A 72,089-nucleotide genomic window follows, 5' to 3' on the forward strand; every position below is an offset into this window, starting at 1 on the left:
GTAGTATTATTCTTATTGCAGAGAAACTTTTGTTTATGATGTAAAAATGACAGCCACAGAACAATTTAGTTCCTAAAAAATCCTTATATTTACTAGACCACAATACTACTGTCTGATCTAAAGTTTTAACTCAGTTCTAAATATACTACAGGATACATTTAAAAATAATATCCACTTTTCTTAATACTAAATAGTCAAAGTACATATAAAATTTATAAACAAAGCCGGGTATCTCAAAAATAACTAGTAATCAAGTACTCAGTAGTTTTCATATCTATGGAACTATGTTAGATTGTAATAAACTACCTAAACATAATTGTTGACCGACGTTAGGCACCAACCCAAACCTCAGCTACCATTCTCAAACAAGACTAGCCACCTGCGTTGAAACATAACCCAAGTACACTCTTAACCAATCAACTTGACTCCCTGGGGGTAGAATATTCCCAAACTAGATATTTCAAGAATTAAACTCTTGTTAAACACCCTAGTACGAGGGTTTAGAATTTGTAACATGATTAGACAATTTCCTACACCTAGAAATTAGCTAAATCCACCAGAAAATATAGCTTAATTTTGGCCAAAATAGGCTGTATTACTCACCGTAGTACCAGGTCAGATGGTGAACCCTCTCGTCTCTTCTACTGGACAGATAGATGATTTTTCAAAAGAGGGTACTTTAAGGTGCCATTGGGTTCCACCGGTTGGATAAAAATACCTGTTCTACTTGCAAAGCAAAGGCGACAAAGATGGCCATCGATACACTTCCAAAAAGTATCTGGAATCATTTGAGTTGAGTGGTTTGTCAATTCAGATCACCTTCAGTGCAAGATGGGGAACGGTTTTTGAAGATGTGAAGTGATCCTAGTCTCGACGTAATAAATATTCAGCTAAACAAATGCCTAGAACAAATAGCTGAAAACAGGGAAAGGTTACTTAGTACCTATTGTAAAAACTGTCATACTGCTTGGACGTCAAAACGTTCCCTTCAGAGGTTCACAGGGATGACTGAAAACTCTCCAAATATGAAACTAAAGGTGTACTTTGCAATGAAGACAATTTCCACGAATTTTTGCGATTTCGTATTGATCTTCTAGCTTCTGTATCTGCCCCGATATGATCAGGTACAGTACCAATATTTTATTCTTGTTAAAGTAATTTTAACTCTAAACGTATGTTTTCATATTTTATAATTATTAGTAGCATGGAGGAAGTGTATTCGATATTTACTTTTTAACCCCTCAGGCCAGTTCGACGTACATGTGTACGGACCCTCATAGTGCTTCTAGAGGCGGTTCGACGTACACGTATACATCCAGTGTAGTAGTGACAAAATGATGCATATTCTGCCATCTGTTGTTTTCCCACATGAACAAAAATGCATGTAACTCAAGAGTAGACTGCAATGTGCTGCCATATGTTAGTTTTCCTTCCAATTACATGAAATTATGTGAGATTGCATCACTTTATTACGTAAAAAAAAAAGCTGAAAAATGGCGTCGCATGAGCGGGTAAAGGGCATTGAAGCGGATGAAATTTGTGCGCTTTTAGAGGAAAGTGACAGTGAAGGTTCAATTTATTCATTTCTGTCTACAAGTGAAAGTGAAGTAAACTATGCATAACAGGAAGTAGATAGTGTCAGTGATAGTAAAAGCGAATTAGATGGCATTACATCCTCACCTGTTGCATCATCGAATGTAACCTGAACTGGAAAGAAGTTGATGGACTCTTTCAAAGCAAATAAACTTGCGTTTTGTGGATTGTGTGGTCCCCAAAAGGCAGTCAATAATGTCCTTGATGCCTTTTTGTTATTATTTGACAAAGAAGTTGTAGAACTCATTGTCAGTGAAACTAACTTATATGACGACACTTATATTCAACCATGCACATTGAAACCACGTTCATGAATTTGCAAATGGCAATCAGTTACCATGCAAGAAATATTCTGGAAATATTTATGCTTATGGGTATAGTTCAAAAGTATTTATTGGTGTTCAGATTGTGAAGTAGGACTGTATTTCGAAGCATGTTTTAAACTGTACCACACAACGTTGGACTTCTAAACTAACAAGAACACAAGACAGGAGTACTTCGTAAGCGCAACATGTAAGTTTTTATTTTTATTATTATTTTTGTTATTATAGCATAAATGTCACTATTTATACATTTTTGTGTAGTGTGAAGTTTGAAAATTTCATTGTAATTGAGCAAATGTTTTTTTAAGATATGTTCAATTTTGTGACATTATGAGAAAATTGCTGTTTTGCTGATTTAAAAATACCGCCTCTCACAGCGGCTGATGGGTATTTAACTCCCGGTTTGAAGGGTTAAGTTATGAAGTAGTTCTGTCTCGCTGCGTTGTAGTCCGAAAGAATATCAGAGTCTGCCAAGGTAACAATATTTCCTGAAGAAGATGGTTAAAGCATCCTGTATGCTTCAGGTGCATGTAATGAGTGACAGTAATGTTTCTCATCATTTTATTTACAGATTTATGATGCATGTTTTTATGAGTGTGTCACCAAGTTGGAATTAATTATGATAATTATGAAAAAAAAATGGGTCTAGAATTGGAATTCTCAAACCCTTGTTTCGATAGCTACCAACGAGACCTCAGGCGACAACTCGGCTTCTCCTTGAAACAGCATTGTTTACATAACCATTGAAAATGTATGTCAGGATAGTTTCCTGGTTTGGTAAGGTACTGTAATCTACCTGGCAAAAATCGCCCCTCCCAACTGCCAATCCTGGATCCCCCACTGTGCTTCTCATCGATCCACTCTTGAGACCCCCATCCCCCACCCCGAAGATAAACTCCCGAGTTATACCTATGGATACCACTGAGAATACTATACTCTCTGGTGATACGTATAGTGCAGATTGATGTTATTGATGGTGGTAGTATTGGGGGTAGTGCCCTCCTGCACCCTGATTTCGAACACTGCTTATCGATGCAATAGAAGAGAATACTTAATTAACTATGTGTTTTCGTAGTTACAATTACAGAAAAGAACCTAAAAGTAGGATAAATACACAGTTTTGCAAAATATATATTTACTGAAGAAAACTGTCATTTACTGCAGGAAATTAAAAACTCCGCGTACTTTTTTATTGAAGAAATTGAGTTGTAAACCCAAGTGTTCTAAAAGTATTGTTATTTTAAAATTTGTGAACAAAATATTGTGACGAAAATAATTGTAATTCCAGAAAGGCATTCTTGTAAGAATAATTTATTCCCAGTCCGAACCAACCTATGTATTGACAATGAACAAGACTGTTCAAGTGTTCAGTCATTGACTATTGGTGACAATATTGCTTTATCATTTTAATGGAAAAACCATCCACTAAGTGGTTGAATTATAATAAATGCTGACACTGTTCGGACATAAGGCATCTGCAAGAAATGGAGCACTCATATTTGTACTGAAATTTTAAGATGCTTGTGTTCTTACACAGTAACTATTATCTAATGACTTTCTGTTGTCTATTCCATGGCCCACGCTAAGTCACGTGGCTAGTAGAAAGCCCTGCCTGCATGCCTTGCTGATAGATGAAGTTAGCGTACGTCAGAGGCCGTTTTCACTTCAGTGATGTCAGACGTGAATTTCAGCAATGTTTGAAGGTGTATTTCTCAGGAACAAAACAAATATCGCTGATATATTTTGCTCACCTCATTCTTGTGTCATAATCCATAAGATGAATGGATTTAAAACGTTCTTTATGTCGTAGTGAAAAGGTCCATTGTTTAGTACAAAGGAACTGCATAGAATTGATTGAATTGGTGTTTTAACTCCCGGGACCCTTGATTACAAGGCCACGATGCTATAGCCTGACAAGTTAAGTCCCGATATGTGCATATCGCTGCAGTTCAGTTCCTATTACGTTATCCTCCCCACCACTCTTCTACGTACTAGTCTGGCCTTGAGAGTACGAGTGGTGCCAACTCAGGAAAATTAAGCTAAAACAAATATGACAAACGATTTTTACTTTGTAGATTGACGATGCACGCTTATATCAGTTTATCAGTGGTTCATTTGATTTAATCTGGTCATTGAAAATGCGTGCGGTGCGCGGATCGTAAACTGTAGTATTACGTACGCACGTTAAGGTTTATAGCGAAGAGAAACTACAGGGCGAATGACTTTATTTTCTGAGTGTGGCTGTGGCTTGGATTTTTTTAAAGCCAAGTGGGGTGGGGGTTATTTTGTTTATCGTACAACAATCGCTACGAGAAGGCAATCTGATAACATGCTTGACTGTGTTCTTTCTTAAAGCATTGAAATGTTCTTGCTCTTTACTCTTGACTGCATATTTTTGAAATGCAAAAATCAAATCATGCTGGGTCCAACGAAATCCACAATCTGCTCTGGAAAGCCCCTTAGAGGATAAATTGTTTACAATGTTGCAACATATTTGCAATATCAGAAGGAGTTACATAAACTTAAGTATAATGTTGTCGAGTCCACAAGCGTCACCATGGTGTTGGATGGTTTCTCAAGTTTTAAAAGGATTGGATTGATTTGTTGTTTTAAGTCCACTTTATGCACAGTAAGGCTAATCGGGACTGGACCTACAGTTTATAAAGTGGGATCTGAACCACTATGTGCCTCCACCGGGAATCGAACCCAGGACCCCTTGATTACAAGGTGACGATGCTACCACTGCGCCATCGGAGAGGCAAAGTTTTAAAAGAAGGAAAAGAGTCTTTGGCGAAAGGTGAGTTGAATATCTGTACTCCGACAGGTAGAACACAGCCCAGGAAAAAGCGAATACAAATTTCGTTGAAAATCCTCAGAGTATTCCGCTCCCTCTAGGTTGTAACACTGTGAACCAACGTCGCTGCGAAGAATGGAGTGGGGAAATGTTGTATGAGATGCGCAACAGCTATTTGCAGCATCTTGTTTTTAAACTTGTCAAGTTATACCACTGCGCCATCGGGGAGACCCAAAATGCATAGGAAGGTATGGTAGGTACAAAGGAAAGAGGAAGGTATAGTAGGTACTTTTACTTGCAGACCATGATAATGCATTATTGATATAAGCCCTTAGCCATGAGAATAAAACAAAATAGTTGTAAACCAATGTTTAATCATTTACTCATTGGAAGTATTCAAGTATTATGTAAACATAAAAAAAAAAAACAGATTAATGGAAGCCTGCATGTTACTCAACTTATGTATCATTCACAAAATGTATTAATAATTTAAACTATATGAGTTGTAAACTTATGAGTAAATTTTTTTCTGTTTCCTGATCTGAAGATACAATTCTTAAGACATCATAATGTAGCTGTAATCAGATTCTATCCCTTATGCTAGATCATGGATGCTTCCAAAACTTCTTGAAAAGTCATTTTTCTAGTAAATTGGTATCTACATGCTGAAGTATCAATGAGGACAGCCAGAAAACTAGGGGTTCCATGCTTAAGGTGGTATATGTCTGTTGTTGCAGTCTGATAAAAGGACATCTTGATTAGGTTGAAGAACAAACTGATTGTGACACAAACTTCTTTACACCACATTAAAAATTACTTTTTTCAATGTATTGCACATTAAATACATGTCAGAACACAAAAGGCTAAACAAGTATGAAACCTTGAATATTTTAAAATAATTGGATTTTGTCAAAAGAATTTATTAAATGTTGAATAGAAAATAGGTTTTTAAGCTGTATGAATTTCTGAATGTTGTCTAAGATCCTGCTTCCATGCAAATGACAGTATGAATTATTAAATGTTTTCTAAGTCTTCCTTATGTGTAAATGATTTATTTTGAACACACATAAGGATTCTCTCCAGTATGACATACTAAATGATTTTCAAGATCTTCCTTCCATGTAAATGATTTATTAAATTTTTTAACACACATAGGGCTTCTCTCCAGTATGACTTATCAAATATTCTACAAGACGTTCCTTCCATGTAAATGATTTGTTGCATGTTGAACACACATAGGGCTTTTCTCCGGTGTGAATTCTTAAATGATTTCCAAGACCTTTCTTCTGTGTTTTGAATTTTGAATTTGAATTTAAAATTTTGGGAGCGTCAGCACTTAGGCTATTTTGCTCCCGTCAAATTATACGGGCGCCAGCCCCTTATCATTACAAATAACAACACTAAAGTTGCATAACTAAAAATCTTAAAATGTTCTGACTTCTGTTAAAAGCTGAGGCTGTAAACGGGCATTCAGCACACACAAGGACAAAAAACAGGACAACACACACAAAATTATACTGGCTATAGTGCCAGTCGGCAGAGCCTCGTTAGTCTTTAGTCCAGGGTGCACTATGTGGAAGTGAGGTTGACTTTTGGGCGCCTATGTGTGGCACCAACATTTCCCCATCCCTTTTCCTTCTGTGTAAATGATTTGTTAAATGTTGAACATACATAGGGCTTCTCTCCAGTATGAATTCTTAAATGTTTTTTTTTTTTTGTTTTTTTTTTTGTTTAAGATGTTTCTTCTGTGTAAATGAATTGTTACTAGTTGAACACACATGGGGCCCCTCTCCAGTATGAATTCTTAAATGTCTTTCAAGATGTCCCTTGCGTGTAAATGATTTGTTGCATATGAACACACCTAGGGCTTCTCTCCAGTATGAATTATTAAATGTTTTTCAAGATATTTCTTGTATGTAAATGATTTGTTGCATGTTGAACACACATAGGGCTTCTTGCCAGTATGAATTCTTAAATGATATTCAAGATATTCCTTCAGTCTAAATGATTTGTTGCATATTGAACACACATAGGGCTTCTCTCCAGTATGAATTCTTAAATGATTTTGAAGATGTTGCTTCTGTGTAAATGATTTGTTACATGTTGAACACACATATGGCTTCTCTCCAGTATGACTTCTTAAATGTTTTCTAAGATTTTCCTTCAGTCTAAATGATTTGTTGCATGTTGAACACACATAGGGCTTCTCTCCAGTATGAATTCTTAAATGATTTTGAAGATATTGCTTCCGTGTAAATAATTTGTTACATGTTGAACACACACAGGGCTTCTTTCCAGTATGAATTCTTAAATGTTTTCTAAGATTTTCCTTCCGTGGAAATGATTTGTTGCATGTTGAACACATATAAGGTTTCTCTCCAGTATGAATTCTTAAATGATATTCAAGACATTCCTTGCGTGTAAATGATTTGTTACATGTTGAACACACATAGGGCTTCTCTCCAGTATGAATTCTTAAATGATATTCAAGATATTCCTTCAGTCTAAATGATTTGTTGCATGTTGAACACACATAGGGCTTCTCTCCAGTATGAATTCTTAAATGATTTTGAAGATTTTGCTTCTGTGTAAATGATTTGTTACATGTTGAACACACAAAGGGCTTCTCTGCAGTATGAATTATTAAATGATTTTCAAGATATTCCTTCTGTGTAAATGATTTGTTACATGTTGAACACACATAGGGCTTCTCTCCAGCATGAATTCTTAAATGTTTTTTAAGATTTTCCTTCTGTGTAAATGATTTGTTGCATGTTGAACACACATAGGGCTTCTCTCCAGTATGAATTCTTAAATGTTTTTGAAGACTTTGCTTCTGTGTAAATGATTTGTTACATGTTGAACACAAAAAGGGCTTCTCTCCAGTATGAGTTCTGGAAGGTTTTTTAAGATCTTCCTTCCTTTCAACATTAGGAGTTTTCCAATGCTTTCTAAAACTTCGTTTCAATTCAAAAGGATTGATACTGGTTGAACATACAGAAAACTTTTCACCACTATGAACTCCTCTATATTCTATGAGACATTTTATCTCCTTAAATGATTCCTTGCGCATTGAGAAGTCAAAAGATTTTGAACTAGTATGATTTCGCATGTGAACTGCAAGTTGACATTTATCATGAAACAAATTACTTCCATCATTCCAAATGGAAAAACCTTCCGAGATTGAAGATTTTGTAGATTCTGCTTCCCTTGTAGATTCTAGAGTAGTTCCACTATTCTTTGTTGCAGAGCAGAATGCTGTCGCTAGTGTTGAGCTGCAAGAAAGAAATCCTATTGCTATTGGAAGTGATTTGGGTCTGAAATTTTAAGTTGAAATATGAGACTCCATAAGACATGAATTTATATCAGTGTACGAGGCGTATTCGTAAAGTAAGTACCATTTGCAAATATTGCCGCTGTAGCGATGCAGTCATGTGTGAGTTCTCGCTGACGTCTTTCATCCGTTAGTTAGCCACAGGCACGCATGGGAGCAGGTCATGCTTTTTCTTCATAGTTTTCTGAAGGTTTGAAATGTTCAAGAAAATCAATCAGCTGTGAAGTCCGGTCTGTGATTTGTTTTCTCAATGCAAGAATGGTTGAATTCTTGCCTAGAGGACAGACCACCAACAAGATGCCTGTTGTGACACATTAATCCGGCTGCCTCGTGCAATTCAAAACAAAAGACGTGGAATGCTTAGCGAAGGCATTATGTTGCTTCACAACAATGCTCGTCTGCATACGGTACAAGAAACTCAAAATGTCATTACGTCATTCAGCTGGGAACAGTTTGTTCATCCGCCAAAAGCCCTGACTTAGCACCAAGTGACTACCATCTCTTTCTTCATCTGAAGAAGAAGTTTCTTGCTGGTCAGTATTTCAACGAGGATCACGACATCGAAGCATCGGTGCTTGGATGGCTTTCGTCACAGGCGGGAACATTCTATGATGATGGGATACAAAAACTAGTCCCACGCTACGACAAATGCTTGAACAATGGTGCAAACTACGTAGAAAAGTAGTTTAAGGTCTGTAGAATGCAATGCAAATAAAAAAAGTTACGAAACTATTTTACTTTATTTTTTACACCCTTTCGGTACTTACTTTCCGAATACGACTCCTACAAGTATGTTTTATTGAAAAGCACATCAAATCAATGTATATATCAACAACAATCTGGAAAGAGATACATGGTTCTAAACTTTCTTACACCAATTTCACAATGGAAATTATCCATTAGTAGGTACAACCCAATTATTCGACATTTCAAAATGCTAAAATTACGAAGAATGAAACATTATTTCAAAGTAAAAATATTATTTGCGTAACACTAACAATAACTTCAAGTATTGTGGAATACCTTATAGTGTGATTCAATAGATGCACAAACAAAATTTAAACGACTACCATGAAACCTGTAAGGGAGATTTATGCAGGGTGTTTTGCATAATGAAGCCTCGCCTTTGAGATAATTTTCAATGTTTAACATTATCGGTTTCCACCATAAGTTCTATAAATTAATAGCATTGATTGATTTTGATTATTTTACTTTGCTCTTCTGCCACTTTTGGCTAATCGCGAAGATGAGGATGAGTGATGATGTGATGAAATTGATGAACGGACATGTATGTCACGTGTTTCAGTGTTGCCAGAGTATGTTTTATTGCATCAATTATCGCTGTGGTCTAATGTTTTCTAGTGGATCTCACAAATTCCTTAACTTATTGACATGAGAGTATCTATTGTTTGGTACGATCAATAAATAACCGGAATGAATGTTGTACGGACTTACCTTTTAATACTCGTCGGCATACTCCCCTGCGTTGTTGAGGCAAGCATTCCAACACTTCACCAGATTTTTGATGCCCCTGTCCCAGAAGTCCTGTGGCTGCTGTGAGCACCAATGGAAGACCACCTCCTGAAGTTGTGTATCCGAGGCAAAGTGGATTCCACGTGGGGTTGCCTTTAAGTGGGCTAAACACATGAAAGTCACATGGGGATAGGTCAGGGCTGTAAGGGGGATGATCTAAGCATTCCCAACCCATTTGTGCGATCATGTCCATAGTGTGTCCAGCAATATGGGACGTGCATTGTCTTGCAGTAGGATGACAAGAAGCCGCGCCACTTGTGTCTGATTGCAGGACTCACCTAGTTTCGCAAGATGTCAGAGTACAGAGCAGCGTTCATTTTCTCACCCTGCCGGAAAAAGGGACTGAGACGTGGACAACGATGATCAAAGAACATCACCTTGCGAACAAAGTCGACTTGTCTGCTTTCTTGGGTTGCGAGGACGAGGAGTGTTACCACTCCTTGCTGTCGAGTTTACTCTTTGGCGTATACAGGCTGAGCAAGATCTCGTCCATTGCCACAATGCGCTCCAGGAAACCCTCGCCGTCTGTCGAGTACTGCAGGAGATGAGTGAGACTCTTCCCCATCTGTGTAGCCTCTTGCTCCTCTGCGAGTGTCTTTGATATCCAGGCTGCACACACCTTCCGGAATTGAAGGTGTTCATGAACAATAGTGTATGCTGTACCATGACAAATGCCGAGTTCGGTTGCAATCTGGTTCAGACACTCCTGTATGAGGTCATCAATGGCAGAAATGGACTCATCCATAATGGCACATTTAGGGCACCCACTATGTGCCGCATCAGACACTGTTGTGTGTCCTGCTCGAAACCGACCCACCCACTCATGCACTTGTGTTCGGGTCATGCACTCACCACCATACACAGCAGGTCATATGCTCGTTAATGTTCCCTGCCGTCAAAAATGGCAAATCACGTATCGCAGATCCTCCCTTGTGGCACCTGACACTGTGAACGCCATGACTCACCTCACTGAATGACTGACTGGCACCTTGGAGGTAAACTGCACATACACAACCTGCTTCCCTGCCAGTGCTGCCACCTAGCGACATGGCCTGGAACTCACCTCGCAGATATGTGGCATACCCCAGCCTGGCCTACATATCCCGTAAGTATCACTTTATTCGGCTTTCTCATGGCATTAATCCGGTTATTTATTTACCGTACCAAATACAAGGTTGACTTCAATTGCACCATCAATGTTAGCGGATTTGATTACCACCATGTGCATACATGTATTTTGAGTAGCTTGTTCCATTTCATTCAACCATCACTCCTCACTGACATAATAAGCCACAAGTGGCAATAAAACAGCACTAAACAACAAAATTATTAATACAACATAAACAATCAGCTACCCATTTTGCACATTCTTCATGTACTGGAAATAAGACACAGTGGGATCATCATTCGATTCAAAATTATCACAAAAAAAAATGAACTTTTCAACCAGACCATCTCAGATTTTCATGTAATTTGGTAGGATGTCTACCAAGTAACACTCATGTGTAAAATTTTAGCCCTCAGTGATACACGCTGTTCTTACAGCAGGGTTGCCAACTTCATAAAAAATTCAAATTAAAGAGTTCCCACATGAACTCAAATTCCCTGATATTTCCCATAGTTTTCCAATCTTTATTTTTTCCAGAGGAGCCCATACAGAGTGCAATATATTTTATAATAGCCTACATTTCCCCTCATAACCATTCCACTCTCACCTTCTTTAATTAATATTATTAAATTTGATTCTTGTTATTTAGCATCACCTATCTACCACTTTTGGCTAATCGAGACTATTATGACGAGTGATGATATGATAAAATTGATTTAGGGAAAGTCACCAAGAATACCCATGTCCAAGTCACGATTGAAAGCCGGGGCCTATGTCTATTATTATTATTATTACAGATAACAAAGTTATTCTATTGGTATTGGCATATCACTGTATCAGTAATACTAGTGATAATTTTGCCAATCTGATATATTCAGAAGTCGTCTCTAATTTAGGATAATATTCTGCCATTTTGTTATTATTCTTATCATACAATTCGTACATCACAGTTTTGTAAAGTAAATGTCTAAATACCCTCAAGGTTGTTAAAGATCCATGAATTTAAAAAAATTAAATTCCGGTCAAGGAGAGAAAATCAGCAAGCATAAATGGGTTCTGGACCGTAAAGAACCTTGTTTAAAGTATTTTAATTTGGTCCAAGAACCTTTTTTTTTTTTTTCAGATCAATTTAAATTCAGTCCAGGAACTTTTTTCCAGCTTAATTTAAATTTGGTCCAGGAACTTTTTTCCAGCTTAATTTAAATTTGGTCCAGGAACTTTTTTCCAGCTTAATCTAAATTTGGTTCAGGAATCTTTCTTTCCATATCCATTTAAATTCGATCCAGGAACCTGTTTTCCATATCAGTTTAAATAGGGTCCAAGTTCTGTGTTGAAATTAAATTATCCAGACCTCCCTGAAAGACTTACTAAGAATTAAAATTAAATAACGAAAATAATGAAGTAATAAAAAACTAAAATTAAAAAAAGTGTACTTTTTTTAATCGAGGGTTAATTATTTAAGCTAAAGTAATTGGAATTCAAGGATCATAAGACTTCAAATGACAGACACCACTGCGCCATCGGGGAGGCCCAAGATACATAATGAATAGAACTACATGCTGTTACATCATTATAACCTGTCTTTTTACCTATTCACATAACAATAATACATTAATTAATTTGAATATTTTAATTAATACTATTTTATTATTATATTGAGATATTTGGTTCGGATCCCCCTCAAAATATATTTCTAGATACGTGCCTGATTAGAAGGTATGGGTTCCTGGATCTTTAACAATCCTAGCGATAGGGAGGGGGTTTAAAGGACAACGAATTGTGAATAAATTCAATTCCCATCCGGGAGAGAAAAGTATCAAGGGAAAATGGGTTCTAGACCGTAAAAAACCTTCTTATGTTTCAAGTATTTCAATTCAGTCCAGGAACCTTTTTCCCAGATGAATTTAAATATGGTCCAGGAACCTGTTTTTCAAGATGAATTTAAATTTGGTCCAGGAATGTTTCTTTTGGATCAATTTAAATATGGTCCAGGAACCTTTTTTTCACTTGAATTTAAATTCGGCCAAGGAACTTTTTTTCTGGATCAATTTAAATACAGTCCAGGAACCTTTTTTTCTAGATCAATTTAAATATGGTCAAGGAACTTTTCTTCTGAATTAATTTAAATATGGTCCAGAAACCTTTTTTCCATCTGAATTTAAATTCGGTCCAGGAACCTTTTTTTTCCAGGTCAATTTAAATACCATCCAGGAACCTCTTTTCAATTAAACAATACACAACTTAAACCAAAAATTTAAATTGTGTGAGAAAGAAGGTTCTGGTCCTGCAGTGGAAATTATTAGAATTTATGTGTTCCTGGACCTTTAACAATCCTGCCACTGAAATTTTTTGAAGCTAAATTGTCAAAACCTGTTGTTTTGAGAAAGCATGTTTTCCTGCACACAACCCTTCGTAGCTTTCTAGGAAAGTCTATGCTGACTTTGTCCCAACGAAATGCAATTGTCACGTGTTGTTGGGGTTTGTATCGAATTTCATGAGGGAATAGAGTCTATGTACGTATATATTACTCCTGCAATTTAAGAGGGGAGGGACAATTTCCCCTAGGTCGTCCCCTCTGAGGCTGATCACTGTTGCCTGCTTCCCTCTTTTGGAGCCATATCTGGCTTCCCTGCTCTCCTTTGGCTGTGAACTGTGGCACCAGCCCCTTGACCCACTATGATGACACCACTGGCTCCGGCCCACAAAGACCAACTTTGGCATGAGTGTACATTTTGCACATGACATGACTTTGTTATATTGGCTGCATCACCCACCCCCCTCTTACCTCCCCAGCTACTATTATATAGCACCATGACTAAGGTGAAGATGACAATATTGTTATCCGGGAATACTTTATTTTTGATTTCATATGAGCATCAGTGGATTACTGAGATGGGTGATGCTGCATGATCTAGGCAGTGAAAATTAAGAATAAATTGTCATCACTTTAAAGCCCCTCTGACACCCAAAATTACCCTAGGATGCACTTTATCCAGACATCCTAAACCTAGCTCCTTGAAAGTCATCTTTAGCTTTATTTAAGGTGAAATTTAGCTCTTTCATGCACACCAGGTTTGGCAACACTGCCAGGATGGCCGTAGGAGACAAGGAGAAATGCATTACACTTATGGGACCATTATTTTATTTGTTCTCTCGGAAATATCAAACATCCAATGACGTAGAAAACTACATGAAAGGAAAAAGGACACATTGAACTATGTCTTAGTAGTAGGAAAAGTCGAAACTCCCATTCGCCGTAACTTGAAGTTGAAGTTGATTTCCCATAAGGAATGCATGGGATTCTGTAAATACTTATTGATTATATTTTTCAAACATCTGTCTAGCTTACTAATCAACTTGAAAAACAGTTTCCACTTGGAGAGAAATTCATACCCTCTTGCATTGTATCCCTTTTTTTAATAGCAGTGCCCAATCTGACGATATTCAAGTGAATGCGCAACTGGTGCGTAATTGTCCCTCTTCGCCTTAAGTGTTTTTGTTAGTGCTGTTTTAGGTGCTGCAAGTACCAGGCTCACAAAGCTGTAGTGCCCCTTGTACATGAGTTCTGAACCATTTTTCACTAGATCAAGGAAAAGATGCACTTTACAGACCCATCCTATATTGTGCAATATATCTTTATTGAAATCTCACCTAAAATTGTAAGAAATTTGCCTCCTTGCATTCAAATGTGACAACAATTCTTTCCAGGTCAAGGAGAACCTGCTCAGTGTTCCAAATTGTACACAATTTTGTGCTCCTCATTTTATATTTGTAAAATATGTGACATACATCAGGGGACTGATGGACTGAGATTGACATATTTGGTAACATTCATAATGGGACTAAATACATAATTCTACACCAGACAGTCTGGACAAATAGATATGTAAAAATATATTGCACTGAGCATGGAAAAAACACACATCAATTCCAAATTATAAGGAAATTGGTGGCAGTCATATACTGTATTTACGCGTGTATAATGCACATACGTGTATAATGGGGAAAAGTGACTAACAATTATATCTTGTATATAATGCGCAGTACAATCCCAAATCTTTCACTCTTTAATCTACAAAGCGAGATCAAAATTTTGTTATGGATTTGCAGTACTCAGGAAGTTATTTTCTGTTATTTCTCGCCCAATAAATACCGCTGTGATGGGAGGTGATGGGAGGTGCATGCTCAAATTCTGCCAGAATGGCACTGCTTTTCTTGGTGTCGCAGAACATTACATTACAAAGTGAAAAATCATGAGAAATAGCCTTGAAACTTTTTATACGTGGTTTTTGCTCATGCCTTCTTTACCTTTTCTAAAAATAGTTCAAATTATATACCTTTTCCCGTGATTAATGTAACATTTATACAAGGCAGATGCAGGACCCTCAAACTATCAGTTAGCAACACAAGATTTCTTCCATTAAGGCATTTACACACTTCATATATTATTTGGTCAGTAATACATATTACTTTCTTTTTCCTTATCTTTTTATTCGTCCAAAGTACCATAAAAACAGAACGTTCCTTCATTTTGTGATGATGTTATTTCAACCGCATTTCACATTAGTGTCGCCATCTTCAATGGAATATTATTGCAATATTCAGAAACTGCAGGATTTAAGCTTTACAATGATATATAACATGATAGGGTACAGTAAATATGAAAAATCAATGCAAGTGTCACAAAATCATGGAATTACTCTGTATGGTTTCATGATGGCTGTCCGAATTATTCCGTGCATTATACGCATCACAGATTTTAGGGGCAAAAATTTTGGAAAAAAATTATACATGAGTTAATACGGTATATAGTTACCAAACAATCACAACCTGTCGTTCCCTATATTAACATACATAGTTGGTAATGTCAATATATTTTCTTGCATTTAGAATAAAATGTGATGCTCTCATCCATGGTGTAGCCATTGTATGAGACAAGTGCGCCATTGCCAACTGGGAAATGATGTAGACTATGCCAAATAGCCTATATGAAAGACTTTCAAATAACATAAATAAGCATTTCAATATATGGATGATAGAACTACAGGGTGGAATTGTGAAATTTGTATGCACACATGTAATCCTATTCCGTAGTGTATAGCTACAGAAAGTTTCATTCAGATTGCTTAAATGGGGTGTAAGGGGTGACCTACCACGTAGGCACCCAAGAGACAACCTCACTTCCACATAGTACACATTGGACTGCATTTTGCAGATGAACGAGGCTCTGGCGACTGGCACTATGGCCAGTATAATTTTGTGTGTGTTGTCCTGTTTTTTGTCCTTATGTGTGTATAACTCTGGCACTATGAGACCAATTTATTTCGGATAAATTTTGTTTGAAAGTAAAAGCATCAGGGCATGCAACCATGTACAATTCCTAACGGCCAACCGGAGGGGAGGGGAGTTCTGGGGAGGCCTCGACCCCCAAATTTCAATAGGGAAAAAATAGAAAAATCTGGAATTTGCCCCCTCTTCTCCTGCTATTTTGGGACGAGGACGCAAACTTTAGCCTCATTTTCATAGAATGCCCCTTTCGCAATGAAATGAAACATGTTTCATGTTCCTAGCTGTCATACAAGGTCACTTATGACGTTGTGAAACTCTGCATAACTAATTTGCATAGTGCTCAGAAAATTGATTGAATTAGTGTTTTAAGTCCATTTTATGCACAGCAAGGCTAATCGGGGCTGGACCTACCGTTTAAAGTGGGATCCAAACCACTATGTGCCTCCACCGGGTATCAAACTCGGGACCGCTTGAGTACAAGGCGATGACACTACCAGCTCAGAAAATTGTTATAACTCTGGCACTATGGGACCAATCTACTTTGGATAACTTTTGTTTGGAAGTAAAAGCATCAGGGCATGCAACCGTGTACAATTCAGAACACCCAACCGAAGGGAGGGGGGGGCTTGACCCCGAATTTCAATGAAAAAAAAAATTAAAAATCTGGAGTTTGTCCCCTCTTCTCCAGCTATTTTGGGAAGAGGACGCAAACTTTAGCCTTATTTTCATAGAATGCACCTTTAGCAATGAAATTAAACATGTTTCATGTTCCTAGCTGTCATACAAGGTCAATTATGATGTAATATGTGAAACTGTCTTTTTTATCAAAGATAGCTAATTTGCATAGTGCTCAGAAAATTGTTATAACTCTGGCACTATGGGACCAATCTACTTCGGATAACTTTTGTTTGGAAGCAAAAGCATCAGGGCATGGAACTGTGTACAACTCAGAATGCCCAACCGAAGGGGGGAGGTTGTGGGGGGGGAAGGCCTCGACCACCGAATTTCAATGGGGAAAAAGGAAAAATCTGGAGTCTGCCCCCTCTTCTCCTGCTATTTTGGGAAGAGGATGTAAACTTTAACCTTACTTTCATAGAATGCACCTATCTCAATGAAATTAAACATGTTTCATGTTCCTGACTTTCAGAGAAGGTGGACAATGAGGCTATATGTGGAACAATGCAATGTCAAAAACATCACATTGGGTTACATTGGTAGCAAACAGATCAAAAAAGAGACATGTTTGATGGATGGGTAGTTATTTAGAATATTGTGCAGTGAAATAATTAGTGTTATGTAATATAGGTACTCACCACCTAGTTGCCCATGTGGAATGCCTGGAAACAAGGATCTATATATAAATAAACCTTGCACTCCTTGCATTGTCAGGGTGGGTACAAATAAGCAGAAATGAAATTCCCTGACTTTTCCAGGTTTTCCAGGACAAAATTTACATTTTTCCTTGACAATTGCAAACTAAACTAAATCAATGTTTTTGCAAATGGAAATAATAAACTCATACAGATCCACGTATGGTTTTGTTAAGTACCAATATCATCTTCTATGAAATTGACTTAATTTCTCTATTCTCTATGATTTGAATTCAAACTGCAAAATAGTGAATTTGGAAAATTATTACAATTCACAAGCTAGGGAAAGATTACAGAATTTTGTCATATGCAGTAAGTTTAAAATAAAATACTTGATTATTTTTAAAGTTACGACTAAATGAGATAAGAGTAAAGAGTGAATGTATTAAGAAATACAATTTGTAATTTATCAGTCTCCTTATACATTCTCGGTATTATACGTTGATATTTCCACTGAGGTTTGGAACCCTCTGCTTGCAAGAACCATGAGTGCGGACTCATTTTGCAATGCAAAAAGCTACTTTTCTCTTCTCTGTAAAGCAAACAACTTAACTCTTGCATATAAGTGAAACAATTGAATCGAACAAAATAAAGTGTCATATTTCCTTACATTATCAATGGGATTTATGCTTCAGTACAGTATATCCAAGTGAAGTACTGTGAAACTGACAACATGCAGTTATACCATTAATGCTTACGAAAAGGGTATGTAGGTATTAGAAATTTAACGCAAGGAATTTATAGAATTACATTGGATAGGTACCTTAATCATCCATCCATCCATCCGAACCGAGGAAGGGGGCGCTACTACCGAATTTCAATTAAAAAAACAACAAAAAAAATCTGGAGTTTGCCCCTCTTCTCCTGCTATTTTGGTGAGAAGGTTCAAACCTTAGTATTCTATTCAAAGAGTGGACGTTTCCAAAGAGATTGAAACGTGTTTCATGTTCCTGGGTGCCATACAAGTTGAATAATGAGCCAAAATGTGAAACTGTTCGGAAATGTGGCATGGATATGTTGCGGAGAGGGGAGAGGTTGGTCATTAATATGAATTTCCCAGGCTTGCTCCAGACCTGTGTCAGAGTTTCCACCCAAACATAAGAGTATGAAGGTCCAAAAAGCACATTCATTTCATAATCAGCACCATGATAGCATATGGTATCATCTGACCAGTACGACCTTAAGGTTAAGCCTCTAAATATTACATGGAAAATGCATTGAATTATCATTTTTTCATGTCCGTATGGGAGTAGTAAGGGGACTTGTCAATAGATGGAGGGGATAGGAGCAGGTGGTGCCATCCGATAGTTGTCGGACGTCATAGTAAAGCATTTTGTGGGGCAATCTGAAGGAACATGGAAACAAATAGGTTCCATTCATACATACGATTTTTGTCGAATATCGCCATCCGACAAAGTATCTCACTACAACATGCGACAGAAATTGCATGGACTGCAACATCCAACAAAAATCGAATGCATAAACAAGAAGAGCTTTAGACTGCAAATATGCTGCTGGAATTTTATTACTCTTCTGGCTCACTTCACCTTATTTAATGTAGCAGTGCTTACAAAGGTTTCCTTTCATTATCCTGACGTATTACTGGTTTCGCACAAGTTAACATGCATTTACAATGACATTGCACTATTCTTAGATATCAAGAAAAATCCAACCAAACGAGATATATATTGAATACTATCACGAAAAAGTGAAACACAAATCTGCATTGGTGAACGTTATAAAAATTGGCAAGTGCATGCTCCCAACCTCAAATTTATTGCAATGAAATTAACGCCACCCTCTGTCCTGTCTGTTTAAACTCGTGAGAGTTGATCATTAGACTCTCACTGTGTAAGGTTAATGTCCAGTATTATGAAATAAAATACTAATAATAAATACGTAAATATTTTAATATCATATTTACTCAAATCATTCAATCATAAAAGTAAATCACTTTCTTCAAGAATTGACTTTTCTCTGCCAGCCCTGCTAAATTTTCACTTTTCCATCTATTGATTTATACAAGGGGTGGCCAGAAAGTAATTTCCAATTAGTAGGGACATTGATTTTTCGCATACACCAAAACCGTGAACAATGGTAATTGCTGCGAAGTTATGTTTAGGAATGTGCAGTGATGTCTGGACACATTTTTCGCCTGTTCAAAATATCGAAATAATGCGAATTTGGCATAAAATGCGAATTGTTGGACTTTTTTTAGTGATTTTTTTAAAGAAATGTCCTAAAACAATGAAACATTCGATGAAATCCAACATTTTTGTCTTTTCTAGGCCATGTTTGTGTACATAGAAGATGCAAGTTTTCCAACATTTTACTCGAGTAAACTATAGAGTTATATGTACATGGAATAATTCCGACAGCCACATTAAATCATGTATTTCCCACGATTTTTTCAACTTCTATCAAAACAATTTCCATCACAGAGCAAAGTGGCAGGGTTCTAACAGGAGATCGAGTGCGTATCTACTGTCACACAGGAGCCACACCTTTGTATTTGTCGCACGAGATATGTTTTGAATTACCAAGTTAAGTGCGCACCATCGGCATTTGTCGAGCGAGTAATAATGAAGCTCAGTCGTTAGGGCATCTGACTACTATGCGAGACACACGGGGTCGATCCCCTGCGGGGGAGAACTGGGATGTTTTCCACCTATTCAAATTGCTCCGGCGCCCACCCAGCATCATATGAAGCAAGTACCTTGAGGAAACTTTGAAGGATCAAGGTAGCCAGGAGCATGGTGCTGATCACATCACCCCCAAGACTACTAGAAGGAAAGGCTGGGGTCAGACACGCCTCTTTTCGCGACTGCCGCGGGTGTGACGTCATGGGCGGACAAAACCCAGCTGAGTCTTTACCCCATACGGAAAGAAACGTGGAAAGGCTGATCTGTTTTGTTCTTTTCGCTCCTTTTTTCTTGTATTTTTGGATTGTTGGGTTCAGGGTACGAAATCCTGGAGTGGACGAGGGGGGATTTCCCCACACCAGTAATAATCTTGGCCTCAAAAATCCCCCCACGAAAAATTTCCCGGGGGGGACAGTTTTTGTTATAACAAAGAAAAGATAAGCAATTACTTTTAATTTCAAATATACCTTACTAAGAATAATATCGAAAACACACACAAATTAGTGTGGCTGTGAGTGTTGAATGCTTTCTCTCTCAAGAGATCACTAACAAATCTACATCAATACGCACAATAAAAGTAAAACAAGAATGCAAAACAATAATAACTATGAAATCTAATTGATTTATATTAACATAGTGCACAAGCTAAACAAAAACTTACGCATAATAAAACCACTTCAACTGCCATTATTTATTAACATCTTTAACCGGTTAGTAATGGAATTAGTTAACTGCTTTACACTATCTGATATGTATGAAAGTAACAAATTAATTTCTAATTAATAATCATAATAATTATTTTAATTGAGTAATTTATTTTTACTTTTAATAACATTGAAAAATATGTACATCGTATAATTCACACATATGTTTGTGGGGAGAGGGTTTTAGGTTAAGAAGTTTCTCCCCATCACCAGTTTTCAATGATTTCGCACCCTGGTGGGTTGCGGGGTGCTGCAGTTTACAATGCCTTCAGTGAGGTGTTGCGACGTGTCGTAATCTCCGATGAAAAAATAAAAACAGCGGGTGACAATATATCACTGAACACATCGCATCTAACGAGACTTGTTAGTGGATTGCGATACCAGTAGTCTCATTACACAACATCAGACTACCATACACTTCAATTGGGTTACAATTATTAGAATAAAAAATAATAATATTTTAATTTATAATAATATTTTAATTTATAATAATATTGTAATTTATAATAAAGGCTCTCACGAGTATAGTAAGATAAAAACTGCAAGCATATACCCCCAATTTAATATCCTGCCCCACCAAAATTCCTATGTCAATTTTAAGTTCACTGTTGGTATTGAAGAGTTAAATCTCGACCTCCTCCAAATAATTTAATTCTCAATCGCCACACCAAAATTCCCACAACAGTAATTAATACTCAAGACTTGGCTATCTCCCATCCTAGTGCTCAATTTCCTTACTATAGAGTTGGAAACTTCCGCAACCAAGGATAATTCCACATCAGAATTCATGATAAAAATTTAAGGTTTAATATGTAATAGCTGGATATTGTGCACCTCAAATAGATATACCGTGTTGCCGAGAGGCGACACTAATATGTCTCGTCGCGTGAAAATTCCATCTCTTCTCGTGTCTAGTCTCGTTAACAACACTAATAATACATAGTAACTGTTATAATTCCCTTGGAAATACACAACTTGCTATTTATATACGAGTGATACTTAAATGACAACATAGTTCAACTTCCGTTCTCCATTGTTCTATTATTTATTCAGTCAAATTTTCATCACAATCGCCCCCCCCCTCCCCAAAGTTAAGTGGACGCAACCAGCTTTCACATACCCACCTGTGGGCACCCTTGTTCGACATCCCACTGATTATATATATATATATATATATATATATATATATATAATCGTTCAGTCGAAAGTTGTTTAAAGTGTTTGTGACATAATACACACGGAACTTCCTCACATTTCTCCCTGTGTAGTTCAAAGATTCATAAGACTCACAACTGTAATCTGAATAAGGCAAATTAATGATGAAATAAATATCAATAGTCGAAGCAAAGTTACCAAATTTGAAGAAGTTAAGTGAAAACAGCTCCTCTCTCACTCCTAAAAGAGAGCAATAGATGAGGTTGTTTTCTTTTACATATTCAACTTATCCATAATTTTGGCTTTCTGCCTTTATTTAACAAAACGCATGACCAGGCATATTAACTTCAATTTTACATGAAACTTTAGGTTTCAGAGAGAAATGTGACAACCTAAAAACTACCGATTCAATACATATGTTAATAGCTGTATAATCCAATTCTGAAGACATACATTATCTCGGATCCTAAGTGAACCTGTATATTCAGTCCCAGCTAGCTTCTGGGCATAATGACGGCTCTTTTTTGTTCATAATTTCTGCATTGATTCCGCTGCGAAACCGTGGCACGGAGCGATCTGTCCGCCCGTGACGTCAAGGACCACGTGATCAGGTATGGCCCCAGCCTTCCTTCTAATAGTCTTGCATCACCCCCACCTTCAGCAGTGATCAAGAAAGTGGGGCCCTAACTCCAAACCCCTATACAACTTCATGGAAAAGTGCAGGGGAGCACTTCACTTTTACTTCCTCAAAAATCTGTTCCAACATATCAAACTGTCACGAAAATACGTAGACCATGTGACCTCCAATTTAAAATAATAGTTTAAAAGCACAATGGAGTATTACGTTTCGGTATATTTGGCAGATAAATGTTCTAAAACAAAAATGCGAATTTTGGGAAACGTAACACTAACAAGTCACAAAAAGATAATGCCAATATATAGGTATTTGTCACGTGAGATAGATTGATTTTAATTTTTTGGGTGTGTCACCACTTATGGTCATTATGCACCCTTCAGTATATACGGGGAAAATTGCATTATCTAAAACGCTTACCTTAAAATAAAAAAAGGGGTATGGAAAATAACTTTCCCAAAATAACTTTCAAGATATCAAACTCTCACGAAGAGGTCTAAGCCATGTGACTTACAATTTGAAACAGTAGTTTAAAAACACCATGAAGGTATAATTTCAGATATTTGCCAGAAAATGCGCTATAATGAAAATGTGATTTTTGGGAGAAATAACACTGTATAGTAAAAAAAAAAAATAGAGAATACACCAATTTGAAAATAAAATAAAATATCAAGGTCCCTACCGATTAGGCATAAATAAAACAAGAATATCAGTTCAAGGGGAAATTGTCCCTCACCCCTTAAATTGCAGGAGTAATATATACGTACAATTTATTGCATTAGTAACAGTGATTCCTAACCTAATTTTCGGCACAATCACCACCGTTGTTCTGACATTTGTCGTAGCATGGCACTAAATTTTGTATGCCCATGGTATATGTGTCTGGCAGCAAAGACTGGAACTATCTCTACCACAGTCTAGCTGTCAAATCCTTGCCCTGCCAGAAACCTCTTCAGTTAAACAAAGAGATGAAAGTCAGTACATTCAAGACCAGGGCTGTACAGGGAGTGGTCCAAGATCTCTCACCTGTAGTGATGCAAAGAGCCTGTGTTTAATCAGCTGTATGGGGTTGTGCACATTCGATTGGCCTTCCGTGAATTGTCTGCATCATCGTCTGACCATACTATCACTCACAACGTCTGGTCTGCACACCTCACACGATTGCTGGTGGCTCTGGGCCAAATTCTGAGCGTGCAATGTAGGCTACATCGCAGTCAGTGTGAGACTTTATGAGAGCTGCAATCTTTAACCTAGAACTGTCCTAAAACGGCTGCATTGCAACTGTACCAGATTACATCTACATGCCACTTCTTCCTGCCTGCATGTGTGTGTGTCGCTCTCCGACCAATAGTGCTGTGTATAGGCACCATTGGAGCTTTTTTCAGGATGCCCCTCGTATATGAACTTTCAGAAGCTTTTATTATTAGTGTGTTCCTGTTTTAATGTGTGGTTAGCTAATTAAGGTACCTATCCAATGTAATTCTATAAATTCCTTGCGTTAAATTTCTAATACCTACATACCCTTTTCGTAAGCATTAATGGTACAACTGCATGTTGTCAGTTTCACAGTACTTCACTTGGATATACTGTACTGAAGCATAAATCCCATTGATAATGTAAGGAAATATGACACTTTATTTTGTTCGATTCAATTGTTTCACTTATATGAAAGAGTTAAGTTGTTTGCTTTACAGAGAAGAGAGAAGTAGCTTTATGCATTGCAAAATGAGTCCGCACTCATGGTTCTTGCAAGCAGAGGGTTCCAAACCTCAGTGGAAATACCAACATATAATACCGAGAATGTATAAGGAGACTGATAATGCCTGTTTGCTGAAGCTTGCAATCTCGCCATTTGGGGAGGTGCGAGATCAGCACCAGGCAAAGTCCTAGATAAGATAAGATCTTTTTATTGCCATATGACATTACAAGAATGTATCGACAACATCAACTTGTATTATTATTAATTTATACAATAAATAAAATAAATAATTACTATTTTCACATTGTAAATACATATTTTATGTATTAAGATCTCTAGTTTCATTTTCATTGATCAAGTATTTCTCAAAATCTATTGAGTAGTATTCATTAACTTCACAGACACACTCATTTTTCAAAATTTTTAAAATAAACTTATTAAAACTATTCATTTGTAGAGATTTTAAATATTGTGGTAATTGATTGTAAATTTTTACTGCCATATCCATGTAAGTCATATTTTTTTTAGATTTACAATGTTGGTATCTTCTTATACTTAGATTGTCTCAATTTCTTGTATTGTATTGGTGATTTATACCGTTTGTCGAAAATTTTTGTAAATTACTATGTAGGCTACTAAATATAAAATCCTATAGATATACAGTGAAGGTAGACTGAATACTTACAATTTAACAAATAAAGGGCGACAGTGTGATTTAGGGGACTCCTTGCAGATTATTCTCACCGCTTTTTTATAAAGTTCGAATATTTTATTTATTTGCATGTTATTACCCCATACTTGCACACTATAATTCAATATGCTATGAATTTGAGCATAATATACTTTCAATAGTACACTTCGCAACATCTTATTTGACCGCCCCGAAAGAATTCTAAGTCCCAAAATCGTAAACTTAGCAACATTGCACTTCAGATCCAGGTGAGAGTAGCCAACTTTGACTAGGTCCTTCCACTAGACGAAAAACGCTGCGGTGATAGGTTTTCAATTTAACACTTTCCATGAACATAGAAACTGTAAACCGCTATTATAATACACAATCAAACAGATATAATAAATTGGAAAAAGAACCTTGAAGGATATTTACGATTCTGCTTGCTCAACTTGAAATTTGGGGTGTTTGAAACACCGAACAGAGTTTTTCTCCACCTGGAGGAAATTGCCATCAAGTTTGTGCAGAAAGAAGCAAATTTGTGAGGAGTTTATGCGACATTTTATTTACAATACCTTGCATAATATCGATCAGTTCTCAAAAACATATATTTTACATGAGAATATGTGCTTGAAACACAGGAAGGTGGGAGTCTTCATAAACGTCAACATGTTTTTAAGGGTATAACGTCATTAAGTTAACATAGAATAGTTGGTTAGGTGCTGCTATCCTTATTTTTCATCAAGCGTGAAAGGTCGCTGGTTCAAATCCAACCCTCTCCTCTTTCTTTTTTTTCTTTTTTTTTGCTTGCTGAACAGATACCGTTGATATTAGAATATTTAAAAAATGAATCCGATGCACACTTGAGGGACGTCCCTTCTGCGCATATTTCCCCTTAGAAGTTGGAGATTTCCAGGATTTAAAGTTAAAACTTTTCTTTTTAGTTATTGTTCATATGTTGTGTTAACACACACATCATGATTAATTTACAAATCACATATATGTATTCAGGATGCAAAATGTAATGTTATTTAAGTTATGTATTGTTTGTTCTTCACTGACACCTAAAATATTGATTATTTGATTTCGATATACTAAAAAAATATATACAGTTATGTTAAGTAGTGATGTAGTGCAGTACTGTAATGAAGGAGAGCGTTTAATGAGTTCAAATTGCTAAGATTGGTAATTTTATGTCCGTTCCTTCGTAATGACTGTTGTCAATCCCCTCACCGCCATCTTATCATGCGTCTAAAACTAATAGTAAATCTCTAATTAACATAAATAAATTGTTATTGCAACGAAGTCCGATTTGATAAGAAACTACTAATAAGTATTTATATAGTGAGTGACAAACAAAAAATTCAAAACCTCATAATGATCGTTAATTCGTCACTGCTTTGTATCTAAAATGATTGTCTTCTTTGAACAGAAAGTACAAGTATCAGATATAACAAGGTTTCCACACTAACTTTGCAATATTCGAAACCACCATTACAGACTTAGCTCTATGTAACTTGATTCTGCGCATTCCACGTGGCATATGCCTTCCTCCTATCATCGAAATAACTTCCTCTTACTATTTCCTTTCCTCTCGTGAAATACAGAGACCAATGTTAACTTCTTAGCATGGTGGATAAACTTTACACCCAACGATATACTCCTGAAAAAATCGCTGCCTAGGTGGAGAATCGAACCTACAACCTCCCTCGTAAGAATCAAGCACACTACCTCTTCTCCAGGTAGCTCATGTTAAAATTTGCTACCAGTTTGAAGAAACCAATTCACACATAATGTCATGTCTATAATTTCCTTATGGCAATTTTCATGAGGAAACGAATTCAGATAAAATCGAGAAACGCTGAAAGGGAAAAATGATGAACATGTCTATTGGCATTTTGTCATATTTTGTAAATTGTGTAAAAATTCCGTGTTTTGAACAAGCAATCGTATAGTTACGAAGTATTTTGTTGTTTGTTTAAGGTAGGAACAGGAGAGCGAGAAGGAGTCATTTGAACCAGACCCCGTTTGACAAGAAACTTCAGCTTTTTTCCAAAGACTGTATGAAAAGAGAAGGAACGTATGAAATATAAAATATGTGTGAAATTGAAACAATGGAAACCTTGAAAGATAATACTAACGAACTTCAAACTATGAAAAACATATTTTTGTGGTGGAAAACTCCAAGTCATTTTCGAAATATGAACTTGATGTTTTTCTTTATTATGAAGTGGAGATATGGGACGATACGATCCCTCAGCCAGAAAATTTTAAGTAAGCTACCTCCAACTTTTTCAATGGTCATAATTACTAATTAGGGTCCGGAAGTTGATGAAAAATCAACTTTTTTTCTGACCCTTAAAAACAATGCTAAACCTGATATCATGTCCGTTTCCCTTCAGTTAGAGCCGGAAAACACTTTCCATTTTAAATTTTTTTTTCATTTTTCGGCCTTTTTTGACTTTTAGTTTATTTGTCAGTGTTTTTAACAGTTTTTGTTGCATTTTTACTTATTTTTTAGGTTTATTTTTCTCGTCCCCTGTTGTTTCGTGCATTTTAAATGCATTTACTAGTAAAACTTACATATGTAGATTTCTTGACATGGTCCTTTTAGCAAATTCACCATGAATCGAAAATACGGTCAATAGAAAAGCATTATATTATTCTTAACTGAAATGTTTGGCAATGGATTAAAATACTTCGTGTGAAGATCTACTTTGAGATTCTTTTTCTGGACACTATTATCGTCTTAATCTGTAGTTTTAAAGTAAAATTAGTCACAATATTAAATGCAATTACACTCTGGTATATGCGAAGCAGAACTGTATTTTCGGATGCTGACCGACTACAGTATCATAGAAGGCCCACTCTGAAAGGAGATGAATTGGTTGATTTGGTGTTTTAAGTCAACTTTATGCATAGTAAGGCTAATCGGGACTGGACCTACAGTTTAAAGTGGGATCCGAACGGAGTGCATAAAATAACGTGAACCGTGTGGTGTAGGGGGATCATTTGCTTATGGACTGGCAGGTCATGGGTTCAAACCTACTTCTTTGCAAAATCTTTTTCGGGAAGTAAACGGCTTTGGATGAGAATGCTTATCCACGTTTCTTGGATATTTCCGTTGATACTTATGCGATTTATGTCCAGCATTTCCGGATGCAGAAAGTTGACATGTAAGTTCTTAATATGTGTTAACTTATAACAGCTGAATGAAAGGAAAAGTATTTCCTAAAATCCTGCCAATCACTGAAAGATTAAAAACATTAGTTGAAGCGTTACTTGAGGCATGCACAGTGGCGACGATTATGGAGTGTGGAGGGGCAGATGACCCAGCACTATGCTAAACATTATCTACCAAAGGAAAGAAACTGTCCTTGCCCTCCCCCCTCCCCCACCTTGCCCCATCAGTTTTGAAACCCAATCGCCGCCACTGAGCATGCATCGCATAAATATTTACAGTAATATCATATAATATTATATTACGTTATTAGAACACTTCCTACTCGGTAAATAAAAAGGAAAAAAATAATAAGGAAAGGGTGGGGTTTGAACCTACGATGTATCGATCTTGACGAATACAGTAAAAAAAAAGCGACATTGCTGTCATCTAACCAACTACTCCAGAAGATTGCTAACAGAAAGCTCAGTAAAACACGTCAATCTCAGTTGAAGCAACATTGTGCCGGAGTTTCGAACCATTTTTCGCCAAGAACCAAGGAAAAGACACACTTTGCAGAATCGTTTGGTGTTGTGCAAGGTATCTTTACTAAACATTTCCCATAAAATCATCATAAATTTGCCTTCTTGCATTCAAATATGACCGCAATTCTTTCCAGGTGGATGAGAACCTGTTCAGTGTTTCACAATACACATACATTTTCCTATTTTCAAATTCAGAACGAAGAATCTTGAAATATTTTCAACATTCGTATTTCTACTTAACATTTTTTGTCTACTCATATATTTTATTACTGCTTTAGGGTATATTTACATTATGGAATGTGAAAGAATGAAACAAAATCACGAGCGTTTTCATTCAGGAAGAAGAAATGTTGCAAAGTTGGCTACTCTTAGTTGGCTCTGAAGCGCTATGCTGCCAAATTTACGAATTCCGGACTTTGAAATTTTTCAGGGCGGTCAAATAAGACGTTGCGAAGTGTACATCACATCCACTCAGTCTATGTAACATATATATATATAATGGATAAAAGCAAGGAGGGCCAAAAGGGCTAAGTAAAAATCAAAGAAGGTAAAAGGAAACACTCACCGGACAGTAGAAAAATTCAAAATTTTCGCTAACTTCATAGCATGATCGGTGTGAGGAGAAAGAGATTGAACCGGTTCCATCTCTTTTTCCTCACACCGATGATGCTACGAAGTTAGCGAAAATTTTGAATTTTTCTACTGCCCGGTGAGTGTTTCCTTTTACCTTCTTTGATTTATATATATATATATATATATATATATATATATACACACACACACACACATACAGGGCTCGAAATATCCCGGTCGCCAGGTCACCTGGCGACTGTGATCTTATGCTATAATATATATGAAATTTTGATGATTCTAAGTTCAAATTGCAGTACAGCGTAAGTTAGCATATGATTTTTTTTTTAAAAAAAATCAACGTTGTGAACATTCAAGAGAGTCAGTAATAATGTCTTACTCTTTGTCCCCCAACACCCCATTTTCTTTTTTCTCGAATGATTTCACAATGTTTTGAATACCGTGATGCTCAGCTTCATATACAGTGTGTTTCAAAAGTAGCACAACCCAAACTTTGAAAAAATATATATTGAAAATCGCAAGAGATATTTACACCAGGTTTTCTGCATTGTAAAGTCTCATCCATTAAAATATTTTTCAATGCTTAAAATTATCAGTTTTCTTCATACAGAAAATTTAGTTAAATTAATAACTGGCGGAAGGGAGCGTTAAAAATTTTCCAGAAATGCACTTTTGAATGAGAAATATACGTAACAAATTATCAAAGGGTCATAATTAGATTTCTGATGACTGATGTCATGTCAATCTGTCATTTGCGACCAATATTGGTCATGTGCAACATTTGATGGATTTTATATTGGCGATTTTATGGGTTGAGTGAAAAAGTGCAATTTTTGGGACACGTATGGCAATGCTAGCAGGTCGAAATATTGTCAACAGACGCACGCCAAATGTGCCTAAGTATTGGCTATACATTTATGTGAAAAATCATAAACAAAGATTTTGTGCCGAAATTGGACTCTTGAGAGAATCCTAGTCTGCCTCTGATTACACTGAATTCTCATCACTCACTTTCGACACTACTATGTCTGTTCTTTTAATTGATTCAGCATGGTGTATTCTTTGGAGCAGTCGTGTGCATTGCTGAAGAGTATTTTTACTACTCATTCTTACACTCATGTGCAAGAGGTTTTCCAAGAAAAATCCCCTGCTTCTGTTGAACCTCACAAAGCAACTGTTTTACAACTAGTCAAATGCTAACAAATGATGCCACAAATTGTTAAGAGTTGGTATTATTATTGAAGATAAGGCACACACAGGAGATGTACTACGTAGAAATTTTCAGCGAAAAATGCAGGCTCGACCAGGACTCAAACCTGGGTCTCTGGCATACCATACAATTTCTCTAACCACTGAGCTACTGAGCTGGACTGGCCTCGCCTGATTTCTTGCTGTCGCTATTTTACCTGTGTGGAATCGTTAATGCATTTTTCGCTGAAAATTTCTACGTAGTACATTTCCTGTGTGTGCCTGATCTTCAATAATTAACATCTCTATGCTGGGAGGAACCAGGCAACGTTGAAGTCTACTGTATTTCAAAGGCAACAGATCCCATTGCGGTAGCACCGACAGAGAAGATTCCATGCAGGTAAAACAGAGACAGCGAAAATCAGGCGAGGCCAGGCTGGCACAGCAGCTCAGTGGTTAGAGCAATGGCACGGTATATCAGAGACCCGTGTTCCAGTCCTGTTCGATCCTGCATTTTCCGCTGAAAATTTCTACGTTGGTATATATTTTGAAAATCAATTCTCAAGATGTTTTCAGCAAATTAACAATATTGATTAAAATAATGTAATTGCTTTTATTTGGATACATGTTAACGTAAATTTATTAACCCAGTGATAGCGTACATGATTCATTTAGTGCAGAGAACCTGGTGTAAATAGTACCTCTTACGGTTTTCATGATATACATTTTCAAAGTTTTGGTTGTGTGACTTTTGAAACACACTGTAGTATGCACAATTGCTAGTAGGCAGTTTCCAGATGCCTGATTTTCAGAACTGGTGCCTAGCTTTGAAGAAAATTTTTCGAGCACTGATATTTTTTTAGCTGTATAATTAATATGATCGTTCCATGTTAGATGTGCATCAATATATAATCCTAAGAATTTTAATTGCTTCGTGTCTTCTATTGCTGCCCTATTGTTATAAGTAACATTTCACTAGTTTTCTCTAGGTTCAGGTCTAAGTTATTGGCTGCACACCAATTTTTAAGAATATTTGTTCGATTATCTAGTATTCCGTTATCTTTTTTATTCTGAGAATTCACTTTGAGTGCAAAATCATCAGCAAATAAGTATCATCACTTTGGTCATTATCTATATTGGCAGGTAGGTCATTAATATATATAATAAATAAAAGAGGTTCTAATACAGAACCTTGTGGTACACCATATTTCACTATTCTACCCTGAGAGTAGTTACCTTGACTATACACAGTCTGTATCCTATTACATAAATATGAGTAGATTACCTTGACCGATTTTTCATCAAATCCATAATATTTAAGTTTGTTACATAAGATATCATGTTTAATCGCGTTAAAAGCTTTTGACATGTCATAGGTTCTAAAACTAACATCTAACTTATTATCAAGATCATCAATTATATTATCAACTAAGGTGAACACTGCCTCAGTTGTACTTTTATTAGGCCTAAATCCAAATTGTTTATTAGTGAGTAGTCTATTATTTTCAAAATAATCTGATAACTGTTTGTATAATAATTTCTAAAATATTTTGGAAAATATTGGAACTAATGGAGCCTGCAAAAAAAAAAAAAAAAAACCCTGTTGGATCAGCTCCTCCAACAAACTTATTCGGAAATCACGATGTGAGCAATTCCGGGAAACTTGCTTCAGGAGGATGTGGGCATTGAGGACTGATTGGTTTAGAAGGTAAAAGAAGAGTTTGTTTGTCCACTTCATTGTCAGTTTGACAATGATGAATTGGCATAATATAACGTTATATATTGGCATATAATTCAGCATATGTACAGGCCATCCTGTCAGTCTTGTCGACGTAACCCGTGTATTTTGGGTTTCAATGGGTTACCATGGTCATCAACAAAGTTCCCTTGTGGAAATTTGTCAGCACAAAGATGTCATGTTTGTCACGCCAACGTACAGCTGTCAAGTCTCCCTTTGTACATACGTCCAGGTCGCCAAGTTTTGTCTTGCTCGTCCTAAAGTCAATGATTGATTGATTGATTTGGTGTTTTGAGTCCACTATATGCACTGTAAGGCTAATCGGGATTGGACCTACAGGTTAAAGTGGAATCCGAACCACTATGTGCCTCCACCAGATATCGAACCTGAAACCCCTTGATTACAAGGCGATGACGCTACCACTGCGCCATCGGGGAGGCCCCTAAAGTCAATGGGCATGGAACACCGAGTCTTATTGACGGTCCCACAACATTGCACTTGCTTTGTTGCAAGATCATCAAAAAGTTCGGGGGAGGAAAAGTAATTGTCCATAAAAAGTTATGACCAATTCCTTGAACTCTCCTACTTAGCTCCATGACCAGGGCATGGATGGGTGTCATAGTTGCAGTCTGTCTGGCTTTGTCCTTTCCAAGTGTCATAGTTGCAGTCTGTCTGACTTTGTCCTTTCCAAGATAAACCACAATGTCATAGCTTGATGCCAAATCGTTTGTGCTTCTTTGGGATATATTGTTTGAATAGTATTTACCCTTTGAGAATAATGGCAATGTGTTCCGTCGGCTGGTATAAGCCAAAGTACCTTTGCCTGAAATGGTCAAAAATCCATCTCAGTCGGTCTGTTCTGTCTTCCGGGGGAAAGGAATTATCAGCAAAGTGAAGGAAGCTAAGGATGTGACGGAAGAAGTTGTGGGATAGAACATAGCCGACCCAAGGAGTATGAAAAAGGTTCTTTTGCATGTAGGATTCCATGTAGTTGGGTTTGTTGTGTCCAAAATAAAGCCAGAGTGTAAGGAATAGGAAAAGTTCGTGAAGGGTGATGGGGGGTTCTACCCAGTTCGGATGCTTCTGATCGACAAACTGCTGGTAGTATCTGTTAGATTCTACCAGCAGAAGGTTGAAAAGAGCATCCGTCCAGAATAGGCAAAATGAATCAAATGGCGAAGAGTCTTGAGTCAGATCAGGCATCTTAGGTCCAGGCTGGCCAGTAAAGGGCAAAGGATTTGGACCCTGAACATGAGCGGGCCGCGGACCCCAGGTTGACGAACTTGATGTTGATCATTTTCATCCGAAGAAGAATCGGATGCATCCTCCCAATCAGCATCATGATCATCTTCAGCCGCTTCGTGGCCCTCTGGACCGACACTGTCACATTCAGTGTCCATGTCATCTAGAAAGTCACAAATTTCCCTTTTACTCAATTGCCTTTTTCCGGACACGTTTGGCGGAACAGTCGAGTCAACATAAAAAAGTAGATTTTCAGAAGACAAGATGCAAGGACTTACTGCACACCAGGAACAAAGGCCCACAGCGAACACAGACAGACACAAAACACAGCACACTTGTCTACTCGCAGCTCGGGTCGTATCTGTTGTGACCTGCCTGCGATGCAAAAAGAGGGAAAGTGTGGGAGGGGGGAGGGAGAGTTCGTTGCACAAATTTCACCAAAAAAGAATTCAGGGGCACGAATTTCCGAGAAAAATTTCTCGCTTTGCCTTCTGGCATCGAGTGTCCTATTTCCCTTCCTTTGTTGAAGTCTGATGTCACATGTGTTAATGGCTCGGCTAGGTCTATTCTTAGACCCTCGTGGTGCCAGACATCCAAATCTTCCTCCCACAGATAACCCTCGGGGCTAATGGCAAAAGCAAGAATTGGATTATCCAAGCTTTCACTCTGGAGGACCAGGAAAAGCAAGCTCAAAAACTGCATGTGTTTATTGTCCAGCTGTCAACCCTCATTTCCCACACGTGACCTTCATCGGTCACATTCAAGTTGAGGAAATATGATCAAAGTATTGTGGTAGTCAGTTTCAGTAATTTGAAAATACTTCATGCACTCACCTTTCAATCTCTGCAGATGGACCGTTATGTTCAATTGAGAGTTCACTCTTCACATCTTCAGGTTCTACCTTAACATTGTCACTGCCATCACTTTTGCATGCAACAGCACCAAACTTACTATCCTCCTGTAAAAATTCATTCTTCCTAGCACCAGAGCTCAAGCATATGTGAAAGGAGCTACCAGCAACGTCCAATGGGTCTTCTACTTTCATTTGTTCCTTCTTTGGTTCAGATTTAATAACTGATGATGATGGTGGTGGCTGCCAAGGGTTTTCAGTTGACTCTTCATTTGATTCACTCTTGAACTCAGGCTCTTCCTTCAGTAGGTTGGACAATGAGAGATCATGAAACTCCATCTGTGATGATGAGGAAAAGGCACTTGCTATCTGAAAATACATTTTACACACAAACATCAGATAGTGCTCGAATTGAAGACAATATACAATACATACATAAATGTTTATACATGTATCTGTGTGTGTGTGTGCAACAAGCAAAAAAGGAAAGCAGAAACACACAGCAGATACTAGAAAATCTGAAGTTTTGAGAAGTTGTAAAGTGATGGTTAGGGAGGGTTGGGTGTTTTTGCTACCCGGAAGCAATCATTGAAAGGGATATTGTGATGGTTGGTATGGATGGCGAAGGTGAAGTCCAGGTTGTGGGTGGAGCGAAAGTTGTTGATCCTGAAGTTGAAGGTCGTTGATGATTCCCCCAGGAAAAAAACACCACAGATGTTGCAGGTGAGGACATCGAGAAGGTTTGATGTGCAGTAGGTCCCTTTAGGGTGGAGGGTAAATTTGCCACTGACTGTATGAATCTTGAGGGTGTGAAAAGTAATGGAAATGTGGCAGGTTTTGCACCTTGCAAGCTTGCATTTATGAGTGCGTGGATATTGGTTTTGTGGTGAAGGGGTGTTCTACATCAGGATGTCTTGAAGTTGGAAAGGAGGCATTTGAAAACAACTCTGGACTTGTCAGGTAAGTTGTTTCTGGTTTAAGGATCGCTGTGTAGAACGGGGAGCAGAGAGGATAGGATATGCCCGATTTTTCTTAAATTGGGATGACAAGTACAGCGGAGTTGGTGGCAATTCGGGAGATTACTTGGAGACTAAGGTGGAAGGATATTCACAGTTGACAAGGATTAGTGTAGACGGAGGTTGTAGTTCTGTCGGGAGGTGGGTTAAGTGTAGAGGTGTTGTCCTCTTAGGATCAGAGGAAATGGGATGGCTCTCTTGGTGTGGAATGGGTGGGAGCTGGAGAAGTGTAGACATTCCATGTGCTTGGTGGGTGTGACATGTATGGGTGTTCTCAAATGACCTTCCTCAATGTGTAATTGCAGTTTGGATGGTAGAGAGGTTCCAGACGAACTTGATGGAGCAGACATGGCTGAGTTGGTCCAGGAAAGTGGATAGGGATGGTTCTCCCATGTGTCCACATCAGGAACATGTTTATAAAACGGAGGCAGAGGAGAGGTTTTAGGGGTTGTCTCTCCAGGACCTTAGAGTTTTTCCATGAAAACGTTGGCATAGGACGGAGCCATTGTAGTACCCATGGCTGTGCCTCTGATCTATAGGTCATGTTGGTCTTCAAAGGTGTTGCTGTTGCACATGAGGACAAGGTGGGTTAGGTGGATCAAGAAGTTAGTGTAGTCTTCTGCTGAGATAGAACTCCATGAAGCGGAGGTTGATGGCTTTGAGTGATTGATACGGTTTATTTTCCTTCACTTTTATGCCCCTTTTGGCTAATCTCAACAATTGGAATGAATGAAGATACATTGAAGTTGTTACAATCACAAAGAACATCCATGCCCAAGATGGGATTCAAACCTGGGACCCTTGGTGTCGTAACGGAATGTGCACCACGGAGGATAGCGAGAGGCCGAGGGAATGAGGTATGTTGGTGCAAAGGGAAGTTACATCATCCATAGCAAGGGTGATGTTCAGGGACAATGGTGAAAAGGTGTTATTTTTCTGGAGGAAGGGGTAGGTATCACGAAAGTAGGAAGGCAGATCGTTCACAAGAGGCTGGACATTAACTTATATTTTCGGAAATGAATCAAATGGTAACATTGTACACAAAGAGTACCATTACACTTCCTTACAGTAGTTTTGGCAACATTCTACAATACCTTTCATTTTTTTCGCTAATTTAAATTGAAATATAAAACAACCTTTCACATCTAGTCTAATCTAATATATATGGCCAAAGTATCTCTACATTTTCTGTATTGCAATAAGAATGTGTATTTGTAGAGGAAGAACCATGCAAATGCAAATTAAATAACAAACAATTTTCCAAAGCAGAACAAACCATGCTCTTGCGTTGAACTCACCCGCTTACTATCGTCAGTAGCTGCTAGTAATTTGGAAGTTTCACCACCAGATGTCTCAGATGTCAGGGTAGCAAACTCATCTCCTTCATCCATGGCATTAATATGAAGTTGTTCCTTTGGTTTTTATAAAAAAAATATATATGATTTTTCAGAAATGTAGGTAGAAAATTGTTGTATGTAACTACTGATTTTAACCCCTTCCCTGCAGCGACGCTGAAGGGAAGTACGACCAAAAATAAATCATCTCTCTATATAGATAAATAGTGCCAAAAATTAACTATAAAAAGACTTGCCGCAAAATGAAGCTAAGGAAAACAATTTATATATAGACTATGCTGCAAATAAACATTCCATATGTGGTAAGGTCGAAGATAAGGTTCACCCTGTATATAGCACCATGCCTTGAAAGCACATTTAGGGAATGTGAGGGTAGGTCCCCACTACATATTTCTGATCCTGGCCATTTTGGAGGTGATGTGATCAGCACCAAACTCCAGCCACCTTTACCCTCCAGGGTTACATCCATGTGCACATTATTTGATGCTGGGTGATTCCAAGAGCCACTATATGCAGGGACTAGGCTGGTAAAATTCAGACCTCAGAACACCCACCCTAGGAATTGAACTGTGGTCTCTTGCATGGCAGTCAGACACCCTACCAACTACATCACGGCTCTAATTGCATATTGCAAAAATAAATTTCAGGAACTGACAAAGCATCAACAATGCAATTTTTGATGGCCAATGGCCCACCTAGACTATACTGAATGCAACTATAACTGGTGGCTGGGAAACAGTGAATCAGTGATCAGTTGAATTTTCTTTGACTGAGATTGAACATTTTCGAGTCACAAGGTACCAAACGTGCTTCGTGGGACAAAACAAATGAGCATTGGGTCCACCACATGTTGCCAACGTACTGTAAAGCGAGAAAGAGTCTTCTCAGGCAACGGTATTGTCAACACCAGAAATCAGCGGTGGTTAATGGTACAACTCCACAAGCAGTCCTGAATGATGAAGTTTCCGGAAGGACCATCAACAGTTTGGAATGCAGGCGGACACACAGTCATATAAAGAGAACTGGCAAAAACAGAAATACGCTTGGCAACGTTGCTTCGGGAGAGCAATGTGATTCCTTCAGCTTTTACTTTGGAACTGAGTTTGTTGACACCCATCGGACCACATGCCCCCGAAAATGATTGGGGACAAGGTGCGCCAGAAATAGCCATCAAGGTCAACCACCAGTTGGAGTTGCATTCAGTATAATAGTAGCATATAAAAATGACTTGCCGTTATACAAGAACCGTTAAGTTTGAAATATCGTCTATATATAGATCCTCTGCAAAAAAAAAAAAGACCCAATTTTAGAGAGTATGTACATAGCTATGCTGCAGTTAATGCGTTAATTCAACAGTTTTTATTGAGCTAGGCAGGTTTTGTTTAAGAGAAGCATCTAACTTGGTTTATCCAGAAGATTTCCTTCCACTAAGCTAAAAGGATAAGATGTACCCCTTTCACATTTTAATTGGAGAAACTAGAGAAGTAAGGGAATATACTCTCCATGACTTTTTCCTGAACACTTCCACAATATTTTCCTTCTACCATAAACTGCTAGTAAATATTTTCCCATCACGGAACATTTTCCTTTTACAATAGTTTTCATTTAATGAAGATGTTCTATTCTCTGTTAAAAAGAATGTATTCCACTGTTACGTCGATTCAGGAATGGATACACATCACCAGGTTTTGCTCTGTTACATGTTTACAATAGAGGCTAATGATAGATTTTGGAACAAAATACTCCTGCCACTGATTAAAACTTTCTATAACTTCAGAGAGGGGAGCAAAATGGCTTTGTACTAACACTACTTCAAACCTATGTGTACAATGGTATATCAGAGAGAATTTTAATTGCAAATTAATCACTGAATTGAGGATAGGAAGAAACCCTGATTTCTTATGTTTAAACTGGGATTCTTAATTGCTTTTCTGATAAACTGTTAACATTAAAATCAAATGACAAAGATGAATACCATTTCTAATACTAAAGAAGCAGTTAAGGTTGGTTGAAAAAATAAAGAATAGGGTATGTAATGGAGGTACACATGTTATCTCCTGAAATACAGATACATGTATTTTTCAAATAAAATTGGGGAAAAAAATCCCTAAATGTCATGTTTATGATTCATCCCAAGTAGAAACACAAGAAAAATATAATTATTGGTACTAGAAAATGAAAAATGGGTAAAACTTTGGTATGGTACTAACACCTCTCACTCACTTCTTTGGTCATTTTTAATATTCGTACTTACGTATTCTGCATTACAAAAAAATCTTCAAGGTGGTATTTTGCTTTTCTCATGAAAATAATTTCAATTTGTGACGTGAGGAGTAATTATTATTGTTCCTTATTTTGCTTCCGTAAGACACAATATGGGGAGACAGCTTGACTAGCGTGGTCCATCATCATTGGGTATGCAGTGTCAACCGAAAAATCCCCACGAACAATTCACGGATAGCCCCAGAAAACAAAAAAAACATGAAAAACCCACGGATAGCACAACAAAAACCATTCACGGCAAGGTTAGGTCAGGTTACGTTTGGGTACATTAGGCAAACATAGTTAAAATTGTCATCTTCTTGCAAAAAACAGCATGGTTGGAAACACTGACAGGGTGTAACATCATCAAACATTCGCAACATTTGGTTCACATAGTGCAAGGAAATGAATGGAACAACAATTGTACACCGGAAACATATTTCTGTTAAAAAAATACATGATTTACTGGTGAAATAGATTCCACGAAGAAAGAAAATACCTCCACGAACTTCTAAATGCTACAGAAACTCATTTCGGTACGTAGTTGCTGTGTAAAAATGAAGAAATCCATTGGGACCCTATCAAAGTTTTACCGAAAAATGTACTGCGGACAGTAACAGTTCGTTATATCGGAGAGACATTAAAATCGGATATTTTGAGTTTCGCATGGTTCGAACTTACGAATTGTTTATTGCGGAACTTAGTTCAAGGTGCCATTATGCTTTTTACACGAAAACAAACACAATTTTTCACATACAGAGTGATTCTTTTGATTCCTTTCTTCGCTTCTGCAACACACAATATGGCGGGTACATTTTGACTCAAGTTGTGGGTATTCAGTGTTTCCAACCTTCTTCACAGAAAAATACCTACTATCGTGTTCATCACGTGTGAAAATTTTACATTATGCTCTGATAGCTGATGGATAGCCCCACAAACCATTTCTGATAAGGTTAGTTTAGGCAAGCATAGTGAAAAAAAAAGGGTTGCAAAAACTGACAGAGGCTTACGTCATCAAACGTACGCAGCATGCAGTTCACGTAGCGAAAGCAATGTCAATTGTGCGTCGGTGAGATATTTTTCTTGGAAAATACATGATTTCCTGGTTAAATATATTCCACGATGAAAGAAAATGGTAACAGTTCCTTATATCGGAGACACTTTTCTTCAAATTTACAGGAGAAACTACTTACAGAAATCAGTTTCTGTAGCATTGTCGAAGTTCTTCGGGGTATTTTCTTTCATCTTTCAATCTATTTCAGTTGGAAATCAATTCCAGTTGCTTCAATTTAAGCGAAAACGTAACCACGCAGTTTTTTAACTAGTATGTTGGCCTAACCTAACTGAACCTAACCTAACCTTCTGTGAATGGTCCGTGGGGCTATCCGGGAATGGGTTTTGGGGCTATTTGGATGGTTATAAGATCCCAAATGGTTTTTGGACAATGAGTGAATGGTTTGTGGGGCTCGCACCATGACGTGCGTTCCGTAACACTTCGGAGTAATGGCTTATTTTAGTGCAAAAATGTTTCTAATTGTGTGAAAACCTTAATGGCACCTTCAAATATGTTCCGCAATACACAATTGGTAAGTACAAACTATACGAAACACAAAATATCCGATTTTAAAGTGTCTCCAATATAACGAACTGATACTAGTAAAAGTTTACTATCCGTCGGACACCTATAACTTCTGAGTTTTCGTCAATTTTTGACATTCGTACTTACCTATCTGCTTCGCGGAACATTCCGTGAATGGTGATTGGGGCTATCCATCCCGGAATCGGTGCGAAATTTAAACAAAAAATTATTTTCGTTTGAAATTTTTGACTCAAATTTCCCACCGATTCTGGGCTCCGCCCCTGGGGTAATTTTCCTTACCGCCCCCAACTGCTAACGCAGCCCCACCCCCTCTCCGGCTCCCCAGCTTTTTCTATAGACTCCCTGTTAAAGGCATGGTAGATATTGGCCGGAGTCACCTGCCCCCAAATGAGCCCCAAACTTTTCAATTTGAAGAAATCCGTTTCCAGGATATGGAAAAATTACCTGAATTTCACACAAAACACCTTCCCGATGTTAGACAATACTACAGGAACTTATTATGGTAAGTAGTTTCTTCTGTAGAAATGAAGAAATCTGTCCGACGGATAGTAAAACAAGTACCTAATTCTGTACTTGCCAACAGCAATTCATTTACTATTACAATGTTCAAAGATGTTGTTCAATACATGTATTAGTTAGGTTAGGCAAGTCAGGTTCAGTTACATTAGTAACTCAAGCCGGAAGTTGGTAGTCACATGTTTCCTCTCAGCAGGCTGAACTTCCCCTTCTACTAAAGAAAAAATTGAAATTGAAATGCATCTTGCAGTTGTCTGGCTCGCCGAATGGTGCTACAATTCGGAGGTCCCTCTGCGGGTGACCTAGGGGTACATATGATCTGTGCGGGTATGCGTGACGTACATTTAAAAAAAAAAAAACTTTCATTGGTCTCCCTTATCGCACAACGTTGAAGCAACCCTGTGTTCTGATGTCAGAAGAGGCCTACGTACGTTGTTAGGTTAGGTCTGTTAGGATTGCTGCAGTTACCATAAATACATTCAAAATTAAATGTATTATTTGTGCAAAGGGAACTAAACCTAGCTAAACTAACAATTAAAGCTTTTCCCCGTGACATTTCAATGCAAGGTAGCTCCATTGTTGTACGATAAGGGAGACTCCCTTTATTCCGTATTCGACGGAAATGTCGTGTAGCATCTGTATCCAACTACTTACAGGTCGGGTACCCTATTCTACACTCTCGAATTTTCTTTCAGGTATTAATCTGATATTCCCCAGACAGATTTCTTCATTTTTACAGAAGAAACTACTTACGGTAATAAGATCCTGTAGCATTTTCTAACATCTTAAAGGTGCTTTGTGTGATGTAACGCATTTCTTCAAATTTAAAAGTTTGGGGCTCATTTGGGAGCAGGTGACTCCGGCCAATTTCTAACATGCCTTTAACAGGGACTCTATAGATAAAGCCAGAGAGCCGGAGCGAAGCAGAGGCGGGGCCACGTTAGTGGTTGGGTACGGTAGGTTAAATACGCCAGGAGCGGAGCCCGGAATCTGTGGTAATTTGGACTCAAAATTTTCAAACAAAAATAATCCGTAACATTATCGAATGAGGGAAACTGATTCCTTCAAATTTACGGGAGAAAGTACTTACGGAAATCATTTTGTTTAGCGTTGTGGAAGTTCCTGAATGTAGATTTGATCCATTTTAATGTGAATGTGTGTAGTTTTCTGCGAAAATCTTTGTCCGACATGTTGTTTCTGCTCCCGCCATTTGCTTTCTGCATGAGAGTGCAATGTTTCGTGTGTTAAGATTATGCAACCCCGTAGCCAGTGTTTCAGCCTCGCCGTGTTTTCACATGTCGAGTATTTTTAATATTTTCTTTTAACTACGCTTGCCTAACCTAACCTTACGGGGTAAAAATTTACTATCCTTCGGACACCTCTATTTTTTTGGTTTCGTCAATTTTTGACATTGATACTTACGTATCTGCTTCGCGGAACATTCCTGAAGGTGTATTAACGTTGTTTTGATGAAATTAATTGCAATTTTTCACATTACCAGAACGTCTTTCTGGTAGGTGTTTTTCCTTGCCTGAGACACAATATCGCGAGTACACCTTCCTACATAATTGCGTGTCCGGCTTCTCTTTTGCCAAATTTTTGACATTCGAACTTACGTATCTGCTTCGCGGAACATTCCTGAACGTGTATTGACGTTGTTTTGATGAAAGTAAGAGCAATTTTTCACCTTACGACTACTTCTTCCTCCTGCCTTTCCGTTTGCCTCACACACAACATGGCGCGGACACCTTCGTAAATAACAACGCATAGGAATGACGCATCGGCCTTGTTTTTTCTCGATTTTCAATTGTTATACAGTGTTTCAACCTTCGGAACCCAAGAAATGCCCATCGACAAACTTAATCAGATCTATTTCTTTTTAACTTTATTTTTCGCTTTCTGACACCAAATTTTAACTATGTATCCCAACCTAACTGAACTTACCTATCCACGCACCAATGGTTCGTGGTGCTAGCGCCAATGGTTCGTGGGGCTATCTTTTTCACTATTGAAACCTTTGCGTGGCCCTACTAACCTATCCACGTGCCAATGGTTTGTGGGGCTAGCGCCAATGGTTTGTGGGGTTAGCGCCAATGGTTCGTGGGGCTAGCGCCAATGGTTCGTGGGGCTATCTTTTTAACTATTGAAACTTTTGCGTGGCCCTACTAACCTATCCACACGCCAATGGTTCGTGGGGCTATCTTTTTCACTATTGAAACCTTTGTGTGGCCCTACTAAACTATCCACGTGCCAATGGTTCGTGGGGCTATCTTTTTCACTATTGAAACCTTTGCGAGGCCCTACTAACCTATCCACGCGCCAATGGTTCGTGGGGCTAGCGCCAATGGTTCGTGGGGCTAGCGCCAATGGTTCGTGGGGCTATCTTTTTCACTATTGAAACCTTTGCGTGGCCCTACTAACCTATCCACGTGCCAATGGTTCGTGGGGCTAGCGCCAATGGTTCGTGGGGCTATCTTTTTCACTATTGAAACCTTTGCGTGGCCCTACTAACCTATCCACGTGCCAATGGTTCGTGGGGCTAGCGCCAATGATTCGTGGGGCTATCTTTTTCACTATTGAAACCTTTGCGTTGCCCTACTAACCTATCCACGCGCCAATGGTTCGTGGGGCTATCTTTTTAACTATTGAAACCTTTGCGTGGCCCTACTAACCTATCCACGTGCCAATGGTTCGTGGGGCTAGCGCCAATGGTTTGTCCACACCCGGCACAAACTTTACAACACACCCACCACACGTCATTCTCCAAACCCTCGATCCACAGTTCTAACTCTCGTCGCAAACGCAGGCAGTTCGAAACACTGGATATCAACAAAACACAATCACGACACGTCATGATAGTCGTCACGACGGTGTATGAAGGTGATGGTGTATGAAGGTGTACGAACTTAATGGTATACGCAGATGTACGCGCCAAACGCTATCTCCGTCGGAGAATTAATTTTCAACGAACAACATGAATTTCAGCTCTGAAACATTCCCAAATCACACAAAACACCTTCCTGATGTTCGACAATGCTACAGGAACTAATTACGGTAAGTAGTTTCTTCTGTAAAAATAAATAAATGTGTCCGAAGGATAGTAAATTAGTACCCAATGGTTTGCGACATATTAGCATAATTTCAAATCCGGGCACGAAAGCAGATATTTTCCGGTGAACGAGGTTGCAACACTGCATAAATCGACAAAACACTCTCAGAACGCCCCCTAAACCAGTATGCTATCACGGCCATAATGTATTACAGATTCGAAACAACAAGTAACAGTAAGTAGTCGTAAATCTAAGAAATAGTCATTGATATGCATTATTTCACTTTAGGAAATGTTCCACATTCGAAAGTAACACGTTAGCAATGTAAAGAAGTCCAAAATATATGATTCGTAGGTGTTTGAATCATACGATAATAGTTACAAATAACCTTATAGTTTAAATTTTCCACCGATTTCTGGACGAAAAACGTGAATACACCTTAAAGAATGTTCCGCGAAGCAGATAGGTAAGTACAAATGTCAAAAATTGACAAAACGAAGAAGTTAGGGAATATCAGATATCTAACAGTTTTGAGATTTTGTCGTTTGAAATTGTTGAGTCCAAATTTCCCACCGATTCCGGGATCCGCCCCTGGGGTAATTGACATACCGCCCCCTAGCCTACCGCGGCCCTGCCTTTATCTATAGAGTCCCTTTTTAAGGCATGTTAGAAATTGGCCGGAGTCACCCGCCCCCAACACTATTTCTCACTGTTTTCCGCATTGACACATGAAAATACCAAACATGAAGGCTAAAATTAAACCTAAGAAGGTACATATTTCTTACCGGTAACTTACCTCTTTTTACCAAGGCCAGGCACTGAATTGCGGGTCGAAGTTAAATTTGTAAGTCCACAAATGAAGTAAATCCAACGTTCAAAATCCTTGTTGTCATTTTCCACAGAATACCACCCTCCACTCCCTTCCCATCATAAAAAAAAGAAGACGCAAATTATCCCACCCCACAAGTCATTTAGAAAAAACAACCCTTCCCTTTACGGCCTGCAGTTGCCAAAAAGAAATAATTAATTCCAAATTGTGAAGTCGCATAAATGAAATCCAATGTCTGAAATGTCTAATCCGCCAATATATCACACAAATAACATATCGCAATCGCAAATGTTCCCATTGCACAAGTCAATCATAAGAAGAAAAAGAAAAACCAGACGTGCGTCTGTGATATCAATCCATGATCCTTTTTGACGTTACGCAAGGAATTTTAATTTTATAAAAAACGTAAGTTTCGTAGCACGTAGATCTAAAAAATTAACTTCCGCGCTATTTGCAAACACTGTTTGTTATGAGGAACTAAATATTTTGACGAAAATATTTGAAATGTGCCCGAAATCGAGGGTGTAGAAAGGGGTACCGGTACCTTACATATTTCTTCCATAATCGAATTTGATATTTTGTTCGTGACGGTGTGGTTGTTACATTTGCGAAATGCCTTGTAACTACTTATTTCTGTAGTGGGTAGATGAGGTAAGAAAGTCATTGCCGATTGATTCGAAGCCAGAAAAATACTAATAATTTTAAATGTAAGGCGGAGGGGTCAGATTTCCGTATGCCATACGATTTTCGAGCGGTTGTAGGGTGCTACAGACGGCCCTGAATTGGTAAATTTCTTATATTCGGAAAACTCATTTCGGGGTAATCAGTGTTGCCAACAGCATGAGAGAAAAACGGGCTAAATCGCACCCAAAATGGAGCTAAAATTCACATCCAAGGGGCTAGATTTACTAATCTTGGGTGTTTTGGTGCAAAATTTCTGAAACTCAAGAACCACAACTAATCAGCTGTCAAGATGAGGGGCATACTCTCAACTAAATAAAATTTTCTTACCTTAAATAATTTATTTCCCCCGTAAATTGTGGTGCAGTAAATTACACAAAAGCATTACACATTTTCGGCATATTCCTTCTTCATATATATGCAAACGCACACTCACACAGACACACGGCCGCATACACGAACTAGTCTCTGGTCGAGCCTCACTGTTACGAACGATTCGTCGATTCCGCACCGCATTCCTGTGAACTTTCAAGGACCAGATGCAATGCAACTGAACGAAGATTCGCATTTTCTGGAATCGAAGCTATCCGTAATTCGCCTCGGGCTATACAGCTAAAACCAGAAACAAGGGGATAAAGTGACAATGTGCATTTGCTACCTGCTTCCCAGGAGGGGTCGCAGGACGAGCTTGCAGGTGCAGAGGAAGTGAATTCTTCTTTGCAGTTTACTTTACTGAAAATACCAAAAAACATTTCATTACTGAAAGGGCTAGATTTGTAGCAAGATTTCTCTCTGTAGGGCTAAAAAGCCCCTTGGGGCTTTTGCTGAATTTTGGGGCTGAGTACGTACTCAAAAGGGCCAGTTCTGGCCCCAAAAGGGCCAACTTGGCAACACTGGGGGTAATCATGTACAATTGGGTTGTATTAATACGCATGCGCGAGATCCATGCATTTCGCGAGGCAGAAGATCTACAACGTTGCCAGTTCTCTTTGCAGCGTCTTACGCTGGGATGAGGGGTGTGTAGGTGGCAGTACGCATATTAATGAGCAATTTCACATTCCAATATCTACCGGTATTGTGGGTATTTCTTGTTGCAGACTTTTGCGAGGTGGAAGATCTCCAACGTTGCCAGTTCTCTTCTTTCTGGCATCTTCGCTGTCATTAGGGGTGTGAGGGTAAGATTTTTTTGGGTCGGGACGGGAATTTTTGAAATCCCGATATTCCCTGCATTCGGGATGTGAAAAATTCGCCATTTCCGGACCAAGTCGGGAAATTTTCGGAAAGGAAGTGGTAGACATTTCCCGAACTTCTATAAATCTCGAATTGTACACGTCATTTTTACCTTAAGTGATTGTTTTTGCATTTCTGTAATAAAAGCTAACAATTTCCGATAATTTTCACACACTCCATTTTAAAACGTCCATTTGGCATTTCTCGACTGCTTAGGATAACGAAAAGTTGGGAAATCATTTCCCGAATTCGGGATCGGAACGGGAAATGTTTTCCCCGATATTCGGGTCACAACCTTTCGGGATCCCGTACACAGCATTTACATCATTTGAGGAATGTGCGGGATTCCGAAAAGTCGGGACTGAAATCGCGAATAAAATATCTCTACAGATTCACTATTCGAATTACGTTAATTCTTTCCAGATATCTCAGGGGAGGCAAATGCCCCCCCCCCCCTGCGGTCACCCATGCATAATGTGGACTTTAATCAATCAACCATGCATGCTAACGGGTAGATATTAGAATGTGCAATTGCTCATTAATGACGCATTAGCTTGGTGAATGGCTAAACCTAAGTGCGAAACGAAAATATGCTGACATCACCCCTGTTCAATCCCTACGCTTTTGATGGCCAACTGTTCTCCCATTTAAATACATCGGGAATAGCGTGCTTCTATTACATTAAATTGCAAGTTTAATTTCATCTAAACTTTAGAAATTATGTCAGATCATGATTGACGATTAATCAGTGCTGCGACACTAAGAATTTTAATGAGACAATTGTCAACAGAACAGAGATCGGAACTAAAAAAAGCCTTAAATTTTTCACAATTTAAGTGCTTTATTCTTGTGAATCTGGTAAATAATAATACATAATACTTTCACGCGATTGTATTTTTATTTTTATAGTTGTTATTTCATAACTAACTCTTTTTTTAACGTGATATCATACTTTTCCCTCATGGCTACTAAATATGGTTTTCTATTTTATACATGCACATTTATCGAGAAAAGTTATTACCAAAAATATTGTATACTCTGTTTCATGTCTTGCAATCTCTACCGCTTTCTTATTTACAGGAACTATAATTTTAAAATTGTTGTAACCAAAGAAATAAAGGACGAAAATAGGAGGGAAAGAAAACATGCGTTAAGATTATAATATCGGATAGGGTACAGTGTCATAGTGTATAATAATAAAAAATATCATGCGCTTACGCACTTAATACATTATCTTTTCAATTCTGAGAAGTTTATATCAGATTCCTACTTCCGCTGTTGAATTAGTATTCGCAACCAGAAAAAGAAAACATTAGGCGTAGTGTAAAAATTCTAACTTTTTTTATTTTCGACCCATGGCTGCTAGGCAAGGCCCAATTACATCAAATTTAGTGTTCTTTGTTTATAAACATATTATATTTAGTTCGTCTCAGCTACCTTGCCGTTGCGCTTTAATATATTAATTCTTACGTTCAGGAGAATGTCAACACCGAAACATCAGGCGATAAACGGCACTCAACAGGCGACAAAAGACGGGAACCCGTTCAGCCAACGGGACCATTCAGATCGAAGCGACAGGCGACACGTGTCGTATGTGTCGGCAACCGACTCTCAGAAATGTAGTGTTGCCCACGAGACGAGACGAGACGAGACTTTGGTCTGTCCCGTCTCGTCTCGTGAAAATGCTGTCTCGTCTCGTCTCGTCTCGTGAAAGTAATCCAGGATATTATGCCAACAAAAGTTATAACTGGGAGACATCACAAATATTATTCTCGAAAATTGGTCAAACCTGTAATCACTTTGCTCACTGTAGCTATAGTGAGAATAAATATGATTCCTTAATCATAAGAATGCTCACTGTAGCTATAGTGAGAATAAATATGATTCCATAATCATAAGAACATGAGTATATCAAATAAAGTTTGTTGATTATCAATAGTTAGATAATGTATAGAATCTGACTTGCTTTTCTAGCTCCCATCCACTCTTTATCCATCGTACATGCAGGGAGCTTTCAGATAGAAGGAACAGGCGACAAGCGACACGAGTCGCTTGGAAACGAACTTTTAGTAGTCAATGCAACCTTTCGAACAGAAGACACACGAAAAGTTGCACGTGTCTCTTGTAGCCTCGGTCCGTTGTCGCTTGGGTGTGAATTATACGTGTCGCTTGTCGCTTCAGTGTGAAATTTCCACACGATAGCTTTCAGGTTGAAGCGACAGGCGACAAGCGACACAGGGTTTCCACATCAAAGCAACGACCGACACGCTCCTTTAGGGAGATTTCAGACCGGAGCGACAAGCGACACGCGACACAAGTTGCTTTGGAACGAACCAATCAACATCAACGTTTCACAGCGTAGGAGCATGGCAGCCAGCACAAACCTGCGTTCGATTGGTGAAATCCTGAAGCGATACGTTCACGGGTCGCGTGTCGCTTCCATGTGAAATCTCCCTTAGTCTATAAGCAAGCTTTCACTGTGAGTTCACTACCAACAGACAGAGGCGACACAATGCAAGCTATTAAAAAACTGCCCAGACAGAACGACACGCAAGCGACAAAGCAACAGGTGCCGCTTGCCGGTCTAGTCGCTTCCGTTCGGAAGGTTGCATTTATTACTGTGGGTTCATTTCCAAGCGACACTTGTTGCTGTCGCATGTCGCTTATTACTCCTATGACTTCAGGCAAATTTTATGTTCGTTACGTCAAAGCAGAGTATCTAATTGCACTAGCTTTTTTGAGCCGCGGTGGTGTAGTTGTTATAGCATCTGACTGCCGGCGGGAGACTCGGGTTCGAATCCCGGAGTGGGTGAATAAAGGTCGGAATTATTCCGCATTGTCCCCGCATAAAGTAGCTCCGGGGCTCAACAGCCTCATATCAATGGGTGCATGTGGGCAATCCTGGAGGGCAAAAACGGCCGGAGTGTGATGCTGATCACTTCACCTCCAAAATGACCTTTCCCCCACATCCCGTAAATGTGCCATCATGGCACTGTGTCATATGCACTTGGAACTTTACCTTTACCTAGGTTTTTAGTGCGAAATCTTTGAAGTTGGCAACCAGCACTCGAGGCTGCTGTGGATTTTGAGAAGAGGGTCGCAAATGAAAGAAGGGTCTGTTTGGGCGAGAAATTTTATGACGATTGTCGCCAGTATGGCTGGAACAGGGCCGTAGAAAACAATGGCAGTGACTACCTCAGGATCGTTTTGCGCAAGGATGAACGGAAGAGATGCTAGAGTTGGCATCACTGCGTGAGGCCAGACTCACTGTGTCCATTTCGGGCGAACGCGCCCCTGAAATTCCCTCATGGATCACATAGAATGTTATGGGACCAGCTGAGGCCCTCGAAGAAGTGGCTCAACATGCGACGATACATAAAAGGTAAAGTGCTCCCCTGTGCTTAGCACCACGCCATGAAGGCGTATAGGGGGTGTGGGGGTAATGCCCCACACTTTCTTGATCCGGTCATGAGTGGGGGTGATGTGATCAGCATCACGCCCCTGACCGCCTTTACCCCCCAGGGTACCCATGTCATTCGACGCTGGGTGGGCGCCGGGGCCGCTTCCTACGTTAGAAAAGTTCCCGGATTTGAACCGACCGGGGATCGAACCCGGGACCTTGAGCACTCGTTTAATGACATTGTAAGTAATAAAATAATCCGTAATAGCCAATTATACTAGGGTAGGCCCGGCCTCCGGGCCTCTTATGACGCTTCGCCACTGGTGTAAACGTTGCCTGGATCGTTCCCACGTCGCGTCTACATTCGATCTGAAAACACGATTATTGGAGACGACAAGCGTCACAGGCCACTTCGGTCTGAATAAAAAAATGACCATGCATGTGCCACAAACAGACCAAGGCGACACGATGGACGGTTATTAAGAAAATGGCCCAGTTCGAATGACACGTGCAGCTTGGCGTGTCACTTCAGTTCGGAAGGTCTGGTTTCCAAGCGACACGTGCCTCTCTTTTCATGTCTGAAGTCTCTTTGTTGGTTACGAATTTACATTCCACATAGTTCGGAACATGCATAAACATTCGCAATAGTTATCTTTAGGAAACTTGCGAATGATTTTTGCTATTCCAATATGTGGTATATATAATTGTATACATACCGTTAATAATAATATCCATAAAAACATCACAACAGAAATGCGTGTATAATAAACGTAAATATGTTTTGTAAGCATGTTTATCTGGGAAACGTAATCTTCTTGGACCTCTAAATTCCTTCTTTTTTTAAAAAAAAACAACAAAAAAAACAGTTCTTGCAACGTCTATTGTTGCATCCGAAAGCTCCGCAGAGGCATAGCTTCTTATTTATTGTTTACTCGCAGTATCATTGAAATGTGCAGATATTAAGCCGCGTCCACATAGGCGTAATGTAGTACCGTTCCGTAACCACGTAACGTATCAAGGTTGAGTTTCACCAGTTGAGTGTGTACGAACATGGAAGTCGCTGCAGCGTACATTGACATGCATTACGCATTGAAAAGGAAAGGAGAACATATTTAGTTATACAAACGTATAACTAAATATGGAGCTTCAAGGTTTTTTTTTCAGCACACTAGGTGAGTCTGTGAACATGTCGAAGCTTTATGAACCGAGCACGTTGCATTTTAGTTGGTAAAGCTTTCTCTCCTTCCGATATATAAATGACACATATTTTACTTCGAATATTATTTGTTTTGTGCAAAATTTACATCCGAGAGGACAAGCGCCACTGTTGTTTCAATATTTCTTTCCATTCGGGAAAATGCAAACACATTTTACATTTCACAACGTAGGCTATTCAAGTGCAAGGAAAATTCCGTATATTACTTAGAGGAACTAATGGTCCACCTGTAACATGTTGTCGTGTAATCACAAAATAAATATAATAAACATCTCCTTACATGAACAATAGCTCCAAATCCGAGTATAGGAAAGTTGTTATATCTCTTTTTAGTATTTAAAATAAATACATATTTATTCAAAAATTCTATTTATGCAAGCAAATTTTCTCCTCGCAGAAACATTAAGCAACGTGAAACTGAAAATTGGAAGACAATATATTTACGATTCCAGGTGACATTTGTTTAATGTTTGTATAATAATGTAATGCTGTTTAAATGTAGATGTAGGCTATAAGTTCAAAATTGGAAGACAATAAATTTTAGGATCCCAGGAAAAAAAAAAAATCTTTATATAATAATTAGGGGTGTGCGGGACCGAATTTTCTGGGTCGGGACGGGAAATGTTTGAAACTTCTCGAATATCTGAAAATCTCGAAATTTACACATCATTTTCACCTTAGTTGATTCCTTTCTCATTACTCGTACACAAAGAACGACTATTTAAAAATGACCATTCGGTATTTCTCGACTGACCGGGATCCAGAAAAGTCTGGATCGGGACGGGAATTTTTTTTTCGCGATCCCAGTCCCGACTTTTCGGAATCCCGCACATCCCTCAAATGATGTAAATGCTGTGTGCGGGATCCCGAAAAGTTGGGACCCGGATATCGGGGAAAAAATCTCCCGTCCCGATCCCGAATTCGGGAAATGATTTCCCGACTTTTCGTTAACCTAATCAGTCGAGAAATGCCGAATGGTCGTTTTAAAATGGAGTGTGAAAATTATCGGAAATTGTTAGTTTTTATTCCAGAAATGCAAAAACAATGACTTAAGGTAAAAATGACGTGTACAGTGGGATCCATGAGTATGACCTTGCAAATTGTCCATCATCATGTTCGTGCACTTTATTTGACCCAATAACTGCTTCAAGAATTAAAAGAAAACTCAAAACAAGCTGCTGACAACTTCTTCACCAGCATACATAAAAATCCATCGCTTAAAAACACATAGGTTTTAAAAAAAATAATAATGAAAATAGTCATGGACAATTTGCACGGTAATACTCATGGATCCCACTGTACAATTCGAGATTTATAGAAGTTCTGGAAATTTCGACAACTTCCTTTTCGGAAAATTTCCCGACTTGGTCCGGAAATGACGATTTTTTCCCATCCCGAATGCAGGGAATGTTGGCATTTTAAAAATTCCCGTCCCGACCCCAAAAAATCTTTCCCTCACATCCCTAATGACAGCAAAGATGCTAAAAAGGAGAGAACTGGCAACGTTGGAGATCTTCCACCTCGCAAAATGTGAATTTCCGAGCAAAAATCTTCAACAACATATACCCATGATACCGGTAGATATTGTAATGTGCAATTGCTCATTAATATGCGTGCTGACACCTACACACCCCTAATGCCAACGAAGACGCTACAAAGAGAACTGGCAACGTTGTAGATCTTCCGCCTCACAAAATGCATGGATCTCGCGCATGCGTATTAATACAACCCAATTGTACATGATTACCTTTTGGCAATCAATTAAGGCTTACGTTGAAGTTTAAGGAAAATTACTAATAATAATAATAATATTATTATTATTAAAGACATTTTCATACCGTGCCAAAGAACTGCCTTCGATACTTGGTAAAGCATGTGTTACTCGTATAATCGTCTGAAAAATTGCAAAGTTAAAATTTTAAATTTCGAAATCTGTTATATTAAAACAAGATAACTCTTAGGCCTCCCCGATGGTGTAGTGGTAGCGTCGTTGCCTTGTAATCAAGAGGTCCCGGGTTCGATACCCGGTGGAGGCACATAGTGGTTCAGATCCCACTTTAAACTGTAGGTCCAGTCCCGATTAGCCTTGCTGTGCATAAAGTGGCCTTAAAACACCAAATCAAACCAAGAAAACTCTTAGTGCTTATTTTCCAGGAATATATTGTATTTTCCCCGTCCCCGTATCGGATCTACTCTACAATAACCAGAAAATCTACACACTATTACATTTCTCAAGAAGCAGTGTTTACAGTTTTTACAAAATACAAAACGAATATTTTAAAATAAAAAAATCCAAGAGTCTCCTCTCGCGCATGGTCCTGTATCCTCTAATTAGTCTATATGTTCTGTACGCCCAACATCAGAAGCGTATAACTGACTTCAAGGTGAGCCTATATTTTCAGGATGCAATGAAAGTCCACTGTACATGTTAAACTACAATTCCTTGCCATTGACAATTTCATATAATCAACATGACCCCCTCAGGGAGGGCCAAAAAGTGTAGAAATGTATCGAAAAGCCGATTTCAAGGACGGCCTATTTTTATAATATGGTTTTATAATTCCTCAAATGTATCTGGACTCAATCTACGGATGTAGCTCGAGAGAAACCAATAAAATCACATATCTACCACTCACATCCACCTCCGAAATCATCACTTTGAACGTTGCGTCAACCTGAACAAGGAACACTAGAAGCGAAAAACGGATTTAAAGGACCGGCCTATATCTAAACGAGGCCAACTATTTCAGTGAAATGTACTTAGGGTCATTACTTCAAGGTGAGTCTATATTTTCAAGATGCAATGAAATTCCACTGTATTGACTTAAATTGACTCTAGACATGTTAGACTACAATTCCTTGCCATTGAAAATTTCAAAATGTGACCCCTCAGTGAGCGCCGAAGAAGTGTAGAAATGTATCGAAAAGTCGATTACAAGGACGGACTATTTTTATATTGTGGTATTATAATTCCTCAAATGTACTTGGACTTAATCTAGGGATGTCGCACAACAGGACTACGCGAGAGAACCCAATAAAAGCACTTATCTACCCCCTCCAATCGAGCTCCGAATTTGTCACTTTGGACGTCCTGTCAGCCTGAACGAGGAACCGTTGAGCGAAAAACGGATTTAAAGGACCAGCCTATTTCTAAACGGGGCCATCTAATTCAGTGAAATGTACTTAGGGTCAAAATACTTATATAGGACAACAACCCTCATGCAATGAATTTCTCTGTTTCACTGATTTACGCTCATTAAGTAACATAAAAAACGGTCAGGATGAACATGTATTGTACTTGGACTACTCCAAGCAGAAGCAGCGCAATACCGATTTCAATGCGAGCCAATCTCTTCATGATGAAATGAAACTTCACTGTATTGACTTAAATTGACTCTAGACATGTTAGACTACAATGTCCTGCCATTCATAATTTCATATAATCAAAATGCCCCCTCCCCCCTCTCAGGGAGCGCCAAAAAAGTGTAGAAATGTAATGAAAAGCCGATTTCAAGGACTGCCTATTATTATATTCTGGTTATATAATTCCACAAATGCACCTTGACTCAATCTAAGGATGTCGCACAACAAGACTACGCGAGAGAAACCAATAAAATCACTTGTCTACCTCCTCAAATCGAACTCCGAATTCGTCACTTTAAACGTTGCGTCAGCCCGAGCGAGGAACACCTGAAGCGGAAACGGATTTAAAGGGCCGCCCTATTTATAAATGAGCCCATCTAATTCAGTGAAATGTACTTAGGGTCAAAATACTTATATAGGACAACAAATCTCATACTATGAAATTCATTGTTTCACCTATTTACGCTCATAAAGTAACGCCAAAGACCGTCAGGCTGAGCATGTACTTGTACTGTACGCCCAACACCAGAAGCGCAGAACAGACTTCAAAGCGAGTCTATATTTTCAAGATGCAATGAAATTCCACTGTATTGACTTAAACTGACTCTAGACATGTTAGACTACAATGCCTTGTCATTGACAATTTTATAATATCAAATATGACCCCCCGCAGGGAGCGCCGAAGAAGTGTAGAAATGTATCTATAAGTCGATTACAAGGACGGACTATTTTTATATTATGGTATTATAATTCCTTAAACGCACCTTGACTCAATCTAAGGATGTCGCACAACATTACTACACGAGAGAAACCAATAAAATCACTTATGTACCCCCTCTAATCGAGTTCAGAATTCGTCACTTTGAACGTTGCGTCAGCCCGTTCGAGGAACACTTGAAGCGAAAAACGGATATAAAGGGCCATCTAGTTCAGTGAAAGGTACTTAGGGTCAAAATACTTATATAGGACAACAACCCTCATGCAATGAATTTCTCTGTTTCACCTATTTACGCTCATAAAGTAATGTTAAAAACGGTCAGGCTGAACATGTACTTGGACTGAATTCCAAGCAGAAGCAGCGCAATACCGATTTCAATGCGAGCCAATCTCTTCATGATAAAATGAAACTCCACTGTATTTACTGAAATTGACTCTAGACATTTTGGACTACAATGCCTTGCCGTTGACAATTTCATATATTCAACATGCCCCCCTCAGAGAGCGCCAAAAAAGTGTAGAAATGTAATGAAAAGCCGATTTCAAGGACAGCCTATTATTATGTTCTGGTTATATAATTCCTCAAACACACCTTGACTCGATCTAAGGATGTCCCACAACAGGACTGCGCGAGATAACCTAATAAAAGCACTTGTCTACCTCCTCAAATCGAACTCCGAATTCGTCACTTTGAACGTTGCATCAGCCCGAGCGAGGAACACCTGAAGCGGAAACGGATTTAAAGGGCCGCCCTATTTATAAATGAGCCCATCTAATTCAGTGAAATGTACTTAGGGTCAAAATACTTATATAGGACAACAAATCTCATACTATGAAATTCATTGTTTCACCTATTTACGCTCATAAAGTAACGTCAAAGACCGTCAGGCTGAGCATGTACTTGTACTGTACGCCCAACACCAGAAGCGCAGAACAGACTTCAAAGCGAGTCTATATTTTCAAGATGCAATGAAATTCCACTGTATTGACTTAAACTGACTCTAGACATGTTAGACTACAATGCCTTGTCATTGACAATTTTATAATATCAAATATGACCCCCCGCAGGGAGCGCCGAAGAAGTGTAGAAATGTATCTATAAGTCGATTACAAGGACGGACTATTTTTATATTATGGTATTATAATTCCTTAAACGCACCTTGACTCAATCTAAGGATGTCGCACAACATTACTACGCGAGAGAAACCAATAAAATCACTTATGTACCCCCTCTAATCGAGTTCCGAATTCGTCACTTTGAACGTTGCGTCAGCCCGATCGAGGAACACTTGAAGCGAAAAACGGATATAAAGGGCCATCTAGTTCAGTGAAAGGTACTTAGGGTCAAAATACATATATAGGACAACAACCCTCATGCAATGAATTTCTCTGTTTCACCTATTTACGCTCATAAAGTAATGTTAAAAACGGTCAGGCTGAACATGTACTTGGACTGAATTCCAAGCAGAAGCAGCGCAATACAGATTTCAATGCAAGCCAATCTCTTCATGATGAAATGAAACTTCACTGTATTGACTTAAATTGACTCTAGACATGTTAGACTACAATGTCCTGCCATTCATAATTTCATATAATCAAAATGCCCCCTCCCCCCTCTCAGGGAGCGCCAAAAAAGTGTAGAAATGTAATGAAAAGCCGATTTCAAGGACTGCCTATTATTATATTCTGGTTATATAATTCCACAAATGCACCTTGACTCGATCTAAGGATGTCCCACAACAGGACTGCGCGAGAGAACCTAATAAAAGCACTTGTCTACCTCCTCAAATCGAACTCCGAATTCGTCACTTTGAACGTTGCATCAGCCCGAGCGAGGAACACCTGAAGCGGAAACGGATTTAAAGGGCCGCCCTATTAATAAATAAATGAGCCCATCTAATTCAGTGAAATGTACTTAGGGTCAAAATACTTATATAGGACAACAACCCTCATGCAATGAATTTCTCTGTTTCACTGATTTACGCTCATTAAGTAACATCAAAAACGGTCAGGATGAACATGTATTGTACTTGGACTACTCCAAGCAGAAGCAGCGCAATACCGATTTCAATGCGAGCCAATCTCTTCATGATGAAATGAAACTTCACTGTATTGACTTAAATTGACTCTAGACATGTTAGACTACAATGTCCTGCCATTCATAATTTCATATAATCAAAATGCCCCCTCCCCCCTCTCAGGGAGCGCCAAAAAAGTGTAGAAATGTAATGAAAAGCCGATTTCAAGGACTGCCTATTATTATATTCTGGTTATATAATTCCACAAATGCACCTTGACTCGATCTAAGGATGTCCCACAACAGGACTGCGCGAGAGAACCTAATAAAAGCACTTGTCTACCTCCTCAAATCGAACTCCGAATTCGTCACTTTGAACGTTGCATCAGCCCGAGCGAGGAACACCTGAAGCGGAAACGGATTTAAAGGGCCGCCCTATTTATAAATGATCCCATCTAATTCAGTGAAATGTACTTAGGGTCAAAATACTTATATAGGACAACAAATCTCATACTATGAAATTCATTGTTTCACCTATTTACGCTCATAAAGTAACGTCAAAGACCGTCAGGCTGAGCATGTACTTGTACTGTACGCCCAACACCAGAAGCGCAGAACAGACTTCAAGGAAAGTCTATTCTCTCAGGATGCAATGAAACTCAACAGCATTGACTTAAATTGACTCTAGACATTTTTGACTACAATGCCTTGCCATTCACAATTTCATAATATAAATATGACCCCCCTCAGGGAGCGCCAAAAAAGTGTAGAAATGTAATGAAAAGCCGATTTCAAGGACAGCCTGTTTTTATATTATAGTTTTATAATTCCTCAAACGCACCTTGACTAAACCTAAGGATGTCGCCCAATATTACTTCGCGAGAGAAACCAATAAAATCACTTATGTACCCCGTCAAATCGAGCTCCGAATTCGTCACTTTGAACGTTGCATCAGCCTGAGCGAGGAACACGTGAAGGGAAAAACGGATATAAAGGACCGGCTAATTTCTAAACGAGGCCATCTATTTCAGTGAAATGTACTTAGGGTAAAATACTTATATAGGACAACTCTCATACTATGAAATTCATTGTTTCACCTATTTACGCTCATAAAGTAACGTCAAAGACCGTCAGGCTGAGCATGTACTTGTACTGTACGCCCAACACCAGAAGCGCAGAACAGACTTCAAGGCGAGTCTATATTTTCAAGATGCAATGAAATTCCACTGTATTGACTTAAATTGACTCTAGACATGTTAGACTACAATGCCTTGTCATTGACAATTTTATAATATCAAATATGACCCCCCGCAGGGAGCGTCGAAGAAGTGTAGAAATGTATCTATAAGTCGATTACAAGGACGGACTTTTTTTTTATATTATGGTATTATAATTCCTTAAACGCACCTTGACTCAATCTAAGGATGTCGCACAACATTACTACGCGAGAGAAACCAATAAAATCACTTATGTACCCCATCTAATCGAGTTCCGAATTCGTCACTTTGAACGTTGCGTCAGCCCGTTCGAGGAACACTTGAAGCGAAAAACGGATATAAAGGGCCATCTAGTTCAGTGAAAGGTACTTAGGGTCAAAATACATATATAGGACAACAACCCTCATGCAATGAATTTCTCTGTTTCACCTATTTACGCTCATAAAGTAATGTTAAAAACGGTCAGGCTGAACATGTACTTGGACTGAATTCCAAGCAGAAGCAGCGCAATACCGATTTCAATGCGAGCCAATCTCTTCATGATGAAATGAAACTTCACTGTATTGACTTAAATTGACTCTAGACATGTTAGACTACAATGTCCTGCCATTCATAATTTCATATAATCAAAATGCCCCCTCCCCCCTCTCAGGGAGCGCCAAAAAAGTGTAGAAATGTAATGAAAAGCCGATTTCAAGGACTGCCTATTATTATATTCTGGTTATATAATTCCACAAATGCACCTTGACTCAATCTAAGGATGTCGCACAACAGGACTACGCGAGAGAAACCAATAAAATCACTTGTCTACCTCCTCAAATCGAACTCCGAATTCGTCACTTTAAACGTTGCGTCAGCCCGAGCGAGGAACACCTGAAGCGGAAACGGATTTAAAGGGCCGCCCTATTTATAAATGAGCCCATCTAATTCAGTGAAATGTACTTAGGGTCAAAATACTTATATAGGACAACAAATCTCATACTATGAAATTCATTGTTTCACCTATTTACGCTCATAAAGTAACGTCAAAGACCGTCAGGCTGAGCATGTACTTGTACTGTACGCCCAACACCAGAAGCGCAGAACAGACTTCAAAGCGAGTCTATATTTTCAAGATGCAATGAAATTCCACTGTATTGACTTAAACTGACTCTAGACATGTTAGACTACAATGCCTTGTCATTGACAATTTTATAATATCAAATATGACCCCCCGCAGGGAGCGCCGAAGAAGTGTAGAAATGTATCTATAAGTCGATTACAAGGACGGACTATTTTTATATTATGGTATTATAATTCCTTAAACGCACCTTGACTCAATCTAAGGATGTCGCACAACATTACTACACGAGAGAAACCAATAAAATCACTTATGTACCCCCTCTAATCGAGTTCAGAATTCGTCACTTTGAACGTTGCGTCAGCCCGTTCGAGGAACACTTGAAGCGAAAAACGGATATAAAGGGCCATCTAGTTCAGTGAAAGGTACTTAGGGTCAAAATACTTATATAGGACAACAACCCTCATGCAATGAATTTCTCTGTTTCACCTATTTACGCTCATAAAGTAATGTTAAAAACGGTCAGGCTGAACATGTACTTGGACTGAATTCCAAGCAGAAGCAGCGCAATACCGATTTCAATGCGAGCCAATCTCTTCATGATAAAATGAAACTCCACTGTATTTACTGAAATTGACTCTAGACATTTTGGACTACAATGCCTTGCCGTTGACAATTTCATATATTCAACATGCCCCCCTCAGAGAGCGCCAAAAAAGTGTAGAAATGTAATGAAAAGCCGATTTCAAGGACAGCCTATTATTATGTTCTGGTTATATAATTCCTCAAACACACCTTGACTCGATCTAAGGATGTCCCACAACAGGACTGCGCGAGATAACCTAATAAAAGCACTTGTCTACCTCCTCAAATCGAACTCCGAATTCGTCACTTTGAACGTTGCATCAGCCCGAGCGAGGAACACCTGAAGCGGAAACGGATTTAAAGGGCCGCCCTATTTATAAATGAGCCCATCTAATTCAGTGAAATGTACTTAGGGTCAAAATACTTATATAGGACAACAAATCTCATACTATGAAATTCATTGTTTCACCTATTTACGCTCATAAAGTAACGTCAAAGACCGTCAGGCTGAGCATGTACTTGTACTGTACGCCCAACACCAGAAGCGCAGAACAGACTTCAAGGAAAGTCTATTCTCTCAGGATGCAATGAAACTCAACAGCATTGACTTAAATTGACTCTAGACATTTTTGACTACAATGCCTTGCCATTCACAATTTCATAATATAAATATGACCCCCCTCAGGGAGCGCCAAAAAAGTGTAGAAATGTAATGAAAAGCCGATTTCAAGGACAGCCTGTTTTTATATTATAGTTTTATAATTCCTCAAACGCACCTTGACTAAACCTAAGGATGTCGCCCAATATTACTTCGCGAGAGAAACCAATAAAATCACTTATGTACCCCGTCAAATCGAGCTCCGAATTCGTCACTTTGAACGTTGCATCAGCCTGAGCGAGGAACACGTGAAGGGAAAAACGGATATAAAGGACCGGCTAATTTCTAAACGAGGCCATCTATTTCAGTGAAATGTACTTAGGGTAAAATACTTATATAGGACAACTCTCATACTATGAAATTCATTGTTTCACCTATTTACGCTCATAAAGTAACGTCAAAGACCGTCAGGCTGAGCATGTACTTGTACTGTACGCCCAACACCAGAAGCGCAGAACAGACTTCAAGGCGAGTCTATATTTTCAAGATGCAATGAAATTCCACTGTATTGACTTAAATTGACTCTAGACATGTTAGACTACAATGCCTTGTCATTGACAATTTTATAATATCAAATATGACCCCCCGCAGGGAGCGTCGAAGAAGTGTAGAAATGTATCTATAAGTCGATTACAAGGACGGACTTTTTTTTTATATTATGGTATTATAATTCCTTAAACGCACCTTGACTCAATCTAAGGATGTCGCACAACATTACTACGCGAGAGAAACCAATAAAATCACTTATGTACCCCATCTAATCGAGTTCCGAATTCGTCACTTTGAACGTTGCGTCAGCCCGTTCGAGGAACACTTGAAGCGAAAAACGGATATAAAGGGCCATCTAGTTCAGTGAAAGGTACTTAGGGTCAAAATACATATATAGGACAACAACCCTCATGCAATGAATTTCTCTGTTTCACCTATTTACGCTCATAAAGTAATGTTAAAAACGGTCAGGCTGAACATGTACTTGGACTGAATTCCAAGCAGAAGCAGCGCAATACCGATTTCAATGCGAGCCAATCTCTTCATGATGAAATGAAACTTCACTGTATTGACTTAAATTGACTCTAGACATGTTAGACTACAATGTCCTGCCATTCATAATTTCATATAATCAAAATGCCCCCTCCCCCCTCTCAGGGAGCGCCAAAAAAGTGTAGAAATGTAATGAAAAGCCGATTTCAAGGACTGCCTATTATTATATTCTGGTTATATAATTCCACAAATGCACCTTGACTCAATCTAAGGATGTCGCACAACAGGACTACGCGAGAGAAACCAATAAAATCACTTGTCTACCTCCTCAAATCGAACTCCGAATTCGTCACTTTAAACGTTGCGTCAGCCCGAGCGAGGAACACCTGAAGCGGAAACGGATTTAAAGGGCCGCCCTATTTATAAATGAGCCCATCTAATTCAGTGAAATGTACTTAGGGTCAAAATACTTATATAGGACAACAAATCTCATACTATGAAATTCATTGTTTCACCTATTTACGCTCATAAAGTAACGTCAAAGACCGTCAGGCTGAGCATGTACTTGTACTGTACGCCCAACACCAGAAGCGCAGAACAGACTTCAAAGCGAGTCTATATTTTCAAGATGCAATGAAATTCCACTGTATTGACTTAAACTGACTCTAGACATGTTAGACTACAATGCCTTGTCATTGACAATTTTATAATATCAAATATGACCCCCCGCAGGGAGCGCCGAAGAAGTGTAGAAATGTATCTATAAGTCGATTACAAGGACGGACTATTTTTATATTATGGTATTATAATTCCTTAAACGCACCTTGACTCAATCTAAGGATGTCGCACAACATTACTACACGAGAGAAACCAATAAAATCACTTATGTACCCCCTCTAATCGAGTTCAGAATTCGTCACTTTGAACGTTGCGTCAGCCCGTTCGAGGAACACTTGAAGCGAAAAACGGATATAAAGGGCCATCTAGTTCAGTGAAAGGTACTTAGGGTCAAAATACTTATATAGGACAACAACCCTCATGCAATGAATTTCTCTGTTTCACCTATTTACGCTCATAAAGTAATGTTAAAAACGGTCAGGCTGAACATGTACTTGGACTGAATTCCAAGCAGAAGCAGCGCAATACCGATTTCAATGCGAGCCAATCTCTTCATGATAAAATGAAACTCCACTGTATTTACTGAAATTGACTCTAGACATTTTGGACTACAATGCCTTGCCGTTGACAATTTCATATATTCAACATGCCCCCCTCAGAGAGCGCCAAAAAAGTGTAGAAATGTAATGAAAAGCCGATTTCAAGGACAGCCTATTATTATGTTCTGGTTATATAATTCCTCAAACACACCTTGACTCGATCTAAGGATGTCCCACAACAGGACTGCGCGAGATAACCTAATAAAAGCACTTGTCTACCTCCTCAAATCGAACTCCGAATTCGTCACTTTGAACGTTGCATCAGCCCGAGCGAGGAACACCTGAAGCGGAAACGGATTTAAAGGGCCGCCCTATTTATAAATGAGCCCATCTAATTCAGTGAAATGTACTTAGGGTCAAAATACTTATATAGGACAACAAATCTCATACTATGAAATTCATTGTTTCACCTATTTACGCTCATAAAGTAACGTCAAAGACCGTCAGGCTGAGCATGTACTTGTACTGTACGCCCAACACCAGAAGCGCAGAACAGACTTCAAGGAAAGTCTATTCTCTCAGGATGCAATGAAACTCAACAGCATTGACTTAAATTGACTCTAGACATTTTTGACTACAATGCCTTGCCATTCACAATTTCATAATATAAATATGACCCCCCTCAGGGAGCGCCAAAAAAGTGTAGAAATGTAATGAAAAGCCGATTTCAAGGACAGCCTGTTTTTATATTATAGTTTTATAATTCCTCAAACGCACCTTGACTAAACCTAAGGATGTCGCCCAATATTACTTCGCGAGAGAAACCAATAAAATCACTTATGTACCCCGTCAAATCGAGCTCCGAATTCGTCACTTTGAACGTTGCATCAGCCTGAGCGAGGAACACGTGAAGGGAAAAACGGATATAAAGGACCGGCTAATTTCTAAACGAGGCCATCTATTTCAGTGAAATGTACTTAGGGTAAAATACTTATATAGGACAACTCTCATACTATGAAATTCATTGTTTCACCTATTTACGCTCATAAAGTAACGTCAAAGACCGTCAGGCTGAGCATGTACTTGTACTGTACGCCCAACACCAGAAGCGCAGAACAGACTTCAAGGCGAGTCTATATTTTCAAGATGCAATGAAATTCCACTGTATTGACTTAAATTGACTCTAGACATGTTAGACTACAATGCCTTGTCATTGACAATTTTATAATATCAAATATGACCCCCCGCAGGGAGCGTCGAAGAAGTGTAGAAATGTATCTATAAGTCGATTACAAGGACGGACTTTTTTTTTATATTATGGTATTATAATTCCTTAAACGCACCTTGACTCAATCTAAGGATGTCGCACAACATTACTACGCGAGAGAAACCAATAAAATCACTTATGTACCCCATCTAATCGAGTTCCGAATTCGTCACTTTGAACGTTGCGTCAGCCCGTTCGAGGAACACTTGAAGCGAAAAACGGATATAAAGGGCCATCTAGTTCAGTGAAAGGTACTTAGGGTCAAAATACATATATAGGACAACAACCCTCATGCAATGAATTTCTCTGTTTCACCTATTTACGCTCATAAAGTAATGTTAAAAACGGTCAGGCTGAACATGTACTTGGACTGAATTCCAAGCAGAAGCAGCGCAATACCGATTTCAATGCGAGCCAATCTCTTCATGATGAAATGAAACTTCACTGTATTGACTTAAATTGACTCTAGACATGTTAGACTACAATGTCCTGCCATTCATAATTTCATATAATCAAAATGCCCCCTCCCCCCTCTCAGGGAGCGCCAAAAAAGTGTAGAAATGTAATGAAAAGCCGATTTCAAGGACTGCCTATTATTATATTCTGGTTATATAATTCCACAAATGCACCTTGACTCAATCTAAGGATGTCGCACAACAGGACTACGCGAGAGAAACCAATAAAATCACTTGTCTACCTCCTCAAATCGAACTCCGAATTCGTCACTTTAAACGTTGCGTCAGCCCGAGCGAGGAACACCTGAAGCGGAAACGGATTTAAAGGGCCGCCCTATTTATAAATGAGCCCATCTAATTCAGTGAAATGTACTTAGGGTCAAAATACTTATATAGGACAACAAATCTCATACTATGAAATTCATTGTTTCACCTATTTACGCTCATAAAGTAACGTCAAAGACCGTCAGGCTGAGCATGTACTTGTACTGTACGCCCAACACCAGAAGCGCAGAACAGACTTCAAAGCGAGTCTATATTTTCAAGATGCAATGAAATTCCACTGTATTGACTTAAACTGACTCTAGACATGTTAGACTACAATGCCTTGTCATTGACAATTTTATAATATCAAATATGACCCCCCGCAGGGAGCGCCGAAGAAGTGTAGAAATGTATCTATAAGTCGATTACAAGGACGGACTATTTTTATATTATGGTATTATAATTCCTTAAACGCACCTTGACTCAATCTAAGGATGTCGCACAACATTACTACACGAGAGAAACCAATAAAATCACTTATGTACCCCCTCTAATCGAGTTCAGAATTCGTCACTTTGAACGTTGCGTCAGCCCGTTCGAGGAACACTTGAAGCGAAAAACGGATATAAAGGGCCATCTAGTTCAGTGAAAGGTACTTAGGGTCAAAATACTTATATAGGACAACAACCCTCATGCAATGAATTTCTCTGTTTCACCTATTTACGCTCATAAAGTAATGTTAAAAACGGTCAGGCTGAACATGTACTTGGACTGAATTCCAAGCAGAAGCAGCGCAATACCGATTTCAATGCGAGCCAATCTCTTCATGATAAAATGAAACTCCACTGTATTTACTGAAATTGACTCTAGACATTTTGGACTACAATGCCTTGCCGTTGACAATTTCATATATTCAACATGCCCCCCTCAGAGAGCGCCAAAAAAGTGTAGAAATGTAATGAAAAGCCGATTTCAAGGACAGCCTATTATTATGTTCTGGTTATATAATTCCTCAAACACACCTTGACTCGATCTAAGGATGTCCCACAACAGGACTGCGCGAGATAACCTAATAAAAGCACTTGTCTACCTCCTCAAATCGAACTCCGAATTCGTCACTTTGAACGTTGCATCAGCCCGAGCGAGGAACACCTGAAGCGGAAACGGATTTAAAGGGCCGCCCTATTTATAAATGAGCCCATCTAATTCAGTGAAATGTACTTAGGGTCAAAATACTTATATAGGACAACAAATCTCATACTATGAAATTCATTGTTTCACCTATTTACGCTCATAAAGTAACGTCAAAGACCGTCAGGCTGAGCATGTACTTGTACTGTACGCCCAACACCAGAAGCGCAGAACAGACTTCAAGGAAAGTCTATTCTCTCAGGATGCAATGAAACTCAACAGCATTGACTTAAATTGACTCTAGACATTTTTGACTACAATGCCTTGCCATTCACAATTTCATAATATAAATATGACCCCCCTCAGGGAGCGCCAAAAAAGTGTAGAAATGTAATGAAAAGCCGATTTCAAGGACAGCCTGTTTTTATATTATAGTTTTATAATTCCTCAAACGCACCTTGACTAAACCTAAGGATGTCGCCCAATATTACTTCGCGAGAGAAACCAATAAAATCACTTATGTACCCCGTCAAATCGAGCTCCGAATTCGTCACTTTGAACGTTGCATCAGCCTGAGCGAGGAACACGTGAAGGGAAAAACGGATATAAAGGACCGGCTAATTTCTAAACGAGGCCATCTATTTCAGTGAAATGTACTTAGGGTAAAATACTTATATAGGACAACTCTCATACTATGAAATTCATTGTTTCACCTATTTACGCTCATAAAGTAACGTCAAAGACCGTCAGGCTGAGCATGTACTTGTACTGTACGCCCAACACCAGAAGCGCAGAACAGACTTCAAGGCGAGTCTATATTTTCAAGATGCAATGAAATTCCACTGTATTGACTTAAATTGACTCTAGACATGTTAGACTACAATGCCTTGTCATTGACAATTTTATAATATCAAATATGACCCCCCGCAGGGAGCGTCGAAGAAGTGTAGAAATGTATCTATAAGTCGATTACAAGGACGGACTTTTTTTTTATATTATGGTATTATAATTCCTTAAACGCACCTTGACTCAATCTAAGGATGTCGCACAACATTACTACGCGAGAGAAACCAATAAAATCACTTATGTACCCCATCTAATCGAGTTCCGAATTCGTCACTTTGAACGTTGCGTCAGCCCGTTCGAGGAACACTTGAAGCGAAAAACGGATATAAAGGGCCATCTAGTTCAGTGAAAGGTACTTAGGGTCAAAATACATATATAGGACAACAACCCTCATGCAATGAATTTCTCTGTTTCACCTATTTACGCTCATAAAGTAATGTTAAAAACGGTCAGGCTGAACATGTACTTGGACTGAATTCCAAGCAGAAGCAGCGCAATACCGATTTCAATGCGAGCCAATCTCTTCATGATGAAATGAAACTTCACTGTATTGACTTAAATTGACTCTAGACATGTTAGACTACAATGTCCTGCCATTCATAATTTCATATAATCAAAATGCCCCCTCCCCCCTCTCAGGGAGCGCCAAAAAAGTGTAGAAATGTAATGAAAAGCCGATTTCAAGGACTGCCTATTATTATATTCTGGTTATATAATTCCACAAATGCACCTTGACTCAATCTAAGGATGTCGCACAACAGGACTACGCGAGAGAAACCAATAAAATCACTTGTCTACCTCCTCAAAGCGAACTCCGAATTCGTCACTTTAAACGTTGCGTCAGCCCGAGCGAGGAACACCTGAAGCGGAAACGGATTTAAAGGGCCGCCCTATTTATAAATGAGCCCATCTAATTCAGTGAAATGTACTTAGGGTCAAAATACTTATATAGGACAACAAATCTCATACTATGAAATTCATTGTTTCACCTATTTACGCTCATAAAGTAACGTCAAAGACCGTCAGGCTGAGCATGTACTTGTACTGTACGCCCAACACCAGAAGCGCAGAACAGACTTCAAAGCGAGTCTATATTTTCAAGATGCAATGAAATTCCACTGTATTGACTTAAACTGACTCTAGACATGTTAGACTACAATGCCTTGTCATTGACAATTTTATAATATCAAATATGACCCCCCGCAGGGAGCGCCGAAGAAGTGTAGAAATGTATCTATAAGTCGATTACAAGGACGGACTATTTTTATATTATGGTATTATAATTCCTTAAACGCACCTTGACTCAATCTAAGGATGTCGCACAACATTACTACGCGAGAGAAACCAAAAAAATCACTTATTTACCCCCTCTAATCGAGTTCCGAATCCGTCACTTTGAACGTTGCGTCAGCCCGTTCGAGGAACACTTGAAGCGAAAAACGGATATAAAGGGCCATCTAGTTCAGTGAAAGGTACTTAGGGTCAAAATACTTATATAGGACAACAACCCTCATGCAATGAATTTCTCTGTTTCACCTATTTACGCTCATAAAGTAATGTTAAAAACGGTCAGGCTGAACATGTACTTGGACTGAATTCCAAGCAGAAGCAGCGCAATACCGATTTCAATGCGAGCCAATCTCTTCATGATAAAATGAAACTCCACTGTATTTACTGAAATTGACTCTAGACATTTTGGACTACAATGCCTTGCCGTTGACAATTTCATATATTCAATATGCCCCCCTCAGAGAGCGCCAAAAAAGTGTAGAAATGTAATGAAAAGCCGATTTCAAGGACAGCCTATTATTATGTTCTGGTTATATAATTCCTCAAACACACCTTGACTCGATCTAAGGATGTCCCACAACAGGACTGCGCGAGAGAACCTAATAAAAGCACTTGTCTATCCCCTCAAATCGAACACCGAATTCGTCACTTGGAACGTTGCGTCAGCCCGAACGAGGAACACTTGAAGGGAAAAACTGATTTAAGGACCTTCCTATTTCTAAACGTGGCCATCTATTTCAGTTAATATACTTAGGGTCATAATACTTATATAGGACAACAACTCTCATACTATGAAATTCATTGTTTCACCTATTTACGTGCATAACGTAACGTCAAAAACCATCAGGCTGAGCATGTACTTGGACTGTACTCCAAGCAGAAGCAGCGCAATACCGATTTCAAGGCGAGCCAATTTCTTCATGATGAAATGAAATTCCACTGTATTGACTTAAATTGACTGTAGACATGTCAGACTACAACGCTTTGCCTTTAAATATTTCATATAATCTACATGCCACCCCTCAGAAAGGGTCAAATAACTGAAGATACGTACCGAAAAGCAGAATTCAAGGCCGGCCTATTTCCAAAGTACGAAATAGAAATTCCTCAAATGTACCTTCTACATATATCACACAATAGGACTACGTGAGAGAAACCAATAAAATCGCCCAACTGGAGACACATAGTGGTTCGTATCTCACTTTAAACTGTAGGTCCAGGCCCCATTAGCCTATCTGTGTATAACGTGGATTTAGAATTCAGTAAAAAATAACGTCGATCTAGTATTTTGGATTTTAGATGCGTTGAGACCACTAAAATTTCCAAGAAAGATTACTGGGCAGGGGTTATTTGCCGTAAATTTTCCAGAATTAACAAGCACTGCGTTGTTTATTTTAAACGGCACTGGGTGAATGATGAGGGAAATAGCACATGGTCGTGTGCGTTGTCATCAACGCGTATTGCAAGTACAGGGATTGTAGCACTTACCGCTTGTGTGGCCGTAAGGAATCCGATGGTTCGGTGACAATGAATGTTTTTGGTTTTGGAAACGGTATTCATTCCCACGTTAAAAAAAAAACTGTCAGCTGCGTGGCGTGGAACGCCTACTTGCAGGCGAAGAGCTACTTCATACTAAAGCCACAAATTATCGCGCCAAAAAAGTTCTGGAAGCCGACGCAGAACCTGTGATTTCAGGGAATTGTCAAGCTGTGAAATCGCTTTCTGTTTACCGTAAAGTTCGACATGAGGCAATGTCTAAAAATGACTATTGCCGCGATGATCTGCAAGATCTCCTTTGCGAAAGGGAGGATTTGGGTCGTAGGGATATGACGGAAGGCACAAACAAACAATATTTACAGTCCATTGCCACTTCTTTCAATGTGCACTGCTACAGCGAGGATCAATGTAATCTTCTATCTGCAGCTAACGAAGGCGTGAGACCTATCATATACTTCAATGCTACAGGATCCGTTGTTAGAACTGTAGGCGACAAGAAGAAAGTATATTATTATGCCGGTGTCCTTGTATACAAACATAAAAGTGTGCCGGTATTTGAAATGCTGAGGTCCAGGCATGATACAGTAACCATTTCGAACTTCCTTTCGTGTTTTCGGAGATATTGCGAATTGAAGAGAAGTTGGCCAATGATGTCACTAATGGTTTCCGATTTCAGCTGGGCTATAATGAATGCTATAATCTGGTCGTTTAATCAAGTTACTATGTCAAGTTACCTTAAGTTGACATATTCTATGATGACGCGTAACTTTTCACAAAGAATGGTAAATAATCGCGTGTTCTTGCACATTTGCTGTGCTCACTTTATGCATATGGTAGCTCGTGACGCCGGAAAGGCCACCAAAAGTAAAGAACTGCGAAGATTTATTTTGGAGTGTATTGCACTTCTAGTGACCGCTAAGAACCTTTCATTCCAAGAGAAGGTATTCGCTAATTTGATGATAGTTTTGGAATCCAAAATCTTAAGCAATGAGGTACTCGCTTCCTTAAAAGTCTTAGGCGAACTACGACTTTCTGGAAAGAAGGAGATAACAAATTGCGTTAACCTTTTGAGCGAACACAGTTTGGAGCACATTCTAACCTACTATATAAATGTATAGATTATTTGTAAATATGTTGTAAATACACACCTCTACTTAGTTGTAGTGTTCATTTTCTTATTATTATATATTTATATTGTTATATTATATATTATTATATTATATTATTATTCTGACACCGGTTATTTAACCGATAGGCTATGTTTAATCTGATAAACTTTAGAAATTGATTTTGTATTCAGAAAAGAAGCAATCTCTTTCTAAAATAGTAATGTGTAATTATATTACTAAATATGCACGGCACAAACGTGCATAAAATTTAGAGTTCAGTTAATCCTGTCCAGGTTAAGGCAACCAAACGAAGCTTCAGGATCAACTATTAGTTCTGAAGCTAATCTCATCACACAGTTTTCTAAGTCTCATTCCAGGGAAGTCTCCAAGATGATGATCGCACTGCACAACGGGCTTTCTACAACGAAAACAGCAGACAAAATACACACCTACTAACATCCCACTCCTATATATGAAACTCCAGTTTATATTGTATTAATGCATGACAACACTTGTAAGTAAAGTTCCCACTTCCCAACCACATGCACAATTAAGCTTCAACACGACCGGAAGGTTTTTTCCTGCCCTTCAGGCAGGTTTTTCCTCATTACGATAAATATTAAATCGACTCTCCCGGACATTTTTGCTTCTTACTTCATTTTCTTTCTTCTTTGAGATCCCGGCAAGTGCCGAAAGGCAGAAGGCGCTTAGCGTCATACACACTAGGTGTGCTTTCAAGTAGTTAATAACATTACTAACCGCCTGAGGCATGCCATACACAAGGAGGGCTCTCTAGAGCTCTACTGTACCTGCTTCACAGGTGGTAGGACCCAAGAGAGGCTGCCATCACACTGCAGTGCCGGTTGAGATGAGTTGGGCCCCACTCAATACGGCGGAGAACTTTGGGAGCCGTATTGCACCTAACACGTAGGATATAAATACAGTGATTGTGTTTGTGTTGATATTACCTCAACGGAAAGCTTACGAACTTCGCAGAAATTATTATTTGAATAGATTTGGTGCAAGTCATTACATAAGCGCATTTTTATGATAAACTGATCATTTATGTGGCCTTTTCCTTTTTTATGCAAATGTTTTCATTAATTAAATTGATTTTCTTTTCAGGTGGAAGTGGAAAAAGAGAGAAGCTACATTTTA

At 38.7% G+C, this 72,089-nt stretch overlaps 1 protein-coding gene across 3 annotated transcripts; it reads right to left on the bottom strand.

The window, feature by feature from the left end:
• Window positions 1-5,150: 5,150 nt before the first annotated feature.
• LOC145981364 (uncharacterized) lies at window positions 5,151-44,847 on the bottom strand. 3 transcript variants are annotated; one of them, XM_083114599.1, is made up of 4 exons: window positions 44,758-44,847; window positions 36,477-36,590; window positions 34,146-34,531; window positions 5,151-7,985 (listed from the first exon to the last, which is right to left on the bottom strand). In XM_083114599.1, the coding sequence occupies exons 2-4, from the start codon at window positions 36,567-36,569 to the stop codon at window positions 6,572-6,574; spliced, it is 1,893 nt and encodes a 630-aa protein (XP_082970725.1). In that variant the 5' UTR covers window positions 36,570-36,590; window positions 44,758-44,847; the 3' UTR covers window positions 5,151-6,571. The 3 variants fall into 3 exon arrangements, with proteins under 3 accessions (XP_082970725.1, XP_082970726.1, XP_082970727.1); XM_083114600.1 differs by lacking the exon at window positions 44,758-44,847 and adding an exon at window positions 38,788-38,883; XM_083114601.1 differs by lacking the exon at window positions 36,477-36,590 and having other exon boundaries at window positions 44,758-44,841.
• Window positions 44,848-72,089: the final 27,242 nt, after the last annotated feature.

Source organism: Lepisma saccharinum, chromosome 29 (assembly GCF_977018435.1).
Source record: "Lepisma saccharinum chromosome 29, izLepSacc3.1, whole genome shotgun sequence".
NCBI classification, from domain to species: domain Eukaryota; kingdom Metazoa; phylum Arthropoda; class Insecta; order Zygentoma; family Lepismatidae; genus Lepisma; species Lepisma saccharinum.

What these genes read in the sequence shown, in the direction of transcription:
- LOC145981364 (XM_083114599.1), bottom strand. Translation starts at nt 36,569, where the DNA reads ATGGATGAAGGAGATGAGTTTGCTACCCTGACATCTGAGACATCTGGT. An exon ending in CTACTGACGATAGTAAGCGG is followed by an intron (nt 34,532 to 36,476) that starts GTGAGTTCAACG and finishes ATGTATTTTCAG; the next exon opens with ATAGCAAGTGCCTTTTCCTC. An exon ending in CCATCTGCAGAGATTGAAAG is followed by an intron (nt 7,986 to 34,145) that starts GTGAGTGCATGA and finishes TCTTTCTTGCAG; the next exon opens with CTCAACACTAGCGACAGCAT.